The 72089-nt window shown below is 34.8% G+C and overlaps 1 protein-coding gene across 1 annotated transcript; it reads right to left on the bottom strand.

The window, feature by feature from the left end:
- Positions 1-7771: 7771 nt before the first annotated feature.
- Positions 7772-44818, bottom strand: LOC138699997 (protein takeout-like). Its single transcript, XM_069826264.1, has 6 exons — positions 44663-44818; positions 24625-24717; positions 20527-20665; positions 17932-18065; positions 9791-9940; positions 7772-8202 (listed from the first exon to the last, which is right to left on the bottom strand). The coding sequence occupies exons 1-6, from the start codon at positions 44733-44735 to the stop codon at positions 8048-8050; spliced, it is 744 nt and encodes a 247-aa protein (XP_069682365.1). The 5' UTR covers positions 44736-44818; the 3' UTR covers positions 7772-8047.
- Between the last annotated feature and the right edge of the window lie 27271 nt (positions 44819-72089).

Here is a 72089-nt window from a genome sequence, read left to right on the forward strand (position 1 = left end):
TTCAGATCAATATATGAAGTCTTTTAAATACATTTTCACTTTTGCTCTTTATGGTATAGACACAGATATAAAAAATGCAAAAAATTCAGTATTAGAAAGAAAATTATACATCTGTTCTCAAGAGTATCATAGAATCACAAATCTTGTCTTGAATGAATGCTAAAAGGCTGATAATGAATTTGTTCGATGATTTTTAGAAATCTTAATCTTTATATCTTTATTTTTATTTTACATTTTTATGAACATAAAGAAAAATTATAAGTCTATTTTTAACATATTCTTTAATTTGCAATTTGACAATTTCTTCTTAAAGAATTATTCGTGTACAATGTGAGAACATACCCAGAAAATTTTATTCAATTATTTCTATTAGTGTCCGAGATATTACATATTAAATGTTGAAAAATGTAAAATAAACAAACTGCGGATATTCAACGGAGAAATTTGAGCACAGAGTAAAGGGACTGGAGTGCAGCAGCATATTAAAAATGGGATAAAGGCAATTATTTTCTTCCTAACGATCTTGAAATTTCGCTCAAATGTATTTTTAAGCTAAAAATAAAAAATATGTTATTTTGACACACATTTGGTCATTTCTGTAGATCCTTTCCCTTAACACAGTAAAGAGTTATAAAAGTTAATCAGTGAGTCAAATCTTAAGATAAGTGCAAACAAAGTGAAGTTAGTCTATTTGATTATGAGATATAACGATGGTGTCATAAATCCTTATGAATATGAGTACATTTATTGCTGGAAGTAGAACGCACTAGCAAATCGTTTACAAGTCGTTTGACACAAGTTCTAGTTCGATATAATAAAATTAGTGTAAGAAGAGAAACGTAACTGGTGTCCAACGCAAGGAAACCCAAAGACGTTCGCCTTTGATCAACCTGGATATTGACTCAATCAGGATAATAAATATAAAATGAAAGTTTTATGTAACACACCAAGTCACCGACAGTTTCATTAAGTGAGATGATGCTAGCACCAGAGGAAGAGAAGAAAAAGAAAACGACAAAAGAAAGGTGAGTAAGATTACCTTTTTACACGACAGTATTGCTGTGTCAGAATTATAAATTGTGAACCAAGGAGACGAGTCTATCTTCTTCAGAAACAGAATACAGGTTGTTATAAATTAACTCATGCATCCGTTATCCCAAATAACGAAAACAGCGCAGATTTTCTAATGAACAAATTTGAGGGGTGTTCTGCAATAACAAGGCATGTACACATACCTCGGTATTGGAGCCACAATTAATGTATCAAAGTAACAAATTCAGTAACGAGATTTTGACGAATAATACACGAAACTTATACATATAAACTATCAATAATACTAATTCAAAAACGCAGATTTGCAAAAACATTTCTTTGTTAATGAAAACAATGTTACTTTTATACGTTGCCCAAAACTACTTCCGACTTGACAGTTTACAGAGAAGGGAGAGCAGTGTTGTCATGTTGCCAATCTTTCATGTAAGCGCTGCCTATAGAGTGCAGTAATGAACGGACATGAACACATATTTATAACCAATTTGTTGAACACTAGGCATTAAAATTGGTGTACATTATTATTTTATTAGTCTATTAGTAGTAGTAGCAGCAGCAGCAGGAGTAGTAGTAGTAGTAGTAGTAGTAGTAGTAGTAGTAGTAGTAGTAGTAGTAGTAGTAGTAGTAGTAGTAGTAGTAGCAGCAGTCTTTAATGTAATACCGTTAGAAAGCGTCGAAAGGACTGTAAACTGTAAAAACAGGTTTAAATTAAATACGAAGTCTTTACTTTTAAGAGTGCCGGTATTCTTAAATGTAATATTGTTAGAAAGGCGTTGAAAAAATTGTAAACTGTAAAAATATTTACTATTAAAAATCTACACGGTCTTCTTCTTTTCCAATATCGATCACAGTGCTCTTATTAATTTTAACACAAGCAGCAGTTCTCATTATGACTTGCGCCAAAGGTAAAATAGGCCCGCCATTATCTTTTTCCCTCTCAAAATACTCTCTTACATTACACACCATCTCTCGCGCTTGACTCTTTAACGGGGCACCTTGTCCAATATTCTTTGTTCTCCGCCTGCCTTTCCTTCCTTCTGACATTGTACAAGTCACCTGTTTAGAAAATCTCGCAGAAACTGGAAAACACACACTAGTCACACACTCCACCAATGACAACGAAGATAATACGTCTAATATAATTTAAACACAATAATTATCGATACACTAAAACAATAATACAACTACATAATATTTTTAATTCACACAAAGCACGCGCTAACTAGCCAACTCAAAGTCATTCCGGGCACTGTATTCACCACTAGGCCGTGGTATTCACGTGCAACTTGTAAACATAGACACGGCAACACCGTCCTGTTACCAGGATTACGTATCTCTCGTGATTGGTTGATTTGAATGGTTGCCATGCTAACATGCTAAAGGCGCCATTTGTCAGGTCGGAAGTAGTTTTGGACAAACCATAGTTACTGCCAAACACCCACTTCTTACACATACCTTGTTATTGCAGAACACCCCTCATTTAGTCTTGTAGCCTGCATCACTATATGGATTTCGAGAAATTCCCGGGGCACCAATTCGAACTTCTACAAAGAGAATATGAGAGACAGGGAGGAAACAGGCATGGTATAGACTGTAAAACATGAGATGTAAATAGAACTTCGATAGAAATAATTGAGATAATGGCAGTAGGTTAATGTCCTCACACAAAGATAACTGTGCTATCAGTTTTTTAGAACTAAGTAAATACAGTATAATACAAAAATATTATTTGAGAAGCACATCGCAAAGAATTTCAGTAGAACACCGCTAGTTTAATGTGTAATGTTATGTTTTATTTAACGACGCTCGGAACTGCCGAGGTTATATCAGCGTCACCGGTGTGTCGGAATTTTGTCCCACAGGAGTTCTTTTACATGACAGTAAATGTACTGACATGAGTCTGTCGCATTTAAGCACACTTAAATTCTATCGACCTGACCCGGGATCGAACCCGCAACCTCTGACATGGAAGGCCAGCGCTATACCAACTACGCCAACCAGGCCGACACGCCGCTAGTCCGAATCCCGCTAATCCAAAATTCAGGGTAATCAGAACATGTCAGAGAGAGAGAGAGAGAGATCGCGAGAGAGAGAGAGACAGGGAGAAAGACGAAAAATAAAGATAGAGCATTTAAAACTCAATAAATTTAATGCTGTAGTATTTACAAACTTAAAATGTACAATATGCAGTACAATTAATTTGATTACTAATTAATGAATTAGTTCTTATTTTCTATACTACAGCGTTATGACAATTTTTCAGCTTGTCGGCTTCTTCTGGTGAAGAGTAGATAATCTTAACGAAGCGACATTTCTAACCCCCAAGCTAAAAAATGCTTTTCGACAAAAATGTTATATTAAAATTATTGTGGTCATAGACGTCGACTTTCGGAAACCTTTGGGCATGCTCCTCAAAACAAGGTTTTCTAAACCACAAGTGATTCTGGCAGTTGATGGGCTCTGGAACAACAGCAACCACTACCACTACCGCTACCACTACTCTCATTACTACTACCATCACCACCACAACCACCACTTCTGCCACCACCATCACTATTAAAACGTCCTAAAATGTGATTTACCCAATTACATAACGTTGCAATAAGAATTTTTTATGTGCCATTTATTTCACTAAGAGTATATACTAATAGTTAACCTACTAGAAGTATCGTAGGAGATTCGTACCAAAGCAGTAGATTTCAGTTGAGTACAGCGAGGAGTATAGATGTCACCCGCGCCTCGCCCAGCTGTCGCTCGCTACAGACGATACATAGTATGTTCACAAACAACGCATAGTGGCATTCTGTGACTGTGTAGAGTCGTGAATAGTTTGAAGAATATTGTTAATTTATATTAATATTTTAAGTATTCTGTTATTATTGTATTATTTACGTAATGTAAATATTATGAATTATTCCAAAAAAATAGACTCATCTGTTATTAAATAATTATGCAAACAGGAGGGTGTAACTCGTTTATATTTTCCCCGATTATTCTTCGTTACATGTTGACGTATCGTGCTGCTATGTATTCGGTTGCATTACAGTCCAAATTCAACATCGGAATTACGATACGAACTTCCTAGCTGCCATTACGATAGAAACGAAAAATTTTCTTGAAAACAATTATGGGTTTAATATTATATGCCACATAAGGGATACACTATTAGATTCACAAAGTAGTTGTTCACCTGATGATAGTATGATATACTGTATCATATTTCAGATTTGCTCCAGTAACGTCTTCTGACGAAGAGCGAATATATTCAAATTGCAAATATTGCTTTTTTTTTTCTGAATCTAAAAGAAGTATTTCTTTTTATACCATAAAAATATTCATTGTTATTTGTTATAATGAGGCTAGAATTATAATTGTATACTTTGTATGTTATATATATTTATATATATATATATGTAAATATATGGGTAAATTAATTTAGATTGGGAGTTACGAACTTTATAATCACAAATTATTGTTTTTTAATATTATTTTCTTGTTCTAAGGCTGTGGACGATTGGAGCACACGTTTGGTTACGACTCGGCTGTACATGTTAGTAGTTCTGGTTCACTGACAGTGAGAGACGCTCTATTACTTTTCATTCGGTAGAGATATAATCCAAGCTCATACAACTTAACAGTTTTGGTACCAACTTCTTAGCTCATGAATATGGCTTGCTTCGTACCTGTACAAGACAACAAAGTAATTTATTATTTCACGTCCCATTATTTCTAGCGACATGCTCAGCATGCCCTGACAAAATTTAAGGTATATCCAAACGACAAAAGTATGCTCTAAATCGGCGCCTACGACTGCGGCAATCATCTCAAGAACAACAAGAATTTTGCTCCGACTTAAAACAATGTGTCCCTTATGGTTTGGTGTGCGCTGAATCCGAAAATGTATTTTTTTTCATTGTATCATGTAAGATTTTAAAGATATACTATGATTTCACTTTTCAACAAGCGCTTCCAGGAAACATCTGGTATGAGTTGGGAGTTGTAAACCAAAACAAAAGCTAATGCATTTTATTAGTTCACAACCTATTTCCGGTTTCTTATGGTTGTTGGTTGTTCTTTTGTACTTCTAATAAATAAACAAATTTTGGCTCTTCTATTCAGTAAATTTTGTAACAGTGCAAAGTGAGTTTTACGAAATGAACAAAGGTGGGTTTTAAGTATTTGAAAAAAATGTTTACCAGTTTGAGTGAAGGCAAATTAGAAGAGGGCATTTTCATTGGTCCATAAATTCACAAAGTTATGGCTGACTCTTTGTTTGAGGGAAAACTTTCCGTTACAGAAAAAATGACATGGCGCGCTTTCAAAGATGTTTGCTCAAATTTCCTTGGAAATTATAGGGCAGACAACTACATCGAAGTTATGGAAACCATGTTAAGTGCATATGAGAAAATGGGATGTAATATGTCTCTCAAAATACGCTTTTTAAATTCTCATTTGGGTTTCTTTCCTCCTAATCTTGGAGCGGTAAGCGATGAGCATGGGGAAAGATTTCATCAAGAAATCTCTGAAATGGAAAGACGATATAAAGGAAGATCATCATCCAGCATGCTTGCAGACTATTGTTGTTTCCTTGTAAAAGACAGTCCCGAGTCTAATTATAAACGGAAGTCATCCAGAAAATTCTTTTAAAGGATAAGTTCAAATTCTGAAATTTTTCCCATTATACGCATGAAATATTTTTATTGTTGTTGTGTGTTTTGTGTTTTAAAGAATGTAACATCATTTTTGTATCCAGTACACATTTTCAATTGTTGTGAGGCATTTTGAATCACTAGTGTATTCTAAATTTATCAGTAGCAGTGACAAATTGAAAAAGAAGTTTCCTTCATTAAAAACTTCAATTCCCTCAAATGGTATGTGATGGGGCAATTTGAATTTTAAATTCATATTTAGTTCACACATTAGTAATATTTACCTATTTTTATTTCCGAGCAAGGCAAAAAGTAAAAACTTGTTGTTCAGTGTTATCTATTCGCTACTTCATCATAAGCGAAATAAAGTCATACCAGCCAACTCAGCAACCGGACACATAACTACATTTTATCCTGATATCAGTAGTTTTCGTGGAAGATTAAAAATCGTACCTAAATAATACGACGACGTAACAGATTAAGATCAACCCGAAAACCGAAGAGGTTTAATAGCCTAACTGTGCAATTTGAGGTGATGACGTATATATAATTAATAGAACCCAATTATTCACATACTTTGTTGGAATGATTTTCTGAAAGTCTTTGTGTCATTTAATTAAAACTTATAATAATTAAAAATTCAGTGAGATTAAAAATTCATCTGTTTATTTTTCAGGTACTGCAACAAATTCTACAACATGATACTAACATACATAATAGCAACAGAAAATAAACACGCACACAACTAAATATACAGACTTACTTCACACATAGGCTACACAATACTTTGAATATATCAAACTTTACACTGATCAGCTCAAACTTAAAACATAAATTTACTAATCTGCTCACTTTGATTAACTGTGGCAACAGCAAAACAACTTTAATTAGTTTATACAAAGCCCAATGAAATTTCTGCAGTGACTGACAAAATCAACGTAATAATTTCGTGTATGAACAGGAACTTCTTACAGATGTTCATGCAAGTCTATCATGTTATTTATAATCCTAGGCCTTACATTTAAGAAAATAAATTACACAAAAATTATTGAATGTCTATTAATACGCAAGGTATTACTTTACATACGATTCAGTTTATCAAAATTTTGAAATAAATTGCAGCAAAAATTCAGTAATACTTTTTTTTTTTTTTGTAAAATGAAGAACTGATATGCAAAAAATGTGTAGACAATAATAATTGCACACCATTAGGGCTTTTAATACATTATGAAAGATATGAAAATTTGAATGGAATATGCTATTTCTAGAAACATTCCCACATATTAGAAGTAAGAATAAGAACCTTTAGAAACATGTATATATAGGTGTGCGATTTAAACTCACTATAAATATTTCAACGCAGGCCTATTATAGAATGTGACATATCTGAGAACACTTGATCGACGTAACATGAACATCTGTAGATCCTATTTTCTATTTGTTGTACACAGTTTTGGCAAAATGCAACTTTCAACCAAATTTAATGTAAACATCAATTAAGTTTGTGTTATAACCTCCTAAGTCCTGAGACATTTGTTGTTTTATTTTTAAAGTTCAATATAATTCTACACTTCTAAAAAATGCTGAAACATTTCTGTAGATTACAGTTAGGACACAAATGCAGGTATATTACGCTATACTTCGGGTCTCTGCTCATACATCTTATATCATAATTGTTTTTCGCTCTTAAAATATGACATTTACTGTGTACTTCGAAAACATATCCTACGGTGCCTTGGCGTTGAGTTTCTGGTCGCTATTTTCATTTACAAATAGTTGAAACACGCATTGAAATGATTGTATCGATCTTCTTGTGCTTCCTGTAAGTTCCAAGAGATGTCAGGAGCTTGACAAGCACAGAAAATAAGTGATCGATAACAATTCCACGTAGTGAAAATTTTTTAATTAAATGCATGTATGAAGTATAGTATACTATACTCCAGGACCCAGGAGGATAACAGAAATTGAGCAATATAAAACTTTCTTAAATTAAAACTTTATAAAAGTGTTACAAATGTTAAAAAAGTAATACACCTTAACGAAAGACGGAGTCGAAACGGGACCATATGTCGTTAAGGTACATTACCTTTTTTGATCATTTTTAACACTTTCAAATGTTTTAATTTAAGAAATTTATATTGTTCTATATAAGTGTTAAAGTGAACAACGATGACAAAAGAAATTGAGCTCTGTAGAACTGGTCACTGTTCATCAAGCCATTAGTTACAACGAAAATCAAATTGTGACTTAATACTATTTCAAACTTCAAAATTACAAAGGTTGGACACCGGTGGACTAAAAGGGCGTGCATCTGGAGATTTCACTTACTCTACAAGAAATTCAAGGTTCTAGTGCTCAGGAAGCAGCTCTTCAAGAGTGAAATGTTGTGTTATCTTGTTTGCTATTTCCAATATTATATTTCCAACCGTTTTTTCAATAATCGGCTTCAAATATGCGATCAGTTCCTTGGGATTTTCGTTCAGAGCAGCGTTCGTTGCATCTCCTGAAATAAACAAAATCAATTTTATTACCACGTCACTAATAAAGTACTGAATAAATATGGTAATCCATGGTTTAAATCTCCTTCTTGTACCATATATCATCGGAGCTCAGTTCAATCATCTGAAGGATTCTCAAAGATCGAGGTTCGAATCCGGGAAGAGTGGGATTCATGGTGAAGAAGTGACTTCGAGGTAGGTTTGTTCCGAATAATTTGGTTTATTCTGTTGTTTTCATTTCACAATTGCTTCATTTCCTCTGAAATATTGACTGAAAATCTTTTCACACTCTTCTTGAATGGGATGTTAAACAGAAAATAAATTATAAGTTACCTACTACGTATTTAGACAGGTCCATCAACTGAGTAAAATTTGAAACATCTTGCAAATTTAGATATATATTATTTTAATGTACCGAAGTACATATGATATTTCCATGCAGAGGGAACCCAAGAGTTGGAACTTAAACTGAGACGATTCTGTCCGACACCGGGATGGGTATCCGGTGTGGCTTAGTGGATAAAGCATCAGCACGTAGAGCTGAAAACCCGGGTTCAAATCCCGGTGCCGGAGAGAATTTTTCTCCGTTCCATTACTCTTTCATTGAAAATTTAGGACAGTTTAGTCCTTCAGAAATCTTAAGACTTTATTTCATCTATCTGTCTGGCTATCTACCTATCTCTCTCGATACTTTCATATAGTACATACTTATTTATACAGAATGAACTGTAAGTAGGGGAGAGTCGGGTAATATCGGACAGTGCGTTTCTTTCATCTACCACCATATGGTAGTACCTGAATGACATGGTTACGTTTCTCTATGCGACATCACAGAAACGTAACCATATAAATCAGGTACTATCATCGTGTGGTAGATGAAAGAAACTCACTGTCTGATATTACCCGATGTCCGATACTATCCGACTCTCCCCTAATATCATTAATTTCAGGGAGTTATTTTTTAGATAATTCGAGCAAAAAAAAAGTTTAATTTAATTTTTCTCGTTTTTTCTTCCTTCCCGAGATAAAAATTATTTTATATGAAATATTTCATAGCGTGTTTCAGGAAAACCATTGATTTAATTTCCAATATGCTAAGGTAGTTTAAGAGAGCAGTTTATTATGATAATAAATGATTGAAAGAATTTTATCTTTGTCCTTTATTGAAAAATTTTATCTTTGTCCTTTATTGAAAAATTTTATCTTTGTCCTTTAAATATGCAGAAATTTGATCCGAGCAAATGTAACATTTTAAAATTCGTTTCAGAACGAAACCTTACATTTGTTGGAGTCAAATTTCTGCACATTTAATTGACAAAACTAAAATTCTTTCAATCATTTTCTATAATAATACACTGCTCTCTTAAATTGACTTAGCATATTGGGAATTAAATCAATGGCTCTCTCAAAACACGCTATAAAATGTTTCGTATTATATATTTTTTATCTCAAAAAGGAAGCAAAAATGAACAAAAATGGTATTAAACTTTTTTCGAAATATCTCAAAGGATAACCTCCTGAAATTAATGACATTTGTTACGGTTCACCATGTATATTAATTTATTACGTATTTGCAATGACAAAGTAGGTTACCTAGCAACTTGTCTCCGTTGAACAGGTTGTCGAGTTGCACGTGGTACCCTCCGATAGTGATGTCAATGTCCATGTTGTAAAAGTGTAGATAGTCACCAGCCTCTTTCTTCACGGTCCTCGCCCTCAACACTACATCTGCTTTACAGTTCGCTGAAAAAATGATATTTTTAAGTATTTCTTACCTGCTATTTATAAATGTCTTTATTCCGAGCACACACACATAAATACAGAATGTTTCATGATATTTTTGTGGGTTATTTTACGACGCTTCATCAACTGCTGTGGTTATCTAGCGCCTGAATGATTGGCCTAAGAAAGTGATAATGCCGGCGAAATGAGTCCGAGATCCAGCGCCGAAAGTTACCCAACATTTGCTGTTAATGGGTTGAGCAAATCCCGGAAAAAACCCTAACCGGATAAATTGTCTCAACCAGGATTCGAACCCGGGCCCGCTCGTTTCTCGGTCAGACCGGCTAACCGTTACTCCACAGCGGTGGGTAATTTACATATTAACATAGTCTAGTATACACGTATACTAAGTTTCATAATTCTATTGCTCTTAACATGTTAATATACATTCACTTTTCACTAGCCAATAGAAGTACCGGTAAATCATAATTCAGTAAAAATGTGAAATAATTAAAGGGCATAAATTGTGCTAAAAGTGAAAGAATCGCTAATTACTAGAACTGCACGCAAATGTAGAGGTTAATTTGAAGTAACTAGAATGCCGGTTGTTGATAAACGCCGTTACATAAATTCAAATCATCGGTCTCTTTACACCATCAAATTCTCACGACACTAAATGTGCCAGTCATTACACTTACATAAGGAAGAGTGGAAAGTCTCTGCTCGTATTTACCTACATTCAGGTGTCTTATTGTTATGAAGTTTCTATAGGAGTGCACAAAAAACATAGATGCCAGCACGTATAGGCTATGTAGAATGGTAAAAATACCAGATACCACACTTCACTCGCCAATTAATTTTAAAGTCATTCATTGTGCTTCCGGGTAAAAATGCAAAGATAAGGAAGTGAAAAGTTATCTCCTTTTCGTAGGACAGAGTGTGTACCAATTTTTTAATGAGCTACGGTCTTATACCACGCTAATCACACAACGAGTAGTTGCTGTTACTTTTCAATATCTGGTGTTAAGTATTTGAACAGCCATTTCCAGCAGCGAAAACCTCAATCAATTACTTATTAATCATTATCTTAACAATTGAAAACCCATACCAAAATATCACAAGGAAATATACAGTAGCCACTTTCAGACTGGCGAGGACATACGATTGTCTGATGAAACATTTTATTTTTACTAGCATTTTTAATATTAACCTGTCTATACCTTTAGAGAACCGTAAACACCGTTCGCTACCCCCTTCCACAACTGGAGTTCGATGATACTGGCGTAAAACACAAACAAATCACTTTACTAGGTACAGGAGGGAAGAAAAGTAGTTCATCCATTTACGTAAACTAGGAAATATCGCGATTTTGAGTTCGATAATTTTCATTAGGTTTTTGTTTAATCAAAATGCAGTACTGTATTAAGAATAAGTGTTTTTACTCACGAACTAAGTTATCCATGCGAACGTATTCGTTATGTAGTGTATATTATACTGTCTACAGCACATTAGCGTACAATATAGAGAATGAAGTTAAATTGAAAAATAATCATAATGTGGATATTTAAACACAGTTTTGAAAATGGTGGCCGTTCATTTCGATACAGGCTTAATTTCGTTTGTGCATATTATTGCACTATAGATTATTACATCTAATTCCAATCGCCAGTTTCGTCCTTCGTACTAGTAACTCATGTTGAAATAATTCTGTACCTACTCTATAAAAGAGTACCTTACGTACTGTAAATTCAATCTTCACTTCTGCCCGACCCGCACAGATAAAATTACTCAGACATGCTATCTACTGTCCGTCCAAGTGGTTATGCCGCAGGATCGTGGAAAAGGGGGAAATCACGTGACAGTTACAGTAATTACTTAACGTGGCCCTTTTATTTAAGTTATTTTAAACAGTTGTATAACATTACGTAAACGTCCAATTCCTAACAGCAATTAATGTTTTGAGAAAAGAGCTAAGACAGCCCTGCTTTTACAGAGGGGCGTGCAGAAGCAGGTGGGGGAAATCGGGATGCGACGTAGGCAAACGGACAGTACCTGTGCGAAAATATGATTCAATATTGAAAGCTCTTTCGTCACTGGAAAACGCGAACATATTTCTGGAACGTACTATACTCAATAACTCAGTGGTGTTTACTATATGTAGCCTTGATTCTGTCTGGAGAACAGTTGGAACTTCATTAGTAGAAGGGGTGGGTGTGAAGTACATTCAAAAACTTAGGTACAATAAAAATTGAAGTAAAAATAAAATGATGTCCCTGTACATATTATCAACTCTCCAAATTGCCTGTTCTGTCACGAAAAATAAAATGTATGTACAGAATGTTTAAAGAAGTGTCGCATATTTTTTATAAGAGGTAGCATAGGTCGAAATTAGAAAAAAAAGTTCCTATAAACATGTGTCCGGAATCAAAATATCTGTTGAGATATTGACCATGTTGTATTATTGTCATTCGTTTAAAAACACAAGCAATGGTGCATGTTTACAAAAGTAAACAGAGAATGTAGTAGTAAACAAAGGTCCAGAATACTACGGAGTCTATCATTTTACTTCTATTAGTAAGTACGTACAGTAGCCTATTCAGAGGTGTAGGCTGTCTTTCTGTTACTGCACGTCGGGGCACCACCTTATTTTCTACGCCTCGTGCAACAATACCTAAATCGGAGATTTAATGGACGATGGATTGGTCGAGGAGGTCCAGGAGCATAGTCTCCCCGATCAGTGTTGAATTGAAATCACAACGCAACACAATCGAATTATGTATTGATTATAAATATTAACACCGGTGTTACAAATTAATTATTAATTACATTCAAATGTCACGAGCTTAGTTACTTTCTTTTCATCATATTTCTTCTACTGCAAACCAAAATTACTGCTTGCAACACAAGAGTTAGAAAATAACTGTCAGTTATTTTTGTCAGTACTCGAAATTCGAAACAAAGTTGATAAAAGAAAATTGAACCTGACATCTAGAAATCTCTATAATCCAATAGCATATGTAGTAATAGAGAGAAAATGGTTGGTTGCACCCTTAGGGTATTAAGTAAGCTGATCCCAGCTATAAAAGGGAAAAATCCAATACCGCACCGGTAATCGAAATTGTGACTATTCAATATAGCAAAACATTAAATAGATGTAACATCTTACAAGGATTCAAGTGTGTCTCCATCTATGCATAACCCCTGGTGAAATTCTGAACCTATTCTATTGGTGAATGTAATGAGTTGCGCCCACTGAGAATTGGAGCCTTGCGTGACAAATGTTACAGCTGCTACTTGTAGTGTTATTGACCTTTTACGTTGTTATAGTAAAAGTTGTCGTTGTTTATTCATTCAACTCTTCAAGCTCCGGGGCTGTTTATGAACTGTAAAGACTTAACAAGGTCGTGCACTACCCTGAGGCAAAACATGACGAATCACAATGAAAGTGAGATAATTTCGCCTGCCCAAAATATAAAGATGAAGTAAATATTTGTTTGAACTACACTGTGTTTATTCCGACTGCTCGTCCTCTGCTTAGCCCGGATCTGCTACAGTCTGACTTATTGTATGTGTCCTCATATCTTACATTTATTTCCTACTCGTCAACCATGTGTCCAATTTTCAAAGGGTCTGGTGCAGATAAGTTGTTCGAATGTTACGCATAATAAGCCTTACAAGTGGCAAGGAAAGATATATTTTATATTTATATTTTCCATTAAAATTCTCTTTAATGTTGTTATATTTTATATTTATATTTTGCGTTAATAGTATATTTAATGTTGTTATATTTTGGATTTATATTTTGCATTAATATTATGTTTAATGTTGTTATATTTTATATTTATATTTTTCATTAATATTATGTTTAATGTTGTTATATTTTATATTTACATTTTCCATTAATATTATGATTAATGTTGTTATATTTTATATTTATATTTTCCATTAATATTATGTTCAATGTTGTTATATTTCAGATTTATATTTTCCATTAATATTATGTTTAATGTTGTTATATTTTATATTTATATTTTCCATTAATATTATGTTTAATGTTGTTATATTTTATACTTATATTTTCCATTAATATTATGTTCAATGTTGTTATATTTCAGATTTATATTTTCCATTAATATTATGTTTAATATTGTTATATTTTAGATTTATATTTTCCATTAATATTATGTTTAATGTTGTTATATATTATACTTATATTTTTCATTAATATTATGTTCAATGTTGTTATATTTCAGATTTATATTTTTCATTAATATTATGTTTAATGTTGTTATATTTCAGATTTATATTTTCCATTAATATTATGTTTAATGTTGTTATATTTTATATTTATATTTTCCATTAATATTATGTTTAATGTTGTTATAGAGTACACCTAATTGTGTTTACGTGAATACCTAATGCATAATCTATTGAAGAAATGTTCATGATTCTTGTTATTAAGGGAAGACTCCACTGAAAATCATTAAAATTTTCCAAAAAAAATTTATTGACTGTTTCATTTCTTTAGAATGTATTACATTTTCACACCAAGAATAGAGTCAGTTCATTTCTGATTACAAACATGTTTCTTTTTTTTTAATTAAAGCTGTAAGGGAGCGTAACATTTAAATAGCTGTCAAAATTATTCTTTATCAAAGAATTCTTTTTTACAAATTTCTGGTTAGAAATATAAAAATTTTTGTTCTGAAGTTGGCTCCCGGAAGTTACTAGATGAATGTAGCGGAGGTGAATTTTTGTAGGTAGGGCTATGTGTTATATAAATATTAATTTTACTTACAAATTCATTTGTCAGTAAGTTTATTTTTCTTGATTCAATACCAATTTTTGTACGAGAAATATTCATCTACCTGGATGAAATTTTTACTGCAAGTATTTATGAGGTAGCTGCATATTTCTATGCATTTATTGTGTAAGAAATGCTTCTAGTTTATTTTATTAATGTTTTTATGAATTATAAAAAATATTGTTTTCAAAATTTAAAAAATCCAAAGTGAACAAGTGAGATATTTCATAAAATGAATACACAGAAATGTTTATCAATATTTTGTTAATGTGACGAAACAAAAATCAAACTTAAAAATTTGAAATCTTGTACTAAATTATTGGGTTTGAAAATATTTCTAAAAAGAATAGAAAAAATAAAAAATAGAAAGCCAAAAACATTTGGGAGTTTAAAATTTGGATTTTGTTAGTCCTTCACATAGTAAACATCTTCTCAAAATTTGGTTTAAAAAACTGATTAGGAAAAAATGTTAGCATTCTTAGTGGAGTGTCTCCTTAAGTTTATCGAGCAAAAGAAAATTTTTACATATTTAATGTCCAGCAGTGGGCCTAATGTATGTCTATTATGTAGACCTACTTCATTTATATGTGATATTAAATGGTAAGAATCAAAGTTCCAATATGTATCAATTTTTTCCTTCGCTGATTAAAATACCAATGAATAGCTACAAGTTTAAAGTTTTGGACAACCCTTACACTGAATAGTAGTTGGGATATGAGTGGAGGTCGATGGTTCGTTCAGCTTGAGTGGACGTACTGCTGCTCGAGTCTGCGCGAGGTGCAATATCCCTTACGTTAGAGAATGAACTATACACCTCACTTGAGGTTATGTGTCAGAGGAAAACAATTGTTTATATATGCATCTGAAGTCTGACTAGTGTAATAAGTAGCTAGTCCGCGATGTAGACTATGCAATGGAGGGGGAAAATAACTGGCCATCCCACCCCATTATCTTCTGGTCTAGTTTCCTCATAAGTGGTGCTTTCTTGGTGTCATTTATGAGGTTCAGACCTGTCTTAGGAGAGATGACTAAACAAAAAAAAATCACTGACTATAAAAGATATCTGAAATTGTTTAGTGATTCGATTTCGTATCAGTCCACTTTTTATTATGACTTGTGTCTGATGCTGATATGTGCGAATATTCCGTTTCATAAACTTGAGAATACCCTATTTAATAACTTCATTGCAAAATATACGTATAGAAAATTTCAGACTCCAAAATTATTTACATATTTTTTTTTTTAATTCAGTTCACTGTGCAGTGATGAAGCGTTCCCCACATAACTAAAAAACTATCCAACACTCTGTGAAATTTTTTGTGTGTATTTATGCATGCCATACCTACAATAAGATGCAAGATCACTTCTATACCTTTGATAGATTGTCTGATAAAAAATAAAATATGTAGCTGAAAGATCATGATATTGTAAACATCAGTTTCTGCAATAAAACAAAAGAGAAAGAATATGATAAAGCTAACAAGTTTATGAGTTATGAGTGTTTTTTTTTTTAGATCTTAAAAATATTTTTCCATATAGCAGAAGGATAGTATTTTACACATGACAATTTTAAGTATTGTACAAGATACAGTAATAGAGGAAAAAAATGTTGAATATTTCCAAACATTTTACTGTTGTAAGCTGTACCTAACCCCTTAAGAAATAACTTTAAATTCTATACATCAGCTGTTTATAACAATAAAGGAGTTAAACTAAAACTGAAGAGTGTTCTACAAAATAATCCTGCATATTCAAAATTCTGCGATGTGCAATATGAATTAAATAGTGAACAGGCACAATATAATATACAACATAATAATAAATATAAATTATTTCAAAATGTCGTACCAATAACCATGCAATTTCGAAAGAACATTTCCATATTTCAGTGACAATCACAACAGGTTGATATTTGAAAATTTACGAATGTACACAGTTCTACATTGCAACAAAATTAGTGACACTTAAAGTACATCATTACTCTTTATTTAAAATATATCACCTTCCTCTACAAATAAAAAAATGAAGTAAGTCGCTTTCCTAAATGTGTGTTATAGTATATTTGTTTTTGTTACCTGATTATACTGAGCAATGTTTTGATTCAACCATAGCAGTGCTCTGTACAAGATCACGCTAAATTGATGTTCAGTGTCCCAACTTCCATCCCTACACATAACTAATACTAGAATGCGAATCAAACTTCATAAATAGCGTACATGACAGATTTAGGGCGATCTACATTTTTACACTAATTAAACTGAAACTTTTACAACATATTTCTCATAATGTGGATATGTAATACAGAAATTTGCACTTTGATATTCCAATTAGTTTACTTATAATTAATTGTCCTTTTTCGTTTTTTTAATACTGAATTAAAATTGTCCCAATTTTCAAAGTTTACGTAATTTTCCTTCAAATTTCTATATATAAATTATTCCTAATAGAAGTATGTAAAATACGACACGTGCTTCCATATTTTTTCAATTTCTTTAGAAAAAATACATTTACTCTTTTAGTTATTCATTTTTCAATTTCTTTAAACTAATCACATTCTCACCACATGGTGATTTGAACACTTTCCATAGCAAACCAAAACACATGTGTCAGTTCACTTCATGTGATTTTGTTGACTTCTATGCAAAATTTCACTGCGATTGGAAAAAAACTGCATTCATTAGAGCATTCTGAATGTTACAAAATGTTGAAAATTGGAAAATCGAGAAAGCAAGTATCAAAGTATGTATATGATTTATTATATTATCGATATCCTTCCTTTCTCCCTATATGTGTCTACCACACACATTGTTCTCCTACATAACAGCGCAAAATATGAATTGAATGAAAAGTAAAATTAGTTGGAATGAAGAACAAAATCTCCCAGAATGACAGCTGAGTGCCAGTTTAATAGTCTGCAGCTTCACGCACACGCTGGTTCCATAAAATTCGTCCTGAATGGCTTTAAATTGTCATAGGACTAAAATAAGCATAGTTTTAAAAAACTGAAACATTATTTTATGTTTTAGGGTTAAAAACAAAATTTCGATTTTTTTTTTTTTTTTTTTTTTTTTTTTTTTTTTTTTTTTTTTTTTTTTTTCACCGATGAGCCAAAAGCAGTAAAGGAAGAGCTCTACTTTATACACGAATAGACCTAAATTATACCCTTAAAGCCAAAGAACAAGAAGGAACAAGAGTGTGCTGTACTTACTTGCATTGGCTTTCACGGGACCCTTCCCCTTAAGGGGCAGGACCAGCAATCTGCCGCTCACTTCGTACTCGCCGTCAAAAGTGAGGAAAGGAAGATCTACTGCAATGTCTACTTGGTAGTTACTCAAGTCGACACTGTAAATGAAAGCATTATTAACATTGATTAGTACCTACCCTTCAGTTTCTTTCCACGTTCATCAACTTTAATACATGTCTTACAGTATCGTATGTCAAAATTTGGTTAATAAAACATGTTACTATTTAAAATTACATTCATACACTCAAGAGTTATGAGTATATGAGGCTTCTGAATTCCTAGCAGTGACTCTGGGTCATTCCAACTGACACAGCTGTGAAATATGTGATCGGATAAAGAAATAATTCATGGGACACACCAATTTAAGAATTATATAATTTATGTGGTAGCATAAACAGAACTATGAAGAGAAAACAAGAAAAGAAACTTCGATTATTCTGATTGTTGGCCTAATTTTCTTAAAATTTAGTGGGAAACCGCTCTTGCTCATAGCCTATGTCATCGAGTTTTATTTTCTTTTGCTTCATTTATTTATTCATTTATTTATTTATTTATTTACTTACTTATTTTTCTTTCTTTATTTCCTTTTTAATTCATTTTTCTTTCTTTATTACATTGGTTTCAAATTCTTATTTCTTTTTTTCTCTCTTTATTTCTTTCTTTATTTGTCTATTAATTTACGTATTTATTTATATACTTTTATTTATTTATTTATTTATTTATTTATTTATTTATTTATTTATTTATTTATTTATTTATTTATTTATTTATTTATTTATTTATTTAATCTTTCATTCATTCATTTACCCATTTACTTATTCATTTGTTCATTTATTGATTTATTTCAAAACGTGAACATACACAGAATAAACCAATTACAATGTACACGCATACAACAATATTAATTACTTAATATAAAAAAATTACAAAATGTTTATAAATTTATAAATGATTATAGATTTATAAATATAGCAATAAGTTATTCAATAAATGTGCTGTAAAATGAAAATGTGCCTACATCAAATAGACAATTAAAAGAGACAAAACGAATCTAACAATTTAAATATATTAAAACAGTGGAGTCCCTTGGTTGTTCATAAATGGGGGTAAAAACTATTAGCCAAACAAATGTAATTTAATACATTTGTATGTACTGTGTACTACGTTATTGGTCTTATGTGCCCGCCCCTACCGTGGCGATGCAATCACTGCTGAGCAATGAATTCACTGACTCGTAGACAGAGGACGTGGTGTAATCAACCGGGTGAGTACAAACACTATTTACTGTTTTAATATACGTATTACTGAGGATGATTTACTTGTCTTTAAGCGTTGGAGGGACCACACAGCAGATTTCCTATACGTTTCAACTTAATTTTTTGTCTGGGTAAATATATTATGAAAGGGAATAAGTCTAAATGACAAACATATTTTTGTCGTTAATGTTAAAACAATTATTTTATTTTAGAGGAGTTACCACTGTAATCATTTACTCTTATATTTCTATGTGTTATTAAAAAACCTCTTATATTTGTATGTGTATATATTTAGATGCTAAAATAATTCTTATTTAAGTTTGTAACTTCATGTATAAGTGAAAATTAATTTCTTTCTTTCTTATTTACCATATCTTTTGATGTAAACGTCGAGCATGAGTGAAGCGATCGTCTTATCAGTAACGTATTGAGTGTTGTTCATGTAGTGGGAGGAGTCAACAAGCTTTCCAAATTATAAGTTTCCATAACAGAAGACTCTACTGTATATAGATATAAAGAAATAGAGGTAGAAAAATCAAAGCCAAAATATCAATTTTGATACCAAAGTTAATCTTAATATGTAATAATCATAATACTTGGAACTTAAACTGAGACGATTCTGTCCGACACCGGGATGGGTATCCGGTGTGGCTTAGTGGATAAAGCATCAGCACGTAGAGCTGAAAACCCGGGTTCAAATCCCGGTGCCGGAGAGAATGTTTCTCTGTTCCATTACTCTTTCATCGTATGATGACGCAGAATATCTGCATGGAAATATCATATGTACTTCGGTACATTAAAATAATATATATGATGATTTAAGACGGCGCTTATTCCGTCGGATCCCGGCCAACTAGTCACTCATAACGAGTGCACCTCAGCACATATGTGGACTTCAGTCCTACGTTCACAGACATCTATGACGTAGTGCAGAGGGCGGCCACTAGAGGGAACCCAAGAGTTGGAACTTAAACTGAGACGATTCTGTCCGACATCAGGATGGGTATCCGGTGTGGCTTAGTGGATAAAGCATCAGCACGTAGAGCTGAAAACCCGGGTTCAAATCCCGATGCCGGAGAGAATTTTTCTCTGTTCCATTACTCTTTCATCGTATAATACTCCACTCTTACTGTTACTATTACTGTACTGTTACGTATTATACTATACTATACTATACTATACTATACTATACTATACTATACTATACTATACTATACTATACTATACCATACTATACCATACTATACTATACTATACTATACTATACTATACTATATTGTATTACGTTATTGCTGTAACTCACTTCAGCTTTTTGATGACGAAACTGCCAGGTCCGCTGATGTCTATGTTTTTGCCTACGGCCCGAATGCCGGCCCCCCGAGCTACCAAGACCTCTGGCAAAGTGAGTGGCTCCATGGATGGTACTTCCAGCTCCGGAATGCCTGCCAAAAACAAAAACAACTTGTCAGCAGTCTGCTGCTATAATGTTTTTCAAAGCTTTTTAGAGTATCTATTTTGGGGATATTTCTGTATTCTGTTTGTGTTATGGTCCACATTCACAATCCTTTCACCAGTCTCTAAGGCAAGCATCTGAAGTCTAAATAATTGAGCAAGTTATACCCTTGTTTGTTAGACTTAACGACAAAAATTAAGGCTTAATTGTACTTACTTTTATATTAACTGAAAATGAATCAATGAAGAAAACGCCCATTGAATATGAAGTCAAAGACATGCATACTCATCTACACTTATTTGTTTCACAGCGATCTACTGTAGGTTCTTTGTCATGTTGTGAATGTTATAAATGTTTACAGTTAATTTCCCTGGCATTATTTAAAAGACATTCAGAAATTAATGGGAAAACTGAGAGGTAGAACTTAAACAGAGGGATTCGATCCGGCATCGGAGCTGGAATCCGGTGTGGCTTAATGGATAAACTGTCAGCACCCAGAGCTGAAAATCCGGGTTCGAGTCCAGGTGCCGGAGAGAATTTTTCTCTGTTCTATCCATCCTTCATCATATTCAGAAATTAAACTATTGTCAATGCTCAAAAAATGAAGAGATACTCTCTCATTTTTCGGAACGTACTCTATATACAAGATATTCTCCATAAAATCGAAAACTAAGATATTTATTTCGCTTATAAATTTTAAAGTTTAGTCAGATTATGAGAGCGATATTGCTATTCAGACTGATTCTGAAACATTTGACTGCTTCAGCAGAAATTTAATCAAGAGAAATGTATAGGTAATGTTTTTAGTTGGTGGAAGAAAGATGTAAAACCTTATAATTAAAATCGCCTTTACTTACTTACAAATGGCTTTTAGAGAACCCGGAGGTTCATTGCCGCCCTCACATAAGCCCGCCATCAGTCCCTATCCTGAGAAAAATTAATCCAGTCCCTACTATCACATCCCACCTTCCTCAAATCCATTTTAATATTATCCTCCCATCTACGTCTCGGCCTCTCCAAAAATATTTTTCCTTCAGATCTTCTAACTAACACACTATACGCATTTCCGGATTCTCCCATAAGTGCTACATGCCCTCCATTTCAAACGTCTGAATTTAATGTTCCTAATTATGTTAGGTGAAGAATACAATGCATGCAGTTCTGCTTTGTGTAACTTTCTCCATTCTCTTATAACTTCTCCCTCTTAGCCCCAAATAATTTCTTAAGCACCTTTCCTCGAACACCTTTAACCTCTGTTCCTCTCTCAAAAGCGAAAATCCAAGTTTCAAAACCATACAGAACAACTGGTAATATATCCGTTCTATAAATTCTAACTTTCAATTTTTTTAAAGCAGACTGCATGACAAAAGCTTCTCAACCGAATAATCTTATTTATTCTGCGTTTAATTTCTTCTCGAGTGTCATTTATATTTGAAGAGTCCACTGCAAGAATGATGGATATCACTTTCTTGTCGAAAATGAACCAAGACTGTCAATGCATAGCTTAAGACATATATAATGTGCATAGAGACTTATATGGCATTAACACTGATAGTCATCGTCCAGTAATGATCGGAAAATCTCAGTTAAGCTTTGAGCGATAAGCATTTCAAACTTTCAATTGCTTCTCCTGCAAAATGTATTCCAAATGACATCCATCATTTTTGCAGTGGACTCTTCATTTGTTACTGCTGCTTCAAGGTATTTAATTTTTTTCCGTTTCGCACTAGGCCTATGTTCTGGTCACGAGACATAATCATATACTTTATCTTTTCTGGATTTAATTCCAAACCTATCTCCATATTTGCTTCAAGTAAAATGCCGGTGTTTTCACTAATAGTTTGTTAAAATCGTCTTTATCTTCTGAGAAATTAATAAAGAGGTGGAATACATAACTATGTTTATTGAAGCTGAAGGGTATCATTCCCGAATAAATTTACAACAGAGACGTTTTATAGACAGTCTCCTGAATTTTAATATGTAGAGGTTGCGAACAAAACTGATCATTTCCAAAATAGTTTTTTTCAGGATATATATAAAAAAAACTGTATCGAGCCTTCACTTTATCCCAAAGTGAACGACAATTTTATGTGTCGTGCATCTTACGTCCGTTGTTCTAATGGTTCCAATAGTCATCATTTTAGTGTTTTTCTGTGCATTTTATAGACAAAAATATTTTGAAATGTCCGATTTCCTTTGTAAATATGAGGGAAACGTTCACTTTTGTTCGAAAAAAGTTATTTGACATTTATAATAGAAAAATATACATGTCATTTACATCAACTGTATCACGGAAAAACGAATATAACATTACAATCTTCTAGCAATAGGATTCCAGGACACATAGGACCTACATTACCAAATATGTACAGTAATGGCAAAAAAAAAAAAACCGGACCGACCCTTGTAGCTGATTTCAGAGCCTTGTTCACTCCAGAGCACGATAGACTGGTAACTAAGACTTTCGTGGTTCGAATCCTGCCTGGAAAGGAAACTTTTTTTTTTGTTCCTTATTCAAATTTATTCCCAATACTTTCCGATTGCAGCGATATTTTACTACTTAATTAACTTATTATTCCCAGAACATGAATTTTACCAGCAATCGAAAAGTATTGGAATAAATTTGAATAAGGAAAAAAAAAAAAGTTTCCTTCCTAGGCAAGATTCGAACCATGAAAGTCTTAGCTACCAGTCTATCGTGCTCTGGAGTGAACAAAGCTCTGAAATCAGCTACAAGGGTCAGTCCAGTTTTTTTCCACTACTCTACATGTATATATTATTTTAATTGAATTTTGACAGTTTAACGGGAAAATATGTTCCCCAGACTTCTGTTGTGAGAATATGGAGGCCTGGCCGGTGCTTACTACATAACAACCCGTACTATAACACACTTTTATAACAATTTAAATTAAAAAACCTTTAGCTCAACTATGTGAATGTACATTGCATGAAAATAGTAATACGAACTAAATAGCTTAGTTCCCTAGATATACTTCACTTTCATTCTACTGTATTATGGAAAAATGAATATATTATAATATTTTTACAATAATGTCTGTTAGCAATAAGATATATCATCACACTTGCACATAGAAGTGGAAATGATCGATTTTGAATGTATTGGTAATTGCAATACATACAGTAGGCCTATGTTGGAAATGTCCGTATTTGACACAAAAAAAGAACAATGAAAATATTGGCATTAGTAGAGATATGTAATTATCCGGTATTGAATAAAAATACTGATTTTTACCATACTGTTTCTCATGGGAATGACCGAGTTAGTATAAAAACAGTAACATAATCGGAAATATGTCTCTCTAAACATACCGAAATCGTAAAAAAAATTCGTATTTTGTTTTCGGGGAAAATGACCGGTTTTGTTTGCAACCTCCATATAGGCCTATGTACAAAATTCGGACAATAGTTTGAGAAAAATCGATGTACTAAAGACAGAAAGACGGACGGAGGGACAGACGAACTGTATGTTCAAATCCAGGGATGCTGAAAACTGAAATTTCGGTGAAAATATCGAAATGGATTTTTTCACCATCACAATGCTTTTATAGGCTACTTCAATATAAGCCAAATTAAAGTGAAAATACTGAGTCTTACTATGAACATAATTTAGCAACAGAAAATCTAAAAATATGATGGAAACTGTCTGACAAGGCCCAACACTTTGATGATGACGATGATGATGATGATGATGATGATGATGATGATGATGATGATGAGGACGACGACGACGACGACACATCTCTCTTGTATTATGAATACGTGACTAAGAAGAAATTTAATAAATAGCAGACACAAAGCAAGATTCCTTACGGATTCAAAACGCACAATGCAGACAGTAATGTTTTTATTTGTGAGACGGCACTTCTGCAGTCCTCTCGGTTGGAGCACCATCAACTTCCACTCCTTAAGATCATTACGCATTCTCACCTTTCAGCAGGTACGGCCTCAGAGTTTCAATGGAATTTATGATGCAGTCATTTAGCTTGGGGTCATTCCTCTTGCAGACTTTGATGTAGCTTGCTGCAAAAGAAGAAAGACAAACGTGTTATTACTCTCTCTTCCTCTTTCATACCTCTATCAGGACTTCAAATGCAAAAATGAAAAAATGATTTGGGCTAATTGTAGGAGACGAACAGTGCATGAGAAAGTGAGTAATATACTTGCTTGACAGTGAAAATAAAATGACGGGTCACTCATTAAAATCCGTTCAGCCGTTTTCCCGTAATTTCCATTACCAGTTCAAATTAAGTACATAGATTTTCTTCTGAAATATTTCCCAGTCATGAACATTTATTTTCTGCCCATTGAAAACGGGTCTGTGCTTGAATTTGCAGCATGATTTTAAAGTGTTCATCGTTGATACGAAATACTTTTATCATTTATTTCAAATATGATGAAACGTTAAAACTTGTTAAACTAAATACTTTTTATTATGTACTGTGTTAATTATTATTGAAACTTAAGAAGGTACTAAACCTTTTTGATTAGTTTCGACGTAATGTTAGCCATTTTCAAACAGATCACGTCGAAATTTGTCACAAAAGTACAATACCTTCTTTTATCTCGATAGTTAACACAGTACATAAGTAAAATGTTATCAACTGTAATCTCATTAGAGGTTTTGATTATCTAAAAAAAATCAAAACTAAAGTGGGATTTAATTAACTATTACGCGATTACAAGAAAGTATATAAAGATTAGTATAAAATAAAATACTCTAATACAATAAAATATTAATTGACTTACTAAAATTATATTTCACTAATGCTAACTTCACCCAAACGTTTGAACGGACCCGCCATTTTCAATTGACTGTCTATGCGGTAAACAAATTACGATCGCAAAGCATGTTTTATAGTAACGTAAATAATTTGCAGTTTCAAATGTTGGCAAACAAAGAAACAAGTGGTAAGGAGATGATAAAAACGGAAGAAAGTATATAAAAATTAGAAGAAATAAAGTACTCTAATATAATAAGATAGATATTAATTCGCTTACTAAAATTTTATTTCACTAATGTTACCTTCACCAAAACGTTTGAACGGAGCAACCATTTTCAGTCACTATCTATGCGGGAAACAAATGACGATCGCAAGGCGTGTTTTATAATACCGTAAAGAGTTTGCAGTTTGAAATTTGGCAAACAAAGAAACAAATGCTAGAAAAGTGATAAAAACAAACAAATGCTAGAGAAGCGATAAAAATTGAACAAATGCAAAGGAAGTCATAAAATTGTGCGATAAGCAGCCATGATTGGTTTAAAGACGTAATTTCGTACCATTTTATTGTTCAAAAGTAGTATGACGTAGTGAAAGTGTAATAGTCGGTTTAACAAGTTTTAAAATTTCATCTTAATTAGGGCCTATGTAAAATTCTCACTGAAGAAACGTTAAATTATGTAAATAAACTACCACAGTACTTTACTGTATTAATATTAAACTACTCTATTAAAGCAAAAATATATAGTTTAATATTAACGCAGTGAAGTACCGGTAGTTGTTTACATGTTGCCAATTCAGCGGCTTTCCCCCTAGATCTAGCGTTTTTCAGTGTTAGTTTAGCGGGTAAGATTTATGAAGTTTCTATTGCTCATATAGGGATTTAGCGGTCTTTTTTAACACCCACAGCGGTAAAATAATCTTAGTTTACATTGACAATATAGCAATTTAGCAGTTTCTGCTCTGTACCTTAGCGGATTTCTAAGAATCGAGTTGTCAATGCTGGTTGCTTATTTAGATAACATTTCTTCAGTGATATGCAAGTGTTAAAAGAGTGTAATCAAGAATTAAGAATGTAAACTTTTGTTTCTGGGTTGAGTTTAATTTCTAAACATTCTTTGTTTTCGACATTCAATGCAGGCACTTATTGAAAAAAAGCAAAGCGATGAATAGTTCCTAACGTATAGACAATAACTTTTTAACGAAATGCACACTCTTAAAATAATATTTCCATATATATTTTTTTACACTAGCATATCTTCAGTAATATATTCATAATAATTATATTCATTATAATTCATATATGTTTATATTAATTTTCTGTCAACAAATTTATGTAAACATTTAATATTGTAAAATTCATGTAGGAGAGTATACTGAGTCCTTCTGGGCTACCTCCAATGGGAGGCAGTTAACAATTTAAAATTTAAATTTTTACTCTATAATATAATACTAATGAGTAATAATAAGCTTAATGATATAAGCCGAAGCTATTCAATGGAAAGACTACATCAAATAACGTACAGCGATTGATTTAGGTTATGTAAGAAAGTTGGTTTTGGTCCCCATGTGATACAGGGACAACATTGCACCGTAAGGAAGGAATAAATATAAGAAAAACCGGTTGGTCCGTACTGTTTCATACTCGCACCGTATTTTTCCATCTCTCCACACAAGCGGCGCGCATAACATTTTCTCTATGCAAGCATTATCGTCATATCAATTGCAATTGTGTAATTCCTTACGTTCCTCTTCTTTCCTTCTACAGACATTGTTCAAGGCTGGTTAGATGATAATACAATCGCAATGAGGCGATGAACATAGCGGGAAACAAATGTATTCAGAGAAAACTTACCCTCGACCTCTTTGTCTATCTCTGATTAGGCGCATCTGAATGAATTAAAATAAATGTTGGTCGTATTTGGTAACAAGCCGTCAGTTTACAAATTCCACAATCCACATAAAGCTCTCCACAAGTCTCTTTCTTAGTTCTTCTCCAGAGGTCCACACAAGATAGACCTACTCCTTTTTCTATCAAAAGCTTCCTTTGTCATTGCTATATTTCTTTTAACTTCTTGGCACCAGATCTTGTTGCTACTTAAAATACACCCCAAGTATTTGAAGCTATCCACTTCTTCACCACCTCATTTCGAATTCGCAAGTTTACCTTCTCTATTTTTCTTCCGATAACCATAGCCTTCGTCTTGTTTGCATTTATCTTAATTTCATACTGCCCACAGTCGCAGTTTAGCTCCAGTAGCATATCTCTTAGTATCGTCTCCTCTTCTTCTAACAACGCCATATCATCAGCAAATCTTGTTACTGTTGCTTAGTCAACTGTTCGAGGAGAGGTCTGAATCTCACAAGTGATGCCAACAAGGTACCACTTATGAAGCAACTAGGCCTGGAGATAATGGACCAGTTCCTTTTCTCCTCAGTAAATCTTAATGCACTTTATTTTCCTTCCCCTTTTACTATCACTCTAGATGTGTAGGAGAACAAGACAATGACTTACACATAATTTTCCTGGTAGCCCAGTTCAAATATAAAAAACAAAATTAAAGTTAGTGGATAAGTTTAATACAACTGGTTTCGTGACTAACCCGAAAAGAAAACGAAGAGTCCAGGAAATTTACGTCTAAATGCGTGTCTTGTTCTGCCACACAATTTTCTGAATTTCATGTAATGCACTTCTTCAATATGAATATAGATACAGCGACGCAAAGAATATCTTATCATTCAACAACACTACTAGACTCTCTAATGAAATCTCAGTCATGACTCTACAATAAAACTGTCCACTCCGCTGAAATCTCACTCACAATTGACTCCACGAGTCTCGGGTCGCCGAACGGCCAAGCAATGTTTGGGGACATTTAAAGTGTCCAGTCTGTAGCAAGCCCCAAAATATCCTTCTGGCAGTTGGCGCAACAAACTGGATTTAAAATAACGCCGTGCCTTTGTGTACTTCGGTCTCTAAACTTCAAAGCATTCCGCATTTCTACTGTTCATGAACAACTCCTAGCTGATGCAAAAAGCACGTAAATTATTGCCAGTGATTTCTTAAAAGAATGTGGATTTTAAACGTCATCCGACGCTGTGTTTTCTGATTGGTGAAACATGGATTCACAAGGTTACATAAACTCCAAAATTATCGAAACAGGTTTGTTTGTGATGGTGAGGCGGTCAATAATTATGAGCAAGCTTAGGATCCAAGACAACTTAAGAATTAGATGAAGTTACAGTGCAGTGGAGTACAGATGGAGTTAGGTGATGCGGTGAGTTTTGTTTACCTGTGCGTTAGTGTACAATATGGTTCGTGATCAGAGATACAGTATTTTTTCGCCTCTTCCTACGAAACAAACTCAGGCAATCAAGAGTGCATTTCCAATTCAGTTTTTTCGAACTAGTTGCAAGTATGTACAGTACATGGTTGTTCACTGTCAAGTTAACGCCTTCAACGTCGCCGAGAGATTGTGTATTATGATGAATACGATGATGTCCACACCTGTGGAGTAACGGCACAGTCTAGTTTATACAGTCATGAAGCTCAATATGTAGTAAATATGCATCCATAGATAGTTGGTAACCACTAGGATCGCTACTATCGCCTCATTACAGACAATGCGAAATAGTACCTGCACAGTTATTGTTCCTGGTACCCTCATAAACTCAAGCTTCTTGACTGTATATACTAGACTGTGATAACGGTCAGCACGTCTGGCCGCGAAACAATGTGGCCCGGGTTCGAATCCCGGTTGGGGCAAGTTACCTGGTTAAGGTTTTTTCCGGGGTTTTCCCTCAACCCACTACGAACAAATGCTGGGTAACTTTCGGTGCTGGACCCCGGACTCATTTCACCTGCATTATCACTTTCATTTCATTCAGATGCTAAATAACCTGAGATGTTGATACAGCGTCGTAAAATAAACCGATAAAATAAATAAAAAATACGATGATGTCTTATGCTAGTTATGAATATTCTCATCATATTTTAGTGGGGGTGATAGTCTAAGAGCAAAAAAGTACGATGTACTGTATATACAAACAGTTTACATTTCTTGTCTAAAAGGTGCGTCTGATAGAAGTGTCCATTGTTGCTACGCAAGAGCTACCTACCATGATAGAGGCACGGAATACAAAGCATTTGCGTCAGCGAGCCATGTTGCGGCGCGCTGTGCAATCGGCGGGCGACCTGACCGGCATCAAGATGCTTGACCTTGGGCTACTCGCGGTGCGGTGTCTACACGGGTCATCGTCACCTTGCATGGAAAGCAACTGTTTGGTGCCCGACCTTGCAGATCGACCAGAACCGGAAGTTATAAACTCATAACGTCAGTGCATTGTTCTTTAACACTAACGTCGAAAACTGGGAGCACCAACTCATCGCACATTTAACCACCTGGGCAACATTTTTAAATGTAATTTTTACTTCTTTTCGCCCACAGCTGTGGAGTAACGGTTAACACGTCTGGCCGCAATACCAGGTGGCACGGGTTCGATTCCCGATTGGGGCAAGTTACCTGGTTGAGGTTTTTTCCGGGGTTTTCCCTCAACCCAATATGAGCAAATGGTGGGTAACTTTCGGTGCTGGACCCCGGATTCATTTCACCGGCATTATCACCTTCATCTCATTCAGACGCTAAATAACCTTAGATGTTGATAAAGCGCCGTAAAATAGCCTACTAAAATTAAAAAAAAATACTTCTTTTCTTTAATGATTAATAATATTCAGCAAGGACATCTATATTATGCGTATAGTTAGGAATTATATCCTGGAAGATGCCATACGTTTGAGGAAGGTTGGGGAAATGGGAAGAGTTCTGTGAACATTCTGGTTATTTGCACAGTATCGTAGATGCAGAAATGTCTAACGCTTTGGAAATACTTATCGCCGTGGTAACTCACTTGAACACAGGCCCGAGATCAAATTTCGGCTAAGGTGAAGCTGTAATTTATTTATGGTGGGCAAAAAAGAAAATTTGTGAAATTTTCTCTCCGATTTCTTCCGTTTTTCCTTAGTAATTTCACCAAGACATCCCACAATTTCCATTTCATGAACATCTCCATCTCGAAATATGGGGCATTACTATTGTTTGTGTGAAGCCGAATCGATCTTCCATCACGGTGGATGCTGCTCACGGTTTGGACTCATGTAGGTCTGTGAGGTACAGAAGACTACCACTAGTAGTATAGTATAAAAACAATGATGGCTAAGGCTGCGGTCATATTGGAGGCACGCTTGGGCAAGTAAAATGGAAGCTCCTGCGTGCCCAAGCGTGCGTAGATGCTACCTCTGGAAGTGTGGTCGCATTGGGTACAACTAACCGCTTCCACTTTCAGCCTAGTTGTCGAAGTGGATCCCTCGGATGAAGAGCATTTAGTGTTAGAAAATGGAGTGTTGAAGTTTTTTATGATAGATGAGGATGCATTAAATAATGAATGGGTGAACGAATATTTTAGGGACAGGGAGGAATATGGACAATATAAACTAATTTTTCCCGATCTTCTTAAACAGCCAGAGTTATTCTTTAATTATTCTAGAACGTCTTTACAAGATGCATCCTATATTGTCCTTCTTTCTTGAATAGGCTACATGCTAATTAGTATTTCAGCATCTACCGTGGAAAAAATCACTAACAAAGACAGCTATAAATATCACGTCACACAGGAAAGCGTGCTAGAAAAAAACAAATTTATTTGATCAGCTGAGACGGGTGAACTAGCGTGCACAAGCTTGCGCTTGTAACTTGCTTCCAGTGTGAACACCTTCGCCGCGCCACCAATGAGCGTATTCCGAATCTCACCGGTGAGCAATCCGATGGCATCACGGTGTTCCGAATTCCACCGATGACGTCATTGATGCTCCACCGGTGTCGCACCGGTGCCATCAACTTGCATAGGTGGTGGCAGTCTCCATCAGCCGCCATCAGTGAATCTGATTGGTTCTTGTATAGGGCGGGAATTAGCAGACGAATAACATCGTGCACTGTTGTGTCATGGCGGTGTGTTCTGCTTTAGTTCTGCTGTATTGTTTGTAATGAGCACAACGTAAAAACAATACGTGAATGGCTTATGAGCGAACAAGTCAACGGACCAGTTATTATTACTGGTTCAAGAAATAAATTGTTTATGCTATCTTTTCTTTGAACGAGATGGGAGTACGAAAATTTCGCAAAATTTTGCTAGCGTAGCATAGAAAACAACTTGTACAGTCGCCATGACAGCATCGATCCTTCCAGCAGTTTTGTCCCTTATTTCGCTGCAACGTGACGTCATTGATGCCATCGGACCGGTGAGATTCGGAATACGCTGAATAGTTTCAAATTACAGACATCACTAATTTTGTTTCTTCAGGCACGCTTGGGCAAGCAGGCGCTTCCATTTTACTAGCCCAAGAGTGCCTTCAATGTGACCGCAGCCTAAAGTGGAGAGTGATGTGGTGGATTGTGGACCAGCTCAGGACACTTGGCACGCGATGCATTTCGTCCTATTTAGACAGAAGAGTTGTAGCTACCACATTTCCTTATACACAGTGAGACAAGTGTCTTCTCTACACGAATTATGCAATCCCGCACATTCATTTAGGATTCCGTAAACACAGCACCCACAATCACACCTCAAATGGAATAGCCAAAGTTGTGTCTGACACAGAACTCAATTTGTTAAGGTGCGTAGAAAAGACTGGTAAGATTGCGAGATCTAGTTTTATATCATGTTTGTTATTTTTATTTTTAGAATCACGAAATACAATGTCCAATGCACTTATTCGTCACTCGATCTACTGTACATTGTTTCAGAAACTCTAGAATGTAGAACACTTAAAAGACCAAAAAATAACGCTTGCAATTCCATTAGTACCAACGCTTCTGTTTGTTTTCAGTTAGAATATAATTACCGCACAGGAGCTGTAAATGCATTGCAGAACAATGCCAGAAGTTTGAGCATGTGTTATAAAATTGTTGTATTTTTAACACTAACCTTTACATACTTCTAAACGAACATAATATGTGAGTACAATCTAACCTAACATACAATCATCCTTCTTTACTTGTTTTTAAAGAATGTGTCTAATATTATAATAACCATTGTACTGTCAAAGTTCCTAGATAATCCAATAAATGAAGATGCGACTATTTTCAATGGAGTAGATGACTCACAAGTTTCTCACTTAGCCTTACGTAGAAATTTCATAGAAACTGTTATCAGAATTTCAGGGCATTGACTAAAATTCAGGATTGATAAAACTTAAAGGAACATACAAGTGAATTATCCTTTATACACTGCACTTTCGAATAAGGTTACTGTCTTTCCCAAGCATTTAAGTCTCCGATATTCTGCACGTTTAATAGGATTATGAGCAAAATAAAGTCCCTCTTTTATTTTTTTTAGTATTGCTGGATGGACGGAATATCTATTTTCTTAGGAAACTTCCAATATATTGAGGGTGGAAAGGAAAAATTACAAATGAGAAACATTTTTAGACAATAATGGTACATTTTTAACTTTTGAAAACTGGAAGAATGTAATTGTTACATTTGCTTATTAGTGAGGTAGAGACTTAGAGATTTAAAGAAATGAAGGTAAATATCAAAATAATCACGACTGTATGCAGAATTTCAACGAGAGAACACTTACAGTGGTCTTTTATGATTAGTGTGTAGTGTGTAGTGCATTTTTCATAGATAAAAGTGATTTGGAGAGTTAGTTAAAATCCTCCTTTAAGTTCATGAATTTACTAGTGAACAATAAAATAAATGCTAAACAGAGGAGGGAAATTTTACACAATTAGTAAAAAACCCAATATAGAGACAAGCTTATAATAAATATATTGTAAAAAAACTGCTACTCTGAATTTCAATAATTTTCATGGAAATAAATGTCATGCCAATAATCACATTTAATTCCAGTAAGTCTAATATATTTGTGTGTATAAGTGTGTACAAGTCGTCGAATGTGTACAAGAAAGATTTCGCTCTACAAAGGAATGATAACATAGGCTTACATGTAGGCCTAACTCGTTTGACTATCACCGAACTGGATCATGGCTCTATTCCAAGCAAGTTATATGATATTTATTATATAAAACGGCTGGGGGACAGAATTTCTTCGAGTTATATTTGGTTTCCCACGATATTATTCTAAAATTGCTCCATTACAAACGTATCATCACCTCATTGTCCGCAATTGAAATTATATAGGCTACAATTCGAATTCCATAGAATTTTTATTCTACTCTTTTTTCTGAGTTGTACTATTTCAACCACATGGCTAATAAATCCTTTTACTGTTAATTGTCTAGTGTTTGTTCAAAATATCAATTGAAATGAGGAAGATAGAACCTAATATTGTGATGATGACAACGATGATGATTGAAGAACATCGTGCTGAATAATTGCATGACTAAAATGACTAGGTGATAACGAAACTAAAGAGAAATAAATAGAAGTAGTTTACATTAGACTTTTCAGTTGCCGAAAATACATGTTTACATGACATGTCGGAAATATCTAGGGTTGATTTCGGGTAGAAGTAATGGATTAAAATGGAATTTATTTTCTTTAGCCCACTCTTCATCTGAAAACGAAAATAAATCTACTAATCAAAATATCGTTTATACTGTTTTATGGATAATGTAAAAGAAATCCAACATGTACCTCTGTGAAGGAGGTAATTATGACTGCCCTTCATTTTGAAGAGAAATTACGTGGATTGCATAAACCTTATTACCTAAATGTAATATTAATTCGACCTCCAAAAACGGGAATCAATCCCTTGCGTGACATAAATATTCGCAATAAATTGAGGAAGCGGATGATATCGTTGTAGGCTTACATTGGGTTTTATACAGTAACAGATTTTTAAAGTAATAATTGATTTCCTGCATTATTTCCTGGTAAAACCAGTACGATATTGAATGACAATAAAATTTACCTAAATGTAAGCCACCTTGAGAGCTCGTTTTGCTTACGACGTCCGCTGACCTGAGTTCAATTCCGGGCGATGACGACGTTGTATTGTGAGGGTTTTTCTTAGGATTCGCCTGCTTTTCTTATCCATTCCATCTACACTCTCCATAATTTCCCTTTCATTATTTTTTGCGTTTCGAAAAACAGGGCACTACCTGATTTTGTGCGGCTCCAAGAAGGCCATTCTCTGTAGTAGGTGTTCATCGTAGTTTGTCGAAAGATTTTTAGACGACAGCAGTGGTGAATTTTAGATGACTGCATACAGGAACCGGAAACCGGAGCCCCTGAGAATCTCACTCCTGACGAGAATACAACTCAGGTGGATCTATGAGATACGTCTGAACCCTAATGGAGGTACGATATTCGAGCATCTTACAAGCAAACATTCTGATGTGGGCAGATAAAAAAGTTAAATTTTTTCTTCCATCATGTTAATAATGTCAAAAGAACTGTTTACACAAATTTTGGCCACAACCAAATTGCGAGGGCCGTAAAGAAGAAAGTTTGCCAGAGGTCGTTAACAGAAGGGAAACATAATTTCATTGGAAAAATTTATTGGAAGAGACACAGCAAATGTTGAGCTATTTTTCAACATATCCCCACCGGAACTGAGACATTTGTCATATCATGTCATATCATTTGTCGACAAAGAGGTGCAGACGACTGCCAAACGCTGATTCCGATCACAGGCTGTTGACTTCTACGACACAAGGATACAAACATTGATCCCATGATATGGCGAATGTCTCATTTCCAGTGGGGGATATGTTGGCAAATAGCGCAACAATTGATGTATCTCATTCAATAAATCTTTCCATGGAATTGTGCTTTTTCTGTAAACGGCCGCAGGGAAAATAACTTTCAGGACGGTCTTGTAATTGCGGTCGAGGGGCCAAAATTTTATAGGCACTTCTTTTGACATTATTAACATGGTGGTAGGAAAAAAATTAACTTTTTTATCTGTCCCCATGAGAATGTTTGCTTGTTAGCTGGAGAGAAAAGCGTGGTGCGGGACAAAGGAGGCACCTTAGCAAGGCAGCACAATCCCAAGCAATGATTCCTTGAAGGATGCACAAGAATCCTATGTGGTGTTAAATGCTTCAGAATGTTCCTTTTTCCGCCTGATAACTATCTATGCCAATAGCAAATATCAATACAAGTGTGTGTATAAAGAAACTTATATTTTGGTGTATAATAGCATACGATTTAACTATTATATTTCGCCTTCTCCAAACTTTCAGAACGGCCCCGAGGTTCACTCAGCCTCCTATAAAATTGAGTACCGGGTCTTTCCCGGGGGTAAAAGGCGGTCAGAGCGTGGTGCCGACCACACCACCTCATTCTAGTGCCGAGGTCATGGAAAACATGGGGCTCTACCTCCATGCCCCCCAAATGTCTTCATGGCATGTTACGGGGATACCTTTTTTACCTCTCCAAAGATGTTTTATTTCAAACTTCCATTCAGAATGCTTGCATGTCGATTGGTAGCTTTGATATCCCTAGACTTTCTTAGTGTATGATGCCTTCGATATGATACTGTTTAATACACAGTAGGCCTGTGTGTGTGTGTTTTAATTTCATTGTACCAGTGTTTAATTTTTTATGTAAGAAAGGGGTAAAATACTTGTACTGCAGTAAATGAAACCTCGTCTGCTTCCATACGTTTATTTTACATGGGCCCTCCCTGTCCTTTACCAAAGCTTTTCAATATCCAATCGTTAAGTTGGCCATAATAGATCGTACAGCTATCAGAATCCGACTCTTCTCCATCATCACAAGGTATATATAAAATACATATCAAGATATAGATCTAAAGCGGGATAAGTCGCATAAGAATTCGGTCAATAGAAGGTTAAAACATTGAATGTGAAAACGGAGTATTCCTAAAATTATTATAAATATCACATTTCGGACTCCATAATCCATCCCGAACCACTAAGGTACAATTCTTTACGTTTTCTGTGTTTCCGAGTTATGTTGGCTTAAAACTGCATATAAAATATATATGACCAAAACTTTTTGAAGACCGATAACCATATTATTACATAAATACCAATAACATACGTATATATAGTAATAGAGATAGAAAAATGAGGATTCTAGAAACAGTGACAAGTATTATCAGACTCACAAATGAATTTTCTATATAATTTATCCTGAAATTGAATATCAAATTCTTAAAAATATTACATCAGTGTGTGCTGATTCCGTTTCTAAATTAAGGTGATCAGTAAACGAGAAATGAAAGTAGTTTACAACTGTTTGACCTTGTATAAATCCAGAGTGTGCCGGAAGCAATATCTAAATGGTAATATTACGGCATGACCCAATTAAGAGTTATTCAACTCGATTGTAATTCAATTAATGCAGTTTCCATATGAGACATATTCAAGATTAATGCTATAAAACTATTCACTTTAAAGAGGTTTTGAGGTCTCAAGTATTCAGTGAGTAAGGCGCAACTTCAACTCTAGTATGAAGCCATGGTTTAAGTTCGAAGTCTCTTTGGGCCGTATTCATAGACACTCTTAGCGCGGGCTTCCGGTGGATGATCAGCGAACTAACGTTTTTCGTAGTCATAAACCAGTATTAGTGATATGATATGGTATGAATCCCGTACAAGTAATCAGTCGATAGCCGGGGTTAGTTTAGCACGCTCGTAGCGCGGGCTAGCGAAATGTCTATGAATAGCACCCTTAGGGTTTATATAGCCTATTTCTCAGAGCCAATTTGTGTAGTATGTTGCTTGAGATAGAAGATTCGAAGTTTTTCTTTTCCTGCTTTTCGGGGGCTCAGTGTTTCCTTCCAGTGTACTCTGATTCAATAAGTGACTAGAGATTTGAGGAAATCTCTATGATTGCGTGTAACGTCTATAAAGGAATCAGAGTGAAGGAATTGAATCGGTTAGTTTTAAAAGCCCGTAAGTCACTCATTTTGTCATTTACTTTTATGCAATGGCTTAAGGACTCACGGGTTTTCTCAACGTAACCATATTCTACTGTTGTATGTTTCCTGCAGTCAGTTGTTCATAACACGCAAGACACTCATATCCAGGGGCAGGTATTAATGGAGATTAATTTTATCATTTATTATTTTAATATTGGGGTCGGCGGAGATCGACTTGTACTCTTGGCGGAGATCAGTGGAAATTTTGGAAAATACAATTATTTTGGAATTGGAGTTTTAACTTAGTATGAATATTACTTTCCAAATAATTAACACTAAAGGTTCGTTGAATACTGGTAAAAGTGTGGAATGGCCAACAAACAATATTTGTTGGATTGAGACTTATTTAACGCATATTTATTAAAAACGAAAAAAACACTTGCAGCCCTCAAATTAACACTTTCAAATTATTAGTGAAATGTTGAGTTCTCCGTATTTTGAGTTCATTAATGTAATCAGAACACCTGGAATACCATGTAATGTAGCCTACTTGGATATATAAAAAATTCAAGTGAAAAAAATCGGAGAAAAGTCAGAATTTGAAATTCGCTATAAAACGACGCAATAGTAATAATTCGCAAATGTGTTCATATTTCGCGATTTATCGGGATTGTTTTATTCGCATATTATTAATCAGTATCACTTAATTCGCAAATATTAGTAAAAATCTATTGTGTATATATATATATATATATATATATATATATATATATATATATTTATATATTATGTCCTGATTTTCGCGATCTCCATAAATACCTGGCCCTGCTCATACAGTAAAACAAGTTGTGTTTAATTTTTTACAGTATTTTGCCAACATGTCTGCAGCACGACAGTGAAATAAGTGAACCTGTTAAAAAGAAAAGGGAAATAAAAATAGTCATTTGCATAAATGTAACAAGATTATGACAGCCATTGTGATGTCAGAAAAAATAGAATACTTGCAGTGTCTTCCAATAAATGTAAAGAAAATAGAGGGTTTGAGAAAAATTCAGGGATATTTACCTAATGAAGAGGAAATTCTAAGTTTCTGGAAGTGTGTGGTTGGGACGTAATTCACAGGAAGATAAACTGAGGATCTTTATTTCTTATAGATACATTTTCTGTGTAGTTTTATGAAATATTTTTTTCTTTTGTGTGACCGGTAATGGGTTTATTGAAACGCATTCTATTTCGAGTGGTGACGTATGGCTCGCGCAAGGAACGATTACCGAAAAACAGTGGTGGTGTGTTTTGACGTGTGTATGTAGCCACGCCTAGGGAGCGAGAGTGTGGGGCGATGGAAGTACTGTCTCTTCCTAGAAGATCAATATATGGGGACATCACCTGTGAAAATGAAGAGCGTAGCGAAGAAAATTAAACGCGCAACGTTATGTTTACGAATAAAATAATGATACTCTGTAAGGGGAACGCTCATCACTACATAATAAAATAAACGCACTTGGAACAAGACACGTATTCACATGCAGTGGAACTGAAACTAAAACCGTAATGTAACTATCACAGTGCTAAACTGATTCTATCGATGTCCTTTCTCTTCCGACTGTACTCTTGAATATCATTCAAGTTATCTCGTCACCTTTCCTGTCACCTGCTCTTCCTTATCGAATTGTTTTGTTCGCATTCCTATCGTCGGTAATCCCTGCTTGCGAGATCTTAAAACTCGTTCTCAAGGCCGCGTCTATGGTTCAAGTACTAGTTCGCTGCTCTTTCATCCAGATAGCCCGGGTTCGATCCTCGGCTAGATCGTGATGGAATTTGTGGTGTACAAAGCAAACGTTGAAGAGGTTTTTTCTCGGGGTAGTCCCGTTTTCCTCTATCATTCCACCAAACCCCCTCCACTCTCTCCATAATTTCATCTATCATCCGCAATAGTAAAAATAGGCAGGGGTGAAGACTTAGGATAGTACGAGTTTCCTGTGGAAGGGCTTGGACTACGGACTCCTGGGGCTAATCATGCTACTTGTATGCGGACAGAACCTGACTATCAGGGGCTGAAGCAGGATGAAACACACTTGAAAAAATGCCAAGAAAATGGAAAATGTATATAACAGGTGGATATACAGAGTGAACCGTAAGTAGTGACATTAATTCAGGTGTTAATTTTCTAGATATTTCAAACAAAGAAATTTCATACAATTTTGCTCGTTTTTGCTTCCTTTTTGAGATAAAAATTGTTTTATATTAAACATTTCATTGCGTTTTATTATGATGTACCGAAGTACATATGATATTTCCGTGCAGGAATTCTGCATTACCATATGATGAAGGATGGATAGAACTCGTAATGAGTTCACCTCTGTACATAGTGCGTTGGACATTGTGCCACTGTCACATATTCTGTGACACAGTACATGAGGATAGGCCACTAAAGGGAAACTGAGAGGTAGAACTTAAACAGAGGGATTCGATCCGGCATCGGAACTGGAATCCGGTGTAGCTTAGTGGATAAAGCGTCAGCACGTAGAGCTGAAAACCCGGGTTCGAGTCCCGGTGCCGGAGAGAATTTCTTTCTCTGTTCTATCCATCCTTCATCATTTCATTTGGAAAAACCACTGATTTAATACTAAATATGCTCTGTCAATTTAACAGAGCAGTGTATTATGATAAGCAATGACTTAAAGGACAAAACTAAAATTCTTTCAATGTGCAGAAATATAACTTTTCCTTCTGTAAAAGAATTTTACAATGTTACATTTGTGAGAATTGGTTAAATAGCTAGAACGTACTGATATTTACATTGATAAGCTAAACCGGTATTTTAGAAAGTATCAATTCCAGTTGCCATGACTATAAATTTTACGTATGCCTATTATCTCACACTTATAGTAGTTTTGTGTATTTCATATTTGAAAGCGTCAATTGTAGAACACAAGTCATTTGCTACTATGATGTAACTAACCATCACAAACATTACAAAGCAATGAAAACAAAATGACACTTGCATTCCACGCTTCTAACGAACGTCGCGTCGTGCTGTTCTGCTAGAGGACAAAACCTGTTTTCATCTTCTTCCAGACTACATCGGCATTTTTAATATCATCAGGGGTTATTTCGGTTCCTACCAGTAAAGTTTTCTTCAACTGTACAAATAAACAATTACTCAAGTGTATATGTTACTTAAAATTGCGAGGAAAAAAAAATCCGTAAAAATGGAGCGTGATTTTTTTTTTTATATATTTTCACTATGACAAAGATGAAGAGACATTCAACGTTTCGAAGCTATATCACAGTCTAGTATATACAGTCGCGAAGCTCAATACGTAGTAAATATGCAAACATTAGATAGTTGCTCACCACTAGGATCGCTAATATCGCCTCATTACAGGCAATGCAAAATAGTACCGTCACAGTCTATTGTTTCTAGCACCCTCAAAACTCAAGCTTCGTGACTGAATATAGTACACTGTGGCTATATGTCGGCTCAATCATCAGGCGAAGCAGGCAATTATGGGAACAGGGAAATATGTATCAGACGATACGATCATGTTTTACCATTATCCAAATCTTTATCTTGACTCCGACTCAACGTCCGCGGAACTTTAAACTGTCTTTCTCTTCTATTTCAAATTCTGCGCACCTCAACCCTAAGTTATCTGTCGTCTCGTTTTGTGTATTTATGCTCCAACCATAACCTAAATACTCGATCTCAGATCACCGATACATTGAGTATATCTCACCATAATACCTCCCGATACTCTTCACCATTCACAGTTTCAATTTCTCGTCATTGTAACTCCCTAACTCATATCTTAAAGGGCTGTCATACATTGACTACTTTCGAAAGCCGGTTGTCAAATAGACTACATAGACTGTGAGCTTTCTAAAAATATAATTTTTCTAATATATGATTTTCATTTTTAATATATACATTTTCCCTATTATTTTAATAATTCCTTCGATTCACATTCTCGTAATTGTTTGACTCTTAGAATTACATGTAACTAAATTTGTATTAATTCTGTACTCACTTTTATTATTATTATTATTATTATTATTATTATTATTATTATTATTATTATTATTATTATTATTATTATTATTATTATTAGGCCGATAGGCAAGTAAATAACATATTAACACGAAGATATAGACAGAATGACTTTCAAAAAGAGAATATCTGCACAGACAGTCTTTTTATCTCCAAAAGTTATCAAAATGGACAAAGGGAAATTTATGAATTTCTGTTGCCTTTCTTGTCATTAATAAAGATTTTGATACGATTAATAAAAAAAGGATTCCCTTTACACTTATAAACAATGATACAGCAGTAAGAAAATTTCAATGTTGTTTAGTCAACTATCCGAAGAGAGGTTTGAACTTCATAAGTGACAACATAAGACATCACGCATGAGGCAACTAAGCCAGTAGATAATGGGATAGGGTTATCAGTTCCTTTCCCCCTCCATTACATACATCGCTGATTAGAATATTACATTACGGGAAATAATAAAATAAATAAATTTGTAGCGTGACAACCCATGAAGGCCAAGACCGACCAGCCGGCTGCTGATCTCACGTTCACATGTCTCAACAGAGGTGAACGATAATTCAACTAGAACGGAGGCATTGTGTGGTCTTCCCAGTAATTATAACTCTTTCTGTAACCGGATTTCGCTACATATTCTCAATTTTTCTACACAACTTCGCTTCTTTTTGTGTTCTCCATGATTATCTCATTATTATGCCTGTTGCCATAGAGGCATATGAATATCGAGCACTGTAGCTACAACTGCCTAAATTCATTGCAATGTTGGATGGGCAATAGTCCCATACACTGCCAACATTTCATGCGCATATATCCTCCCCATGAGGACTCGAACCAGCGCACTTTCCGTAACGGGATAATGTCTTAAATAACAACACTACGGCGAGAGACATGGGAAATAATATTACACTCAAATGTATTTAAAATATCGGGGAAGGTATTGGAGAGAGATAACACTGTGAAGTTGAAGACGAGGATACGCATATCGTTGGGATATTTTATGATGGTGTTCAGGCTATGATATTTTCACAGAAAATAGTTTTCTAACGCTCAGCTTGACTAAAGAAAGTAAAATGTTTAATTCGTAGGTATCACACCAAGAAACGAAATAATAATAATAATAATAATAATAATAATAATAATAATAATAATAACAATAGTACTTATGGCTTTTAAGGAACCTGGAGGTTCATTGCCGCCCTCACGTAAGTCCGTCATTGGTCCCTATTCTGAGCAAGATTAATCCAATCTCTATCATCATATATCCCACCTCCCTCAAATCCATTTGAATATTATCCTCCCATCTACGTCTCGGCCTCCCCAGAGCTATTTTTCCAATAATAATAATAATAATAATAATAATAATAATAATAATAATAATTTTATTTCAAAGATAATAATAGTACACTCCTGGTTGACACTCCCGATGAAGCAAAAGCTTGTGGCCTGGAGTGGAGTTTACATTAAATAATGAAAAACTAATGTTATACGCTTAAGCCTGCACTAAAATAATTATTTAATTGTTTAATTTAATAAATCAAGTCTAAGTAAGCAAAAGTAAAGTGAAAAATATCACAATAATAATGCAAGAAATACAATGAAATTATATCAGTTAATTCACAGAGGAGTAGGTTAACTATAAATCCCAACGGGCAATTGCCCCTTTAAACAATAATGCAGTAAAATGAAAAAGTATTAAATAATATAATGATTGTAAAATAAACACAAAATATTATACTATAATATAATGAAATAATATAATGTATACTAATCAGGATTTAAAATCAGTTTTTAAATAATTTGTTATTGGACGATGCTAATTTAGAATGTTTTAATGAAGTTATTACACAATCTCGGGCCGAAATTTGAGCCATGTCTTAGTTCTGCTTCAGAATTGTATGTTATTAAGAAAGAAGATATGATATAATGTATCTTCTTGTACTGTAACCATGGTCATAATAGTTATTATTTCTATGGTAATATTTTAATAAAGTATATATAATTTGTTTAACATTCAGTACATTAAATTACTAGTATAGGTCTATGTAAGATAATCCATTTTTTCTTAATATGTATTTTTATTATCCTCTGTAAAAATATTAATGGCATGAGTGAAGGCTTCATTAACCCACCCCATCCTATAATACCATATCATGTTTGGTGTTAGTGATTAAGGTGCAATAGAGCAAAAGTGAATGTTCATTATTATTCTATTAAGTAAAATTAATCATAAATATTTATATTGTTAAATTGGGCTCTCGAAATACAAAAACGTTTTTCAGAGCCTTTCCTACACAGAAGTAGTATGTATAGAGTAATTTTATTTTAAGACTAAAATAACAGCCTTCTTCTACAAAATCATGTTGTATGTGAAACAGTACTCGTGTCACCCATTCATACAATCACTCGATATCTGTCCCCAGTCTCCTCTCATGTTTATCGTTTTTAAATCGTAATTGTTCTATTGGCAACTCAATCTGCGAGTGCGTCTAGGCCTGCCTTTATACTTAAGTAGGTTTGACATTCATAGATATGCATAATAAAAACAATTGAATCTTCTATTACCTTTGCATCTCCATAGAAGATGTATTTATCAGTTATCTAGAATATGTGAATCTTCACTTAGTAATTAAGACGAAAGAAAGTTCTTAATTATAATTAATTATAATTATTTCAACATCTCTTAACTACACAAAATGAAGAAACCAAAAACAAATAAACTGATACGTATTTGGCATAATAAAATAACGTTATGGCAAAATCCCACAAAAGGGGATAGCTGAAAGTTATGAAGTTATGGCAGTTCAAATATTTATTGAGGTTATGAAAAATGGACGAAACATAAAAATGTACGAATCGTAAAATATTATGTGACAAAACAAGTACAGAATCTGTAGAGATAAGTATACTATTTTTGTTCCTCTCCATCATCAGATACAAAGAAATAAACAAATAGTCAAATATATGTCAAAATTAGGTTCTAGACCACAGAAGAAAGATTGATACTAACACTTCTTATGAATGAATGGAAACATAATAAAAAATTACAGAGTCAAATCAAAATATGTATGAAAATTAAAACACTAGGGAATACTTTTAATGTACCAGGCAAAGGTACTAATCTTCTACAACGAGAGTTAGTAGACTTACAGGATAAGCCGGAATTTGAAACTATGCTCATTGTTGAGAGAATTTAATCTGAGTGGATTCATTTAACACAAATTTGCTAATTACTTTTGATTTCTTCAGAGGTGTCACTGAAGGTAGAAATGTAAATGATAAGAGAAAACGTTTTCGCGTCATATCGATATTGTCCGCTCTGTTGCAACAATGCATGTACTTACGAATCTTTGACAGTTCCGCAAAGTGGAACAGCAGACAGCTGACGGCTACGAACACAAGAGACCTGGTTTCCATGGTAACGGAAGAGTGTTAACGCGCTGCCCTACACCCCGTTGAGTGCACTGGCTCCAGTAACTTCGAGTACAGCTTAGGGTGCCCCTTTTATAAATGACACGACCTGCCCCCCACCTCCTCTGGTTCCCCTCCCGCCGCTCGCGCCAGTCTATCCACAGGATTAACATCTCCACTCGGACAATGATGGATAAATGCCACACACACACTGCTACGGTAGTTCACGGTTACATCTCGCGGATCATGGCCAAATCAATTATCCGTTAAACATTGAATTTTCAAAATTTTAATGTTAAAAAAATGAATTTCTAATTGTGCAAAGATCATAGTTGCCCTCTCTCTCTCTCGTCATTTCGTCGTCATCGTCATACTCCTTATGGTTTCCTCGTCGTTTCGTCTTCGTAGTCATACTTCTCGTCATTTCGTCGTCCTACTCCTCGTCCCTCGTCATTTGGTCCTCGTCGTACTCCTCGTCCCTCGTCATTTCGTCGTCGTCGTACTCCTCGTCCCTCGTCATTTCGTCGTCGTCGTACTCCTCGTCCCTCGTCATTTCGTCGTCGTCGTACTCCTCGTCCCTCGTCATTTCGTCGTCGTCGTACTCCTCGTCCCTCGTCATTTTGTCGTCGTCATACTCCTCGTCCCTCGTCATTTCGTCGTCGTCGTACTCCTCGTCCCTCGTCATTTCGTCGTCGTCGTACTCCTCGTCCCTCGTCATTTCGTCGTCGTCGTACTCCTCGTCCCTCGTCATTTCGTCGTCGTCGTACTCCTCGTCCCTCGTCATTTCGTCGTCGTCGTACTCCTCGTCCCTCGTCATTTCGTCGTCGTCGTACTCCTCGTCCCTCGTCATTTCGTCGTCGTCGTACTCCTCGTCCCTCGTCATTTCGTCGTCGTCGTACTCCTCGTCCCTCGTCATTTCGTCGTCGTCGTACTCCTCGTCCCTCGTCATTTTGTCGTCGTCGTACTCCTCGTCCCTCGTCATTTCGTCGTCGTCGTACTCCTCGTCCCTCGTCATTTCGTCGTCGTCGTACTCCTCGTCCCTCGTCATTTCGTCGTCGTCGTACTCCTCGTCCCTCGTCATTTCGTCGTCGTCGTACTCCTCGTCCCTCGTCATTTCGTCGTCGTCATACTCCTCGTCTCTCGTCATTTTGTCGTCGTACTCCTCGTGCCTCGTCATTTCGTCGTCGTCGTACTCCTCATTCTTGTTATTTCGTTGTCGTCGTACACCTCGTCCCTCGTCGTTTCGTCGTCGTCGTAGCCCTCGTCTCTCGTCATTTTGTCGTCGTCGTACTCCTCGTCGTTTCATCGTCGTCGTACTCCTCGACGTTTCGTCATCGTCGCCGTCGTAATTCTCGTCGTTTAGCCGTCGTGGTCGTACTCATGGTTTCGTCGTCTTCGTACTCTCCGTGGTTTCGTCGTTATATTACTTGCCATTTGTTACCGTCCTTCTCCTCTTCGCGGTCCTTCCACCGTCGCACAGTGGTCTAAAATCCATATTTAGGAGGACAAATAGAGAAAAATGACATGTAAAAAAAATGAAATTAAACCCTTAAATTATTTTTCCTATATAACTGAGTAACACTGAATTGATAATCTTAATCAGCGGAGGTGCCTGCATAGCGAGATAAGAAGCCGGTAACATGCCACATTTCGCCACCCAGCATTCTTACTCAGCAAGCGCCCCGAGTCTGCCGTTTTCCTTGTGCTGTAACTCTATTGTAAGTAGTCGATTCCATTCATATTTGGTATCAACATGTCAAGTAGTTCTTTAGGTATGTTACACTGTTTGTTTGTGTTACATTTAATGTTATTATAGCATGTCAAATTAGCATGAATGGACACGGGACAAAATATAAATATAACCATTGAGTGCAGACTTTGCTAAGGTAGAGAAAAAAAAACCCTTTGGTTCGTTCAAAAATGATTTTTTTTCACTTCCTCCACTATTTACCTCTATTTTAAATCTGGTCTTAAGGTACGCAGATTTGCGGAAGTAATAATTTATGAGCACTATTCTTTCGAGGTGCAGTAGTGTAATTTTTCTCGGTTGCAGTTATTTCCATATCTGTGAACCGAATATGCTTCCGCAGTATAATTCAGGGAATTCAAGATGACAGCTTGTTAATTATGTACCAAATAAGCTTTTCAAGTGTCCAAAAGGTGCAATAGTACCTAAAATGTTGCATTTCCCCCCATAAGATTTTGTCTAAATGCATCCCCCTGTAAGGGGCACTTCTGCTCATACCAACGTAAACAGAGTTTGTACACAAAACAAATGTACTAAGTGTAACTACTGTATAAAATTTCATAAAAATCTGTTAGATAGGACAAAAGTTACTAATTTTGTCTAATTGCGCCCCCCTATAAGGGGTAGTTACACTTAGACCAATGTAATGAGAGCTTGTATACAAAACATACATGCTACCTGTAACTAATTTGTAAAATTTCATAAAAATCTGTTAAATAGGAGAAAAGTTACTAATTTTGTCTAATTGTGCCCCCTAAAAGGGTTAGTTCTCCTTATACCAACGTAATCAGAGCTTGTATACAAAACATATACGTTCCTTGTAATTGTTTTGTAAAATTTCATACAAATCTATCAAATAGGAGAAAAGTTACTAATTTTGTTTAATTGCGCCCCCCTATAAGGGGTAGTTCCCCTTATACCAACGTAACAAGAGCTTGTATACAAAACATACATGCTACCTGTAACTATTTTGTAAAATTTCATAAAAATCTGTTGAATAGGAGAAAAGTTACTAATTTTGTCTAATTGCACCCCCTATAAGGGGTAGTTCCCCTTATACCAACGTAATCAGAGCTTGTATACAAAACATATATGCTACTTGTAACTGCTCTGTAAAATTTCATAAAAATCTGTTAAATATGAGAAAAGTTACTAATTTTGTCTAATTGCGCCCCCTATAAGGGGTAGTTCCCCTTATACGAACGTAATCAGAGCTTGTATACAAAATATATATGCTACTTGTAACTGCTTTGTAAATTTTCATAAAAATCTGTCAGATAGGAGAAAAGTTTCTAGTTTTGTCTAAATGCGCTCCCCTATAAGGGGTAGTTCCCCTTATACCAACGTAACGAGAGCTTACATACATAACATATATGCTACCAGTAACTACTGTGTAAAATTTCATAAAAATCTGTTAGGTAGCTGAAAAGTTATTAATATGTCCCGCTAAATTTGCATTCTAGACCACTTTGCGTCGCCTTCGTCACTGTTTTCCACGGCGATAGGAATGTTGGCGTGATGGCAAAACACTATAACCAAAAAACTATCACAAACTGAATTTTCATCGTTAAAATCGTAATAACCTATCGTTGTTCTAACTCTTGTCTTTAATATAGAAAAATGACGCAAACGAGAATGTCCGTTCATGCTTTTAAGGAGTATCTTTCAATTCAGAACTCCACTCCTCCCTTGGTCTGTTTATGTACCGTAAGTACTATATTCTTGCTTTATTATTGTTCTAATTTAAAATAATTTTTGGTACATCTACCTACACACAATTATAACTTTTGTATCCCTGTGTCGTAGCAAACTGTCGCCTGCGATCGGAATCGGTAATGACAGCCGTCTGCATCTCTCTGCTGATCCCACGGTATGACAAATGTGTCAATTCCGGTGGGGAATATGTTGAAAAATAGCGCAAGACTTACTGTATCTGTTCCAATAAATATTCCCATGAAATTGTATTTCCTTTCTGTAAACGCCCCAGAGAAACTTACTTAATGTTGGAACCATTCTATATCGGTCATTAAATTTACACTCAAATTACTTTTCTATATCAGTCATTAAATTTACACTCAAATTACTTTTCTTCTTTATTTAGGACTTTTAAAATTGTACAAGCATAATTCTGTATTCTGTGTAGGTTCTGCATTATATCACCGATTTCCTTTCAATTCTTCATAGTTCTCTTGGTGCTAACATGCTGGCTCTCTTATTTTCTATTCTTTTTTCATTTGTTTTTGTATAAAGATTTTTATTATAAACTTGTTCCATTTGATTAAGTTTTTAATTTCTTCCTGAAAAGAGTGCTTGAAATTTAAAGTAAATCGATAGAGGGAAAATAAATTAGCTAAAATGAAATCCTTAAAAAATAGATATTGTAGGTACTTCTAACCTAATAGTGACTATGCACATTACTTTTTTACTTATGTGAAAAAATATCAAGTTATGAAATGAATTGAATAGAAAAATTGCAAGGAATGGGAAATGACTTGGTAAACAGAAACCTGTAGAGAGATTAATAACGAAATGATAATGTTGTAAGAGGCTTGCAGCCTAAAGGCTAATAGAATAACAAAGTTTGCTAACAAATAACAACGTAGAATGGAATAAACATTCAATTGTATTTTTTATTTAAATATAGAAACAGCACTGAATGACGAATCGATGATAATGAATATGAATGCTACAGGAATCGTTCAAGCTGAAACAGTCAGTGTGCCTAATCCTTCCGCTAGGAAATCATAGAAGATGAACTTAAAACATTAATAGACTGTGTCTTGTAACAGATAACAACGAAGAAAAAGAGGAGAATGAGAAGAAAAATGCAAATATTTATTTTTAATATATTACAAGGTACTTCGAAAACACTACTAAAAGTGTATCTGTAACAACATATCTCGAATAACCGCAAACACATTTTTATCTAATATACTGACCAATAAATTAGTCTAATATTTGGTTTGAAATACAATAGAAGATTAAAAAAAAGGAACCATAGTCCAAAAAATGCTAATTTGAGACTAAGCATGAAGTAAATGTATTGTAGGTGCCATCTATTGAATCAGTTGTTAGTGGGGAAAAAAACACCGTAGTTCTATGTCATAGGAGTGGAAATTTTTAGTGGTTTTCATACAACAACCATAGTCCAAAGACATTTTTTTTAAACAGCCATTTTCCAGGATGATGATAGCATTTTCAAAAATATCCCGGTCACATCATCTTGATAAATTTATCCATATAATTTAAAACTGTAGTAGATTGGCAGTACTTCTTCTTATGCCATTTACTTACTTACTTACAAATGGCTTCTAAGGAACCCGAAAGTTCATTGCCGCCCTCACATAAGCCCGCCATTGCTCTCTATCCTGTGCAAGATTAATCCAGTCTCTATCATCAGATCCCACCTCCATCAAATTCATTTTAATATTATCCTCCCATCTACGTCTCGGCCTCCCCAAAGGTATTTTCCCTCCGGCCTCCAAACTAACACTCTATATGCATTTCTGGATTCGCCCATACGTGCTACATGCCCTGCCCATCTCATACGTCTGGATTTAATGTTCATAATTATGTCAGCTGAAGAATACAATGATTGTAGTTCTGTGTTGTGTAACTTTCTCCATTCTCCTGTAACTTCATTCCTCATAGTCCCATATATTTTCCTAAGAACCTTATCCTCAAATACCCTTAATCTCTGTTCCTCTCTCAAAGTAAGAGTCCAAGTTTCACAACCAAACAGAACAACCGGTAATATAACTGTTATATAAATTCTAACTTTCAGATTTTTTGACAGCAGATTAGATGACAAAATCATCTCAACCGAATAATAACAGGCATTTCCCATATTTATTCTGTGTTTAATTTCCTCCCGAGTGTCATTTATATTTGTTACTGTTGCTCAAAGATATTTGAATTTTTCCACCGCTTCGAAGGATAAATCTCCAATTTTTATATTTCCATTTCGTAGAATATTCTGATCACGAGACATAATCATGTACTTCGTCTTTTCGGGGTTTATTTCCAAACCTATCGCCTTACTTGCTTCAAGTAAAATTTCCGTGTTTTACTACTTCTTACGTATGCGGCAAAATCCACCTCTGAGAAAAATACTTTAGCACGTGAAGTTTTGTATTAGTTATGGAGTCATCTTCAGGTGCAGAAGTAACCCCATTGAAGAAACATAAGTAACGAAATGGGAAAAACGAGGATATAATAGAGAAAAAGAAATTAAAGGAGAGGCAAACTTCAGCCACAACATAGTATTTTTTTTAAACAACCATTGTCCACAGTTACTTACATTTACACATGTACTTCTATGAGACAATTCAAGTTTTCCCAAGTTTCTACAACACCTTAAGAAATGGCATGATGAATTTCATACTTGAAGTGTCAGCAATACCCATTCGAGATAGTTTTTTGTTTCTCCTGAAAATTTATTTTTGAACTATGTTTTTTTTTTTTTTGTCGAAAACTTTTCAAATCTATTTCTCCGTTTCTCTCTTTCTCTTTTTACCCTTAATTTTAGTTACATATTCCACAATTCAAGCCTACCTTCAAGAATTTCGGTATCGCTTTTTTTTAATTAGCTTCCATTTCTCAAGTTTAGTGTTTAAAATTAAAAATAACGCTTTACATTACTCATATTCTAGTAGTCTATATCCTCAATTCCTATGAGAACCATTCTTGTAATTCTTGGCGTGTTTCCCCGGGAACATTTTTCAATAACTTTTCAATCAATAAGATACATTTCTAGTTCAGAACATAATTTGTTATGAGCCTGACTCTTTTTTTGTGTTCCGGATAAGTTGCGTTGCAGTTATCTGTTCTTATATCAAGACCTAATAGCATAAAATCGGCTGATTTTTACGGATTTGGAATTTTTAAAGCCGGAATATATCCTTGACAGTCAGGAATCAGGCAGATTTTAAATTGCTTAGGCTCCGTTATTTTAATTAATAAAAATAGCTACTTTATTCACGTAGTTAAATCAAATACCTTGGTTAAATCTCACGCTGTTTTGAAAGAAAATCACATTTTAAATGTACGATGATCGAGAGATTATTCACTGTTACAAAATCAAAGTTGCATGAAATTGTTCTCTGTGACTTAACAAAGGTGTGTAGTTATGAACGTTTTTGTCATATACAAGTGCTTTGCATTTACAATAATATTAAGTTGTTAAATGAAACAGGAAATAAAATTACATCAAATTGTACCGGCATCTGAAAATAGCAGAGCATTTATAGCAGAAGACGTGGGTAATCCTAAAACATCAGTTTTTCATATAGACATAGAGTGAATTGGAATTCTATGGTTAATTCACTCATAAATGAAGTGACTGTGCTAAAATATGTATTGTGTTACAAAAGAGCTGCTTAACAAGGGCTGGGATTAAAATAATAACGACTTTTCATTCTATTGATTGATGTGTGAATTATGTCAAAATTGCTAGTTATCAGTTTTTAATACTGTAGGCCTATAATATTGAATCAAAATGAAGAGTTCGCGGGAAAAACGATGAATGTCACAGTTTTCTTAACGTTGATGTGATTATCTAATTCAATGGATCACTGTGAAATTTAATGTTGTTCTTATGAAAAATGGTAAAAAGGAGAATTATCACCACGAATACAGTAATCCTTTCCTTTATTTTCTATAGAAACAGCACTACATCTTGCAGTTAGATCAATTAGATCATTATCTAATCCTTAACAGAAATGTGACATTCATCGTTATTCCCGCGAACTCTTCAAATATTAATTCTTCATAGTAAACGGAGTTATGGAATTAAGTATAAAATATTTTTCTAGCAGATTTTTTTACCAGTTTAGCAGATTCTAGTTAGTCGAAAACTATATGGAAGGGTTGGTATCACTGAGCATTTTAATTAACTAAATATGTGTATCAGTTTAATGACTTACCTAATATTTACAAAGAAAAACTATTATTACGTAGGTTATAATAATTTTATTTTATTCTAAATAACTCACGCAAATGTTTTCGCCTGTTGACATTATCAGACTTAAGTGCTACTCGTGATTATAAGAAACGGATATTAGTCGACGCCCATTTATAAAGTTTGGTTGGCACATTAGAAAGGTTCCACAGTAAGTAAGTCTTCAAATATCTGCGTCGTATACCTTCTATACTCGGACGTAATCGAGAATGCGAACATCAACGATAGCACGTTAAAAGTACATATAACGACACTTCATTAACACATCCAAGTGAAATTATAATAGACCATACACGATAATTATTTAACATATAATACATTTAAAACACAACTTATTCTATTCAATGTTAACACATAATAGTAAATAAATGACAAATAGAATTGTAATAAAATATATGTTACAATAACTCACATAATATGTAAAAACTCAACTTGTAATATAAAACAAAATTACTCAAATTACGTTCTCAATTGGTAAAAAAAACTTAAATAGTACTTTATAATCAAAAGCTGTAATAAAATATGTAGAATTTACAGATTTATATATTCTAATGTTGTTACGTAACACAAATTACATCTAAGAAAATTATATAAGGTTAAGCCTACTAGGCTATACGCACATTGAAGAGATAAGATATTCCGTCACTTTATGCATACTTTATTGGTTAGGTCTCTGGCTGAGGAGAAACTGCCTACTGAAGGATGCACTGGAAGGAATGGTGAACGTGAGAAGAGTTCGGGGTAGAAGAAGATACCAAATGACAGACGACATTAAGATATGAAGAGTCCACTGCAAGAATGATGGATGTCATTTTCTTGTCGAAAATGAACCCAGACTGTCAATGCATACCTTAAGACATATAGAATGTACATACAGAGTTATATGGCATTAACACTGATAGTCATTGTCCAGTAATGATCGGAAAATCACAGTTAAGCTTTGAGCGCTAAGCATTTAAAACTTTCAATTGCTTCTCCTGCAAAATGTATTCCAAATGACATCCATCATTCTTGCAGTGGACTCTTCATATATGAAACATATGCGAGGACTAAGAGAAAGGCAGAAGACCTGCCCTTGGGAAGGACGTGTGTGTGTGTGTGTGTGTGTGTGTGCGTGCATATATTATATTATATATATTGTATATATACATATTATATATATACTTTATGTACAATGTAAATAATTATATTATAAATATTTTGTAATATTTAACTTATAACCATGAGCCCCACTTATATTAGTATTCAAATGTATATGAAACCGATGTAATTATTACTAGTTTTCATCGTATTGTCAATCTCTTGAATGTAATATGTTGACAATCATTACTGTAACTAAACATTGACATGAATAAACATTTATATATTTTAATAAATAGCCCGATGATACCAATAGGCGATAACGTTTGCATAAGATATTGAAAATTTACTTTCAAACATCTATTACCGACCTGTCTCAGAACTGTTTTCCTATAAATATGTTATTTCTTCTTTCATTTGAATTGCTAGACAACAGTAAATTATTCATTTTTTTACATAAGTTAAAGGTATTTTCTTTTAATCTCAGCTTTGTACAGTAAATATTGCTTCATTAATTTTTGAGGCTACATTATTGAGAATGTTTCTGAGAGAAGAATTTAGGAAAAAAAACTGCTGGTGATCTCTCGATCGCGTCAAAACTCAACTCTTTTATTATTGTCCTACGTGTGGTTCTATTATCAGTGTTGTTGAATGTCGCTTTTCTTGCGTCCAATCTCATAAATGAATTTTATGCAAACCTACATCCAATATCGTGCGTAATCGACTTATTATGGCACGTGTGCCACGCAACAAGAAATGAAATGCAGGACACAAGGTAACGTATCATTTATTTCTAATCTTTAACAATTTTGTATCACTTTTGTAATGTTACATAAGACAGTTCTGTGGTTCAGAGAAACTTAACAAAATAAAGGAACATTTGTAACATAAAATTTGATACCTAAGGTATAATTAGAGTTTGTAATATCTGCAAGGTCATCCATTTCTCTTTATCCAGTGCCAATGCCAGGCGCAACTAATCTATACGAACATATGAAGACTTTGTCAGCTATGGATCCCGAATTATTTCATAATTTAATTCCTACAATTTATAATGCTAAGATACCATATCGTTTGTGAGACAAACATTCACTCATGCCATAATCATCAAGATTATCCACGTGTTGCATAAAAAACTATTTCATGAACCAAGCACAGCTGAGGAATCTTTTCATGAACCATATCTGGAGGTGACAATAATCAACAGTATTCTCTCACTTCCTCATGTAATTACTTGAATTCAATCATAAAAATTGTAGTATGAAAATAATAATAATAATAATAATAATAATAATAATAATAATAAAGCCGTAAATTCCCAGTGGGGCAAGGCCTCCTGCTTGAGCAGAGGTGGCTCGAGTCTTGACCATCAGAAGAGCCGACCTGATGGTCTATTTACATTCCTAGTTTTTTTTTGTCCACAATTTCATTAACACTGGTTGTTGCTGCCGCTCAAAGTTGGCTGACTGCGTCCTTCCACCGTGTTCTTTGACGTCCTATTCTGGTCCACAGTCCTCCTAGCTGCAACTTGAACTCGTCTCCCCATCTGGTCCTCGGTCGTCCACGGTTTCTCCAGCCAAGTATAAAAATGCAGTGATGTTAAGTTCAATTAAATAATTTTCACAGTCGCCTTCATATTACTTTCTTTTTTCAGAAGCAAAGAATAAAATGTGCAACTGTGGATTATAACTTAAGAAACACTACTTACTCTGTACTCAAGAGTCTATTCTTAACGACGATGAGTTCAAGTGAAGACGATGAACTTGAACGACTATGACAACAAATTCTCTAAGTAGCTGAAAAATATTCCATTGCTAACGGACTGCTGTGTACCTAAGAGTTAAGTTTTGTAATATATCTTCGTTTGCTTACTTAGTGAGTCATTTACGTATTGTCACTTCAGCTAACAATAAAGTTTCTATGAAACGAAAAGATCAATTTAAACACGTTAACTTTCTGACAAAAATCCACTTGATGAAGTAATCACATCCATTCTATCTCTTTCTACAGACATAATAAACTTCAAAGTATGGCTTGAAAATAACATTGGTTGCAGTATACACAGATTTGATGCTGTATGCAAGTCACTGTTGTAAGTTGGAATCTTGGCAGCGTCATGGATGCATTTTGCTTCTCTCAACGAAATGTCCTCTTTTGCCTAGTTGGATGATCGGCGTCATATCAATTTCACACAACGGAAACATTTCGTTACTTCACTGTCAGGCCAATAATGCTTCACTGCAAACCCAGCATTCTACAATCTTTCGTATCTTCTGACAGCCTCTTTGTCTCCGCATATGATCCATATGTTCTAATGTCGTCGTCTATCATCTGATATCTTTTACTGCCACGAACTCTTTTCCCATTTACCATTCCTTCCAGTGAATCCATCAGTAGGTTATTTCTTCTCCGGAAGTGACCCAACCAATTCCTTTTTCTCTTTCTGATCAATTTCAGTATCATTCTTTCTTTATCAACTCTTTATAGCATACGTTCATATTCCGTCTGTCCAATTCACACGCTCCATTCTTCTCCATATTCACATTTCAAATGCTTCTAGTCGTTTCTCTTCATTTCGTTGTAATGTCCACGTTTCGGATCCATAAAATGCCACATTCCACACAAAGCACTTCATTAGTCTTATTTTTTCATAGGTCCGCAGAAGATGCTCCTTTTTCTATTAAAAGTTCCTTTCGTCATTGCTATCCTCCTTTTGACTTCCTGGCAGCAGTTCATGTTACTGCTTATAGTACACCACTAGTATGTAACGCTGCCCACTTGCTCTACTGCGTCATTTCGAATTAGCACGTTTACCTTAGGCCTATTTATTTTTCTTCCTGTGACCATGGTCTTCTTCTTGTTTAACTTCATTACATACTGCTCACAGCTGTCATTTAGCTCCAGTAGCATATCTCTTAATGTCGTGTCCTCTTCAGTCAACAACGCCATATCATCAGCAAATCTTACGCACTTTATTTTTCTTCCTCTTACTGTCATCCCTTGCATGTTCTGACAACAGTTCTTAACGAAATCCTCCAAGTACATGTTGAACAGGATAGGAGATTCAGATATTCCTGACGTACTCCTCTCCCTGTTTCACTTCCCTCCGATACTTCTTCTTCTATTCTGACTTTGACTTGTTTCACATAAAGGTTGCAGAATAGCCTTCCCTCTTTCCAGTCTACATCAATTTTCTTTAGGATCCTCATCAGTTTATGCCAATCCACTCTGTCAAATTCCTTTTCTAGGTCCACAAATACTAAACACATTTCTTTAATCTTCTCGAGGTATCTTCCACCTATTGTTCGTAGCAGTGCAATTGCAGTTGTCGTACCTTTTCTCTTCCTGAAGCCAAACTGCTCTTCTTCCAACTCTCCTTCCATCTTAGAATATAAACGTCGGTTCAGTATTCGCAGGAGAATCTTCGCTGAGTGCGGTATCAGGCTGGCAGTCCTAAACGCGTTACGATTCTTGGCATTATTTTTCTTCGGTGTTGGCAGCAACACAATGTCCGTAAAATCTTCAGGTCATTCGCCTTTCTCATATATTTCGTTTCATAACGATAGAATTCCCTTTTTGTCTTCCCCCAAGCATTTCACTAATTCTTTGTGGATTTCATTAACTCCTGTTGTTTTCGCATTCTTCATATCTCTGAGCTCTAGTCTTTCCTTAAAACAGAAAATCCTTTATCATCTTTAAAAATTCTGCTACATTTATGATCATTTTTGATTCAGTAACTCGAATGTAGTCTCACATAAGGTCTCGAATGTTTAACATATAAGCTTTCGGAAAAAATATACCTAGTTGATTTTAAAATTAAAGTAATTCGAGATGCTTAACAATTAATACTGCACAATATGAAGCTTGAAAGGGAAAAATTGATGCTGATTAAAATGGCTTAAGTTAAGTATGAATATTTTGAAGATTGAACAATTTAATATACAGCATAGGCTGAAGAGTGTAAACGGTGTAAGGAAGGAAATGTTAACATGTTGCATGTCATGTTTCCCGAACAAAGAAATCCCAACACATCTTGTGTCACACTCAGTAATTTTCCCACGATTATCGCACATTTATGAGTCTGAAATTTGCATTAAAGTTGGTAGATAAAAACAAATGTCATTTAAATATATAAATATGTCACGTTTAGAAATTCCAAGAATCTATTTCTAGTGCCAGTTAATAGAATTAATAAGTATAGGCCTCGCAAGTAGGGAATACCGACGGAAGGAATGCGTATGAAACACTGCGATAAGGAAGACCGAGCGACAGGAAAGGTCACGAGATAGCTTGAATGATATTCAAGAGTACAGTTGGAAGAGAAATGACATCGATAGACTCAGTCTTGCGTTGTGATAGTTACATTAAGACTTTAGTTTGTTCCACTGCATGTGAATACGTGTCTTGTATCGCACGGTATTATTATTTCATTCGTAACATATGTTGCGCGTTTAATTAGCTTCGAATTTTTCTCTTTCTACGTTCTTTATTTCCACAGCGATGTCCTCATTTGTACATACACAAGTCAAAACAGACTGCAACGCCACCATTGCTTTTCGGTAATCGTTCCTGGAGCAAGCCATACCTACTTATTATTTTCATCACTAAAAATATGTCTAAGGAAATTTAAAACGTACTTACATCTTCTGAAAACTTGTTATTTATACATTCAATAAAGAATTTTTTAAAAAGTTTATTAAGGAATATAACTTGTATCGCTAGTACAATTTTCGGCACCTATATCGTTAACACAGTGTATAAAATTTCTCCCCCTCCCTCTTATTCAGATTCATACTGTTATATGCACTTTAAACTCACATGCAATATAAAAAAAATCCTTGTAAAATTAGAATATTAACCCGATATTTATATTTTTTATACCAGGATCTATTACTGCAAGCCTTAAAAATCAAATGTATTTACGTAAAAATTTCTGTATATTGGTATTTAGTTGTCATTCACAGAAAAACTGTACACAATAATATTAGTTCTTCATTTAATATAATTCATTCATTCATAGCGTTCTGCCCAAGGACAGGTCTTTCACTGCAAACTCAGTTTTCTCCAATCCTTCCTGTTTTCTGCCTTCCTCTTAGTCTCCGCATAGCTTAATAATAATAATAATAATAATAATAATAATAATAATAATAATAATAATAATAATAATAATAGTAATAATAATAATAATAGCTTTACTTAACCTGGCAGAGTTAAGACCGTAAGGCCTTTTCTTACACTCAACCAGGATTAAAACTTGCTTACATAGTTGAACATACAACTGGATCGGATTTAAATAATTACATACTGATACGATTTAAATACATAATGGGATCAAAAGAGGTAGTTACATAAAAATTTACCTCATAAAATAAAAATAAACATAGTGGAATACATATTAATGTTGTTAGAATCAAATACGAATCACACAAAAACAGAAGCCGATGTAATGTCATCTATCATCTGATATCTTCTGCCCCGAACTCCTTTCCCGTTCACTATTCCTTCCAGTGCATCCTTCAGTAGGCAGTATTTTACTTAAGTTCTTACATAATAAATTAAGGGGACACTCAACTATATTTTGGAACTTTTTTCGTGTTTGGCCAATCTTTTTCAAATTTGGCGAAAACGTTTAATATACACATGGAAAGTAACATGCAAAATCTCAGCTCATTAGATCCAATACTTTTCAAAATAAGAAATATTTCAATTTTTAATCAATCATTAATTGAAATATCACTTTTAATTATCATTTTTTATTTTTTTGGCTTTGTGCATTTGACTGTGACTTCTCAATGAATAGGGGAAGAATTCTGCGTATTGATTTAGTTCTGTCACATAAATTAGTGTAGAAATTTAATTTTGCATTTCTATGACACTTTTTCTCCAATTTTTAAGTTGAGTGTCCCCTTAAGGACAGTAATTACGCACTGCACTCTACTCACATTCCAAGCTCGCAAATATTGTTGGCTGTGCATAGGAGAGCTAATTTAAGGATCTCTATGTGTTAGCCAGTAGTTTTTCTACTTTGCGGGGACTCCGGTTAATGTTCTGTGATATTACTTCAGTTGCTGAATAGCAATTAGTTCAATTTGTTTTCTTAATATTATTCTACTTAAGACCATGGTTTTCAATTATTTGTCTTTCTTGAAATGTAAGTTCCGATTTTTACTTTCTCATTGTACAAAGTATGAGAGAAGGTACTGTGACCTATTCTGTCATGCAGTAGGAGCCCGTGGCTTATTGAGTTTACTACTCCTATCATATGTATGATTGTTTCAGTACGCAGGACAGCATTCTTGTGGGTATCGTGATTCTCTATTTGGTGCCATCTATCGATTCAGTTTACACAACATTTCTGACAAAGTCCGCGTTTAATGCTCCTCCGTCTACTACAGTTATTCAATCTCCTTAGAATGATGCCGCCTGTGTGTTAGTCAAACATATAGCCCACAGCCATTTTTTGTGAGTGTTGTTTCTAAATCTTCCCTATGTCCTTAACGCGTCTGTTAATTTCAAGATATTTACTTTCTTCTAAATATATTCGCTTTAATATATCGTGAATATATTACTCCTATTCTTTCAGTTATTCTCCCTGCACTTTTAGTCAGGGTCCAGAACTGAACAGGCGTGGGAAGTGCCGTGACTTTATAGAATATTAGTTTTTGCCTTGTAGAGGGTGGAAGCGCATTATCTAGGAAATTTATAAGCTTGTTCTTGCTATTTGGGAAAAGGAAATTGTACCAGAACAATGTAAGGAAGAGGAAAAAGACTAACTAGTAACTTTCGAGGAATATCACTTTTGTTGACATAGTACAAAAATTTTGCCCGATATTCTTTTGAGAAGATTAACTCCATGGAAGAAATTATTGGAGATCATCAAAGTGGTTTTGGACGTACTAGATCGACTATTGATCAGATTTTTTTTATATTCGACAGATATTGGAGAAAAAATGACAGTATAAGGCCACAGTGCGTTACATCAGCTATTCATAGATTTCAAAAAGGCGTATGACTCGGTTAAGAATTAAGTTTTATATAATATTCTTATTGAATTTGGTATTCCCAAGAAACTAGTTCGATTAATTAAAATGTGTCTCAGTGAAATGTACAACAGAATCCGTATAGGTTAATTTCTATCTGGTACTTTTCCAATTCACTGCAGGCTAAAGAAAGGAGATGCATTATCACCTTTACTTTTTAACTTTCCTCTAGAATATACCATTAGGAAAGTCCAGGAAATCAGAGTGGGTTTGGAATTGAAAGGGTTACATCAGCAGCTTGTCTATGTGGATAACGTGAACATGTTAGGAGATAATCCACAAAATATTAGGGAAAACACGAGAATTTTACACGAAGCAAGTAAGGAGATAGGTTTGGAAGTAAATCCCGAAAAAAACATAGTATGTTTCATGATCAGAACGCAGTACGAAATGGAAATAATAATAATTGGTCATTTATCCTTCGAAGAGGTGGAAAAATTCAAGTACTTTGCAGCAATTGTAACAAATATAAATGACACTCGAGAGGCAATTAAACACATAATAATATGGGAAATGCCCGCTATTATTCGGTTGAGAAGATTTTGTCATTCAGTCTGCTCCAAAAATTATGAAAGTTATAATTTATAAATATGTCAGAAACACGATGGCCCAAACAAATTTTACAGTACTCTCCGAGAGGTAAGAGAAGAAGAGGAAGATCAGTTATGAAATGGAAATCTCACATAGCTAATGCTATGGAAGAACGTGGATTGCAAATAGGAGACTGGAATAGCCGGCAATCTTGGAAACAAAAGACTAACTCCTAAAAGGGGAATGTCAAAGAAGAAGAATTTATAAACCAGTTATATTACCGGTTGTTCTGTACGGTTGCGAAATTTGGAATCTCACTTTGAGAGAAGAACAGAGATTAAGGGTGTTCTAGAATAAGATGCTTAGGAAAATGTTTGGGGCTAAGAGGGATGAAGTTACAGGAGAATGGAGAAAGTTATAGAACGCAGAACTGCACGCATTGTATTCTCCACCTATCGCAACTGGAAACATTAAATCCAGAGGTTTGAAATAGGCCGGGCATGTAGCATGTATGGGCGAATCTAGGAGTGCATATTCCGGATTATTTTGCCATTCCGTATATGAAATGAATATCGATTAATTCAGCATCAGTGAATCCTTCCATTAAGTCAATTAAGGCTTCTACAAGGTTAATGACTGTTAACTGATAGAGTGTTTACGCTGGAGTACAGTACATGTGATCGAAAGATGTGCGTATAGTGTAAACTCACAGGCGTTTCATAGTACGATCATTCATAAAATATCAGACCGTAAAATACATGGCATATTTATGGAAAAACTATTAGAGTAAGGGAAAAAGTAAATAGGGCGTTGTTTTATATGCATTTTTCTTAAACAAATATCAAAATATTTACACGTATACCCCCTCCCACCCTGTATATTTAAGCTATACCCTTTATTATATGACTTAGTTTAAATATTGTTAATTGTAAGTTATCATCATTTTGTATCAGCAGCTTATAGGCAATTATAAGTATGGACACAGCGCGTCGGTACCTCTGATGTAGTGCCTTATTTCAGTGACCTTCAGACCAGCTGTATCTGAATCGGCGGGAGATTCTGCCTTTTTCCCTAGAGTTGGCGCTGAGATCGCATCAACGTCGACAGCAGAAATACTTTTCAGCAGACTTGTCAGCGAATCAGGATTACTGTTCCGCCGTTGGTGATTGCTCGATTACACTGATCTCTAAGGTTTGAAAGTTTCGCTCAGTATCCATTCTTTACATTTCTTGTTCGCTGGTATCACTATCCGATCATCAGCAAAGAACATCATATCTAAATGGCTATTCTAAAATAATAATAATAATAATAATAATAATAATAATAATAATAATAATAATAATAATAATAATATGTTGGAATAAAATTATTTCACATCATTTTGTTCCGCTAGTCGTACAGTCAACAGGGAAGGCAAATAATTAACACTGAGTTCTCATGGCAATAAGATAAAATTTTACGCCGACCAGATCCACTGAGTTTTATAATCGGGAAGAATTAATAATTATCTTAAAATATCTAAATAATACCACATACTGAAGGTTTCTTAGAATTTAATAAAAAATATCACAGACTAGATTTAGCATAAAAGTGAGTATTGAAAACAGAGCAAGCAAATGACTGAGCATGTTTATCGCCATAGTTCACAAATAAAATAAAACATATAGACAACAAGTTCCATAAAGATATAATAATGAAGATCAGTATCGTTGACGTTACCTCATAGTTCATTCATATGATTCAAATGCGCTCCAAGAAGGCCATTCCAAGAATGGATATGTTGGGAAGTCCTATACACAATGTGACTTCTGTTTTGATGAGGCGAGGTCCAAATGCAGCAGGTGTGCAAATTCATTTATCTTCATAAACACATCAGTTCCTTTCCGTCTTGCAATAACTAAACCTCAAAAGATGATGTCATAAAGAGTAAGTTGTCCAGTTTCCAGAATTTTTACTTCACATGAAAATAACATAGCATTACGAAATCGAGAGGCATGTTTTTTTTTTTGTTGTACGTGTCCCTAATCTTGTAATATGTTTGCATTGTTTAAAGTAATAGCATGCTAATAATATAAATGAGTCCCGTTACTAATGAACAAGCCGAAGATAAAAAAAAAACAACAGTGAATTGTAACGAGTGACAACGGTGTACGTTTGGAAACAGGTTTCGCTCACTACGACGTTCGAGAAATAACTAGAGCCCGGAATTTTAGGTGCTAAAAGTTAAGAATGACACTGAGTGTAGATGAATAGATGTGGTGCCAGTGAGGAGGGTTTTAAGCCTAGTTCACAGGAGTCCGATATGTAATAATAGATAACAGAGTCGCAAGGGCGGGTAATGAATCTTGTAAACAGTGCGCCAATTTGTAAGTGGTAGTTAAAAGGATTAGAGACCTTTAACGGTACCAAAAGGAAAACTCTGAATAACGTGTCAAAGAAGTGGGGCATGGCTTCTATTTTATAAACTATACCTAGGCACAATACTAACTCTTAGCACCTAAAATTCTGGGCTATAGAAATAACATAATCAAGTAACAATCAGCATAGAGGTGATTCAGTACGTCAGCTTTGGCAATAAAATTTTGCATATTACACACTGCATTACAGATATGATTTATCGACTTTTCTTATAATAAGTGCTGGAACTGGCGGCTGCTGGAAATATACAAGACAAATTTCATACGATTTCTTCGTAATACACGTATCATGAAAGAAGATTGGCTCTTTTAATGTGTAGTGCATTGCGACGAACACTAAACTGAACTGTGCTGAATGGAAGTGAGCTGTATAGTAATGCTCTAATCTTGACATCCCTTCAGTCTGTGTTATCTGTTTATACTACTCTATTTACGCTCGATTCAATGGAAATGTATACACTATTTCTTCAGCAGCCGGGTTCAATCTATAACAATGACATTTACCTGAGTGAAACTTGTTTTCTGGAGAACGCTCTGTATTTTAAGGCATGTGTTATCTAATAAATCTCAATATACAAAGTGAACCTAAATATTGTCATTAATTTAAGTTGAAGGGACGGTAACTCTCCACTTCCTTCCATCAAGCACAATTATGAATTTATGACCACTTCAGCCAAAACGCACAGCATCAGTTTATTCTGATATCTTATTTCTTTTCTCTCTTCTTGTTTCATCCTCGATGTTGAAATTTTATTAAAACCTTGAAGTAACTCTCCTCAGTACTTCGTTTTTCTTAACACTTGCTTATTGAATTGTGTCTGTCTTACATGTAACAAAAGGAAGCATTAAATTCTATCACCACTTTGTACTGACACTAAACAGAAAGCATCTTACAAAGCATCTTACACAATTTGTTTCCTGAACATAAACAACATGCAATTTATTTTATATTTCCTTGCATTACGATTTTTTTATATAAATCGATTTAATACAGCTCTGACGTGGCCTTGTTATTCTCTTCGACACACCTTAACATATTTCTGTACACACATCATTATTGTAATACTCTATGACAACGGGAACCAATTTTTAAGAAGCATCTTTACTGTCAAACAGGATAGATGCCAATGCAACATAAACGATAATTGGGGCCGCGAAGTCCGATCTAAGAGTTGTGACCTGAGGACCCCTAAGACTTTGAAGATGTGCATAATACATTTGTTTGCCAGACTCTTCCACATCTCTTATGCAACTTTGTTTGTCCTAAAACGGTACAGCTGTGTAAACTCAAGGTCATAGAATCCATGGAAATTTTACTGATTTCCGAAAACAATGGATGTATCAGTTATTGTTCCGGATATGTAATAATAACCGTTTCATATTGCTTACTTCCTGTTATTATCCAAGTCAGACAAAATTAAAAAAACAATACTGGAAAACCCAAACACGATGAAATAAGTGATTTTGTTGATTGCATCGTAATACTTCAGAGATATCTTCCGCTTTATTGATTTATTTATTTTCACATCATACGTGTCGGTTTCGTTTGTGATTGTAGTCATTACTTGTACAGGGACATCATTTTATTTTTACTAACATTTTTAATATCAACTGGGCTATACCTCTGGATCAAAGCGTTTGCTAACCCCTTCCACTACTGGATGATACTGGCGTAATATATAAACAAATCACTTTACTAGGTACAAGAGGGAAGAAGAGCAGTTCTAGGAAATATCGCGCTTTTGAGTTTGATCATTTTCATTAGGTTTTTGTTTAATCAAAATACAGTACAGTATTAACAATAAGTGTTTTTACTCACGAACTGAGCTGTCCATGTGGACGTATTCATTATGCAGTGTAGACCTATATTATACTGCCTACAGCACATTAGCGTACATTAGCGTACAATATAGAGAATGAAGTTAAATTGAAAAATAATCATAATATGGATATTTAAACACATTTTTTAAAATGGTGACCATTCATTTCGATACAGGCTTCAGTTCTAATGTGCATATTATCGCACTATAGACTATTGTACCTAATCCCAATTACCAGTTTCGTCTTTAGTATCAGTACGAGTAACTCATGTTGAAATAATTCTGTACCTACCCTATAAAAGAGTACCTTACGTACTGTAAATTCAATCTTCACTTCTGCTCGATCCGAAAAGATAAAATTACTCAGACATGCTATCTACTGTCCGTCCAAGTGGTTACGTCGTAGGGTCGTAGAAAGGGAGGAAATCACGTGGCAGCTAATTACTTAACGAGGCCCTTTTATTTCAGTTATTTTAAACAGTTGCATAATATTACGTAGACGTCCAATTCCCAACAGAAATTAATGTTCCCAGAAAAGAGCTAAGACAGCCCAGCCACTAGCTGGCGAATAAAAGCTGGTGGGGGAAACCGGGATGCGACATAGGCAAACGGACGACAGTACCTGTGAGAAAATGATTTAATATTGAAAGCTCTTTCGTCACTGGAAAATGCGAACATATTTTTTTGGAACGTATTGTTTACTATGACCGTAAGGCTACTATGACTGTATATGCGGTCTTGGATCTGTGTGGAGGACGGTTGAACTTCATTAGTAGAAGGGGTGGGAGTGAAGTACATTCAAAAACTCAGGTACAATAAAAATTGAAGTAAAAATAAAATGATGTCCCTGTATAAGCTGAGAATTCAAACATATAAACAGGGTGATTCAGTAAAAACTTGCAAAAATTAAACAGGAAGTAGGAGAGCTCTAAAAAAAAATCGATGGAGGATTTTGGATCTGCGAAGTCTCATTAACAAGGAAAGTGGGCTATTTGAGTTGTCAGAAATAAATATTGGATATTTCTACACCATTAGCAAAAGCTAATGATATAATTATCGACTCTAAAAAGAAACATTCGATTTTTACTATCTTTATGCTCAAATCATACTTACACTTCGGTACATTTTGAATGCAATTATGATATTTAATTGTTACAATAGTGAGACAGTAGACCGATCCAAGTATCATCGTCCAGAAAATGCTTCAAATATCCAGGAACATGTTAATTCCATATCTACAACAATTAATGTAAAACCGATTAATATAAAACCTGAACGAATCCCCTTATTTGTATGATCAGTAGCCATTACAGCACTAATACCAGTACTTGCTGGGGCAATTACTATATTACTAACCGATCGAAATCACTAAAAAGAAGGCACTTAAAATCCCATAGTCGAGAAGCAAACACGATTCCAACAAAGAAACTAAAACGGCTTCAAAGTCGCTATTCAAATGAATAGTCGAAGCTCGAATGTATCTTTTTATATATATTTCATGAGCTCTTGCCGCGCAACAAGGCGGAAGAGTTCGAGTAACAATACGCTCAACACACCATTTCAAGCGTTCAGATTTAAGCGAAGTCATCACTTTCGCCCTGTTCCCTTTATATAACAATAACAACAAAAGCCTTGTGTAACACTGAATTATCCCAGGCAGCCGAAACAGTAGCGGGGATTTTAACCTTTTCAAACAAAGCAAGTGTAATTGTGGAGATAATCCACGTCAGAAAGACAACACGAAAATATGTCATGGCTTCTGATTAAGAAAACATCACTACACCTCTTTGCACTGTAGTAAATAATCACGTGGATTAACATGTCGTTGACTTGAGATTATGACTTGCTGTAGCTAAAACTTTTCTCATCGTAAATTATAAGGTTATTCAAAAGTAAGTTCCGATATTGAAATGGTAATAAGTTTGTCAAATTTTTAGATTCCATAAAAATAGAAACACCAATTTGTTCGTAAAGAAATGGGATTTTATTAAAACACTAAGGGCGCTATTCATAGACATTTCGCTAGCCCACGCTGCGAGTGTGCTAAACTAGCCCCGGCTATCGACTGGTTACTTGTACAGGATTCATATCATATCATATATCATATCGCTAACAGTGGTTTATGAATACGAAAAACGTTAGTTCGCTGATCATCCACCGGAAGCCCACGCTAAGAATGCCTATGCATACAGCCCTAAAAATTAAATATGACCAGCACCGTGTTGTTCAATAAGAAATAGTCTTTCTTCTATGCTATAAATGGCATTAGTAAACACATTCCTAGGGATGTTTTCAAAGACATCCGATAGTGACTGTTTCAGTTCCTCACTTGTAGTAGATCTACTAAGAAATATCTCTTCTTTTAGATAACACCATAACCAATAGTCAGCTGGATTTATGTCTGGTGACCTAGAAGGTCGACTGTTTGGAAAATACCTACTAATTAAAGGATCACCAAATGTGTTGCGCAATAGTATTTTTACATTATTTTGTAGGCCTATGTGAGGTAGAGCGCCGTTTTGCGTGAAAAGAATGTTTTCAATTTCATGATTCCGTAACGCTGGTATTGCAAAGTCTTGCAACATATGAAAATATCGCTGCCCGGTTACCGTTTTTGTTTGTCCATTTTCAGTTTCTTCATAGAAATACGGTTCTATACGTAAAACCACATCAGACGGTAACCTTGATATCATGTAAAGGTAAAGCATTTTTTTTTAAATTACTCTCCTACTGCCGTCTGTATTCTGAACTATAATAAAATTATTGTTTATACAAGCGTGACACAGTTACCATAGCAACGAAACACGCATCGATACAAAAAACCCAAACCTTCTAAACAGTAACAGTACCTATATGAAACAAAACTACTGATATGTAAAGAAGATACAGCTGTTTCAAAATGGGAACTTACTTTTGCATAACCTTATATTATAAAATTAATAAAATGAGGAATATGACAGCTATGAGTACTGTTGATTATACATGTATTTTATTTTGTTATTATTAGTTACAATCCTGACATAATTAGGAATATTAAATCCAGACGTTTGAGATGGACAGGGCATGTAGCACGTATGGGCGAATTCAGAAATGCATATAGAGTGTTAGTTGGGAGCCCGGAGGGGAAAAAGACCTTTGGGGAGGCCGAGACATAGATGGGAAGATAGTATTAAAATGGATTTGAGGGAGGTGGGATATGACGGTAGAGACTGGATTAATCTTTCTGAGGATAGGGATCAATGGCGGGCTTATGTGAGAGCGGCAATGAAACTCCGGGTTCCTTAAAAGCCAGTAAGTAAGTAAGTAAGTTACAATTCCTACAGGTACAGGTGGAATAAATTCTTGAACAACGAGTATTGGATGATAAGAGAAGTATAAGATAAATATATGAATATCGCCTCATGACAAAGCTATCTACAGCTCATGCATTATGTCCAGACACTCCCCCACTCTTCCTACACAGCTGCGCACGAGATCGGATGAGTCTGCTTACGAATTATAGGAGAATGGGTTAGCCTTTGTCTTGAAATCGAAAGACCTTCCCTTCTACTCCTACCCCCTCCACAGAAATGTTCTTCCCGTACTGGACATCGCGAGTATCTCGACAAAATGCATGAGCTGTACTTGCAGTAGCTCTGTTTCCAGTCCACACTGAAGTGTATTTCAACTCTCACGATCTGCTTTCAACACGGCCCTGTATTCTCATTTTCGTTCGGCTTTTCTCAATCCTTGTAACCTTGGCTACCGCTATTAGTGTTTTCGCCTGTCGCAGCAATTAGTTAGATTATGTTCCGAAACAAGCAACAACGAAATCATAAACATGAAGTATGAGACTTCAAGAAGTTTTCTGAACTATTTAAAGTTCTTCATCTCTTAGAAAGATAAGTCTAGTAAACAGGCTCTACTTTCTTCTTTGCTATGGATGCAGGTCCGTAAAGGAAAGTATGGAAAGCTATTTTCCAAGGAATCGATTGAAGATGAGAACTTACGTAAGTATAATTTCGCAGATACAAAACAAAATTATAATTATAAGTGTATGAAGTTTTTTATTTACAATAATGATTCCAGTGTTATTTTCTTTTACAAATATTATAGTCAGTTTTTAATAACGAGTCTTATGTTTTATAATAAACTTTTATGCTCGACCATGCCGAAATGTAGTAATTATATATCTGGTAGCAGTCCTTTAATGCATGTCATTAAAGTACACCTATTCATTAAAGTTCAGGTTTTCGATTATTCTTGGATATGCAATCGAAAGACAACTAGCAAAACGTCACGCAGGCTGGAAGTCCAATACTGTCGCAGAAGATTATGTTCTGTTACTATAATAATTACTGTTAATTGTAAATAATATTCAAATAAATTCAATTTGTCATCTCGTTTTTCAATGTCGAATTCAATTTCAAGGTTATATCAAGTTTAACGTTTATCTTACTCTCTAGGTTATATCAAGGTCGTCGACATTCGTTGCCCGGAAAGAATCAATGCTTTCGCGTCTGCGCACATCTCACAATTTGCGAGATTGCACAAGGTCAGTTCGCTCCCCAGTCACATAAGAATAACATGAATACTTATGAATAATTTCAAGTTAGAAATATGGTCGAGCATAAAAAGTCGTATGAAACTTGCCTATTATGGTAATTAAGATGCTCGTATGAAAATTCATAAACATCCTCGCGTCTTAATTACTATCATAGGCTCGTTGCATAATATACTATTATTATTATTATTATGTTTATTATTAATTTGTATGGAACCTTTGTGTGTAATCATAAAAATGTCGCATATAAAAAATTAATGTAAGCAACTCAAGAGCTACAACCAACTGTTGTGAATGCAGATACCAATGTATCAATGCTGTAGTATAGTGTTTCCCAATTGGTGGCCCGCGGACTCTTATGGGTCCGTGGTACAAATTTAGGGGGTCCGTGGTATTATTTACATATCATAATTTTGCAGAGGATCGCTGCAACACGGCAAGTTTTCCTCTGGATAACCATTGCACTCCTGTATGCAAAAATTATGAAGTATGACTATTTCTGAGTGATACTAAATTTCCATGTGATCAGTTGAATAACTTCTCTTGGCAGCCTACTCAGCAGATATTTTTGGGTACTTGAAGACACTCAATATGAGTCTTCAAGGTAATGGTATAAATATTTTTGATGTTGGAGACAAGATTGAGGCAGCAATTATGAAAATACGGTCGTGGGCAAGCTGAGCTCAAGGTGGCAGTCTCACCACATTCCCAACAAAGTCATTTATGAAGTCCAGTGATAAATTGCCACAAGAAGTTCAACCTGTCATCGTTGAGCATCTGAATGATTTAGCGACTAGCTTCAGATATTCCTTCCCTCCATCAGATTCTAAACACTCATGGATAAGAAATCCTTTCGAATATGGTGTGCTACAATTAAAAACTTTGTCTGAGCAAGAGCAAGATTTACTTGTCGATGTTACTTGCAATGGCTCATTTCAAATATTTTTTAAAGAATGTACACTTGATCAGTTTTGGGTGAAGGTATTTTTTGAGTATAAAAAAGTTGGTGAAAAGACATTGAAATATCTAGTACCATTTTGTAGCTCATATCTTTGTGAACAAACATTTTCAATACTTTGTTTCCTCAAAAAGAAACATAGAAATCGCCTCGATGTTGAACCTGACTTAAGGCTAAAAGTAGTAAATATTGAACCAGACGTGGAAAGACTGCCGCTACTGCTGCTCCTGCTCCTGCTGCTACTACTCCTTCTAGATACCAAAATTTAAAGTTGTGAGGTCCATAGCTTGCCTTAAAAATAAAAAGTAATTGGGAACCACTACTATAGGAGATTGTGAGGTAAAAGTTGGATATCCATCTCAAAATTAGTAGCGATTATATTTATACAAGTAGTACGTTAAAAATGTAATAATGAAGTAAAATAATAAAGCAATGAACCGGTACATGTGAAAAAGGATCATCCATATTCGAGTAATATTAGAGAATGATGTGTGCAGATAGTTTTTCTTCTCTCCTGCAAAATATGGGAATTGAGAGATACGACTCTTTCTTCCACCATGTTAATAATGTTGAAAGAAGTGTTTGTACAAATTTTGGCCACTCGACCGCAATTACAAGGGCCCTAAAAAATAAGTTCTACAGGGCTCGTTAACAGAAATAAAAAAATCATTGAAAAAATTTATTGGAACAGACACAGCAATCTTGACCTATTTTTCAACATGTTCGCCACCGGAATTGAGACATTTTTCATATCATGGAATCGACAGAGAGGTGCAGACGGCTACCAAATTCTGGTTCCGATCCCAGGCGGCTGACTTCTACGACACAAGGATACAAAAATTGATCCCATGTATGACAAATGTCTCAATTCCAATGGAGGATATGTTGACATCTAGGACAACAAAATTGCTGTATCTATTTCAATAAATATTTTCTGTAAACGGCCCTAGGGAAAAATCTTTTCTTGGACGGCCTCGTAATTGCGATCGAGTGGCCAAAATTTGTATAAGCACTTTTTTTACATTATTAATATGGTGGAAGAAAGAAATTTAACTTTTTTATCTGCCCCCATACAGAATGTTTGCTTGTTAGATGCAGATATAACAACCGGGTATGAGTCTTTCGCACGATACTTTTCATAATACAGTAAGATCATGAAATACTCTTGTAATGTAACGCTGAGGATTCCCTGACTAGAGAAATATATAATAAATATCCCTTTTCATGCGACTTAGTTCATGGAGGTAGCGGCTTTTTAGCCGCCC

Source organism: Periplaneta americana, chromosome 5 (assembly GCF_040183065.1).
Source record: "Periplaneta americana isolate PAMFEO1 chromosome 5, P.americana_PAMFEO1_priV1, whole genome shotgun sequence".
NCBI lineage: Eukaryota > Metazoa > Arthropoda > Insecta > Blattodea > Blattidae > Periplaneta > Periplaneta americana.

What these genes read in the sequence shown, in the direction of transcription:
- LOC138699997 (XM_069826264.1), bottom strand. Translation starts at nt 44,735, where the DNA reads ATGGAAACCAGGTCTCTTGTGTTCGTAGCCGTCAGCTGTCTGCTGTTC. An exon ending in TCCCGTGAAAGCCAATGCAA is followed by an intron (nt 9,941 to 17,931) that starts GTAAGTACAGCA and finishes TCATTTTTTCAG; the next exon opens with CGAACTGTAAAGCAGATGTA. An exon ending in CAACGGAGACAAGTTGCTAG is followed by an intron (nt 8,203 to 9,790) that starts GTAACCTACTTT and finishes TGTTTATTTCAG; the next exon opens with GAGATGCAACGAACGCTGCT.